Raw genomic sequence first — 72089 nt, forward strand, 5'->3', positions numbered from 1 at the left:
TTGTCCTCATATGGAAACACTGTCCGTACCATCTAGTGGTCACATGACAACATTACACTCCAATTGAACTGAACGCTGCATGGAGGGAATCCCAGTCAAAGGTTTCTACAGCCAGTCCAGACAGAAACATGGGCCAGGTAAAAAATCTCATCCAATTTTATGTTTGAAACTAGTTTATTTACTTACTGTAGAAAGCTAGAATTTTGTTTTTGGACTAATTAGGTCCTTCTGATCCCTAATGGCAAGGATAATTTGTAAATGTTAAAATAAACTACTGTCCCCATATGAGGACATTGTTTTTTTTTTTTTTGTTGCAAAAAAACATTGTAATTAACTTGTAATCATTTACTGTACATATAAGCCTGAGACAGCCGGCTGAGTTTTGCAGCAATATAGAGTGCATTGTTTTTTTTGTGTGTAAATTATTGTATATTTAACTGGCTGAATTACACTAGACACACCTATATTTGATTGTTATATTTAAAAACAGCCTTAACTATTTTAATAGACTTAAATAGAACATTCTGGCAAATTTAAAGTAGACCAAAAGGTATCAAACAACAGCACATAAAATACATTTTGTGATCAAAATACCTTCCGAAAGACATCATGAAGAATCATATTCCAATATACAGTATTAGTCTGCAAACAGTAAAAAACTCATCGGTGAGGCTGTTAGAGACCACCAAACCTCACTGAGGACCATTATGCTCAAATTGAAAAATTGAGAAAATATGGAACAGTGGTGAATCTTCTCAAAATAGACATAGCAAAATACCAAAATACCTCCAAGAGCGCAGCAACAATTCATCCAGCAAGTCACAAAAGAACCGAGATGGACATGTACAGAGGAACTGCAGGCCACACTGGCTTCAGATAAGATCAGCATTCATGATTCCACCCTTAGAAAGAGACTGGCAGCAGAACAGTATCCATGGGTGAGAAAAAACGTGCTAGATTGCCTGTGGATTGATGAGTCAAGAGCGGATCTTTTTGGAGGACGGGCATCCTGTAACATCTGGCGCAAAACTAACAAAGCATTCCACAATCAAACATGATGATCGTAAGAGAATGCTTTGCCGCCTCGAGGCCTGGTTGACTTATAATTGGCATTATAATTGATGGAACTATGCATATTGCTCTTTACCAGAAAATCCTGCAGGTCAATAGCCCACGATTTGAAGCTCAAACACAAGTAGGATATGTAGCATGACAACAGACTAAACCAGAGGAGCAAGTTTAAATTAAAAATCTCAGAAGAAACCAAGCCCAAGTCAAAATCTTGTCTTGAACTCTATTGAGATAGCAGGGCGGCAGGATCCTGCTCTTTGTTTTCATAGCAGTTCGGCCAAGCATCAGTTTTACAAAATGAAGTGAATATTGTCACTGTCCAATGAAAAACACTTATCTCCATTTTTGTTGATTTTTAATTTACTACATAATTTGAAAAGACAACTAAAATGTCTTGATGAACGAACCAATAGAAACTCTTCAAAATGACCTGAAATAAACTTTGTTTACATTGACTTCTATTGAAAGTTTACAAGGTTTTTTCACTCTCCTGTAAAGTTGCTGTTTTGGAGATGATATGCAATAAAATATACAACAATATACAGTAGCTTTTTAAGTATAAGGGATAGTTATTTTTTTATATAAATATATATATAATATATAAAACATAACTATCCCTTATACTTAAAGCTACTGTATATTGTTGTATATTTTATTGCATATCGTCTCCAAAACACATATATATATATATGGTAACACTTTACTTGGATGGTCCATTTTATGGCCTTATTGATGCTCAACTGAAATTCAACTAACACTGAATTGAATGTCCATTAAATTTAAAATAGAACCTAACCCTAACCTAAAATAAATAAAATCTAACTCTACACCTAACCCTTACCCTAACCTTAACCTAAACTTAAACTCTAACCCTAAACCCAATCCTAAAATACTAAGACAAGCATTTGGATTAGAGTTGAATGTAAGGTTATATTCAATAGTGAATAATTTACTTTCATGTATATATATATATATATATATATATATATATATATATATATATATATATATATATATATATATATATATAGTATATGTGTTGACAATTATATTCGAAAAAAATACTGTTGACAACTGGAATATGAAAATGAGCCCCCTAAAAATCCAAGCTAATGTTTTAAATTATGGTCTGAGTGCTTTTGATGAGTGCCTACAAACATTCAGTATTTTAAACAAAATCCAGGCCAATCTCCATCAAATGGAACATTCAACAATATGTTTTTAATATCCTGGGAAGCTTTTAAAATCACAAAAAACAGCAAAAACTGCAAAAAACTGCATGACTTTTGTATTTTCTCCACACTGCGCAGCCATACCCTACAGATATTTAAGCATTCTCTATGGCTGTTCTCACTGAGTAGCTCCTTATAGGTTAATCTCCCATACAGCATGTCAGTGGAAGTTTCACATCCTCGCCGAGTCAGTTCTCAGTGGAAATAAAGCCTACAGAGACACACACCCCCCAGGCCTCCATCCCTCTTCTGGCCCACGCTGAGGGCCGGCTACTGCCTTTGAGGCCTTGCTATTCTCTGATCTGTCTCTCTGAATTCGGCTCCATGACCACAATCTTTTCAAGGGTCCTAAAAAGAGCTGCCCCGTGATTGGGCGAAGCACAATCTGAAGTGAAGTGTGGTGCCCACAAGCATGCCTGACTCCTGGCTGCTGTGCATGTGTGGTGACCCTCCAATGGTGGCCTGAAGCCTGTGAGCCAGACAGGGAGCTTACTGCACTGAGGAAAGTGAGCTTGAACTTCCTGGGATAATAAATAAATTGTTTTGCAGCTTCCTATCCAAGATCGTACAGCTTCTCTCAATGCATGATCCAATTTGAGCAAATGAATCCTTAAATGTCTGGCTGAAATTCAGTCATCTATTAATGAGGATCTAGGCTGTATTCTGAATCCAAAATTGGGGGGAAACTTTTTCCAATGTTCTTTCAGCACAATTGGCAAAACAAACTGATATATGCATTAGCTTTTCTAAGCATCTTTTATTTTAATTAATTCCCTACGACAAAACACTTTTGCAACTGTAAAATGACTTATTATTGGGCTGATTAGTTGAATCAGGCATGTTAGGAGCAGGGAAAACACTAAAGTGTGCAGGGCAGAGTGACACCTACATTGCCACATACATTACCCATAAGCTGTGGGATAACTAACTAAGTTTTGTGAGTTGCTTGTATCTGAAAGCATGAGATTTAACATTTGTATTTTCTGATATATGAAATGCATGTTTTATATTTTGTTTCTCTTACTAATATAATTTAAACAATACGAATTTAATCTAATCAAATCAAATCAAATTTATTTGTATAGCGCTTTTTACAACTGGTGTTGGCACAAAGCAGCTTTACAGAAATTAATGCTCCTTTTATCTTTTGGGTCAGTTTGACTCCATTCAGTGTCTTACGTCTCTAACTTCATGTGACGACTTTCCCAAAGTGAACAAGGACAAGCAAGGTAATATAAAATGAACATGTTAAAATAAAAAATAAATAAATAACATAGCAGATGCAAACATTTTCTGAGATGTCTAATTATTACAATTCATTTGAGGTTTAAATTGCTGGTGTAAATTGCTCATTTTTAATCCTAAATGTAGTAAATCTGAGGATATCAGGAGGGTTAAACATAACAGGTAAACAAATTACATGTTCAAATAATTTGTCTAAGTACATTGTAGATCAATCACTTGTTTTCCATATATGTTGGTTCCTGTATTTACCACCCACTTTCTTTTTTTTTGTTTTGTTTGGTTATTTCCACCCACATATGAGGCACCTTAGCTATTTTTTCTGAAGTATCTGACCCACTAAAGTTATGTCAAAGCTAAGACCTAAACTCTGTTTGCTGCAGAAACCAGTACAAATCAACAACACCCCCAGCCTCACAGAAAAGCTGGGACAGAAATTACCAGCAGCAAAAACCTGTAGGCTACATGTGAGCTAACCTGTTTTTCCAACCTGGATCAGTACAAGCACAGCACCAGCATCACAACCTTTCCTAAAAGTCAATCAGATAACAGCCTGTGGTAGAACTGCAAAAGAGGGAAATGTAAATATTTGAAAAAAAATTATGGTTAATAATTGTAGCTGTGTGTTTTTGCCTGTTTAGCACTAGCTAATGCTACTAGCTAAGGCAATATACTAGATATAATTTTCTGTAGTATTGTTGTGTAGTTGTTGTGAAACATTAACACGATTAGTTTGCTAGTTAAAGCAGCACTAGGTAGGATTTCCTTGATTTTTTATCTTTTTAAAGAAGTAAAATTACAGCTTAAAACTCACTGCAGCGCTGCATTGAGGTGTAATAGGAGGAATAGCGGTGCTCTCGTGTCTGTGCCGGAGCTCCTCTGAGCTCAAACCAGACTCTGTACGTTTTCCGAGGCGGCGAGAACTGCAACCTGCTTTCTGACCTTTAGTTCTAACAGTTCTACAAGGACTACTGGTTCATTCTTTACAAACTAACATACAGACACTCTGACAGAAGCTGGAAAGGGACCGAATATGTCTGTGAAAGCTAGAAAACGAGAAAGAGAAACTAATCCGCCTGAAACATTTATTACTGTACGTTCACACCGAACGCGATAAAATCGCTCTGTGTCGCCTGTGCAACAGGCGATGAGTCGCTTGTGGGCGTGTCTCACTCAGAACGAGCTGTCGCTGGTGGGCGTTTTCCTAATACAGCACGTACAGAAACAAGGGTTCAGCCTATCTACACAATTCCTAAACCATAAACAGTCGTACAGACGTTTCACAAACAATAAATCTTTATATATTTTATAACTATTATTAAGCATAATTATTTAACATAATTATTTTTTATTACAATAAATGGGTTTACTTAAATATAATACATTATTTTCCTTAATGTAGTAAATCATTCTCTTACAATATATTATATAATATAAATATATTTGTCCATAATTTAAAATATTGTTAACTTAATGTAATAAATTATTCCTTGGATGTAATTAATATGTTTACTTAAATATATTAAATAATCCTCTTGATTTAATAAACAGTCTTTCTCTTAATTTAATAAATAATTCCCTCAGTTTTAATAAATCTTTCTGTAAAATGTAATAAATCATTCTCTCAGATTTAACTAAATCGTTCCAAATTCCATACCTCAGTTTGAATAAATCGTTACGTTAAATGTATTAAATACTTTCTTCAGTTGTAATAAATCGTTAAGTTAACTTTAATAAATAATTCCCTTTGTTTCAATAAAAGGTTCTGTTAATTTAAAAAAATATTCTTTAGTTGTCATAAATATGTTAATTTAATAAATAATTTCCTCAGTTTTAATATATAGTTTTCTATTAAAAAAGGTAATTCTGTAAGGATAGTACTATAGTGGGGTAGCTGCTGGTGTAGTGGAGTATTTTACCTCAGATCAGCTCAGTTCAGTTCTGTTCTCTCCGTTTTGCTGGCGGAATAAATCTTCAGTAGGAACCGAAAATCAGAGCAGCGATTTCAGGCCGAACATATGAGAATCTGTTTCTGATTGGTAGTCGCCGCCGCGCGACGCTGCTCATTTGCATAAAGTTAAGTTGTGGTCAACTCTCTCGCGTCGCTCAAACCGCCCGCTTCGCATAGCATCGCGCCGCGTCGCTGCCTGTCGCCCAGTGTCCCTGGCTCTCATTGAAAATGAATGACTTCCGGCTGCTTTGTGGTTCGCGTCGCGTTCGGTGTGGACGCACGGTTACACTCTACAACTGTAGGGGGAGCCCACAAGCACAAAATCTCAATCCTACCTAGTGGAGCTTTAAATGCCCACCTGGGTTTGGTTAGTTTATAGCTGTGATAATAATGGCGCTGGTTCTGAGAGACTTGGAGTTATTAGCATTAGCTTTCTAAGCTAATGTAGAACTGTAGCCTGTTGTGAAGGGGACATCCTTCTCCTCTCTGTTTTCAGAATTGCAGGAGTTTATACCACCAGTTTACTCTCTCATGGGTTTTGCTTCTGTTTGTTTACAGGTTTTGATTTCAGACATCCCTCCCTGCCAAATTCATTTCTGGGAGTTTGTTGATGAGGGTTGCTGGAGAATTTTAATCGGAGCCCCTATTAAAATGCGGGAGACTCCCACACCTTCCAGGATGGGTAGGACACTTGTTATTTTGCTCTGTTTACTTTTCCACTGTTGCCAGTGTTAGCCTAATGCTAATGTAACAAGCAAATCCCTATTACCTGGCTAAGAGAATTTAGAAACAGGGTTAACATATAAAAGACTTATTTTAAAAAAGATTTTCAAGGGTTTTGAAGGATTTCTGGCTGGTTCGTGTTCGTGATTTACTGATTATATTTGGTATTTAAGTAACTTTACTAATAAGATTAAAAAGCTGAACATATTTTTTATTAGCATCCACTTTTAGACAGTGGTGCAGAAAAGCAGTTATTTTCCATACTTTTGACAGTATTAAGTAAATTAGCATCAAAAAGCCGGAGTACATGACTTTATTGATGAATGTAAATAACAGTAATTATCAGACTCGCTCTTGTGATTGGATCAGCTGCAAGGTTCCAAGAGTTTTTACTGAACTGGGAAAATCTGCTTTTAGCTACACTGCACTGGAATTCACTACAGGACACTCTAAAACTCTAAAAGCTCACTGGTGTCACTAAATCATTTTAAACTTTTAATATCTAAGCCCCTTCTGTTTTACTTAATCTTATTTATTTTTAAATGCATTTTATTTTAGTTCTTCTCTTAGTTCTTTGTTTAGTTTTTATTTCTTTCCTTTTTATTTATTATTATTATTTTTAAATTATTTTTTTACTATTGCTTTTTAAATTATTTGGATTTTATTGTATTATTATTATTATTATTGTTTTTATTATTTTAGTTCATTTACACTACTTTATATTTTTTATTGTATTATGTAAAAGTTCGTTTTCACTTCATTTTAACTGTATTTTTGTTGTATTAATCTTATCTTCGTTTGATGTTTATTTCTTATCAATTAAACCAATTTTATTATAATTATAATTATTATTATTATTATTATTTGTATTCTAATTTGTTTTTATTTACTGTTAGTTTAAAATAATTAAATTTAGTTATTATTTTCTTTGTCATGTCAATCCCTGTTTTTGTAAATGCTCAGCAACATTGAAAATGAAGGTTGCCCTCTGAGTCAAAATAAATAAAGGTTGATTGATTGATAAGGGCTTTAAAGACTGCTTTCCTACCAAAAGCTTTAAATAGTCTCTTTACAGTAGTTTTAAGCAAACCAAATTTTTAATTTTCAACTAAGATTGAAAACTGAGATTGAGTCTTTAAGGTGTCCCCCTCCCTGACTTACTATAATAACTAACACATCAGCACATCCTAACCAGAAGTTTAAAACATAACTTCTCTTTCCATCACACATCTAAAAAAAAACATAAGTACAAACTGCCTGAGAAAGAATAAATTTGATTAATATTATTTCTACTATTAAACAAGCGTGACTTTTCCTGTAAACATGTTAGCATTGTATACTGTGAGAACATCCACGTCATCATTGTGTAAAAGAATAAACGTACACTGTGAGGAAATAAACACTTTCACACTTCGTTCTGGACACGAGGATTTTCTCTATTCTTCAGGGTTTCCTTGCGCGGCTTATCAAGAATTTACAGAGCATATCTGGGCAGCGGGCCACCTCCCCCACCCCCTGACTTACACCATATATATTTCCAATATCCTGACCAGAGGGCTTCAGAGGATTACTTTATTCTCCAAAAAAACTTTATATCTTAGATGCAGTTGGTTTAAAGTGCTCTTCCAGTTTCGCTGAACTAAATCTCCAAGTGTCATTTTTTTACATTTCATTAAGTCCTTTAGTCTACAGTTTTTACTTGCTGGCTTTAAATTTTTACACAGGTTTAATTTATCTTGGCAGGGATTTGACTGGGTAAATAATATTTTGATCATAAATATTTTAATCAAGTTTGATCCATTTTCTAGAATGTAGTAGACTTGATAAATAAATACATATTTGTGTATAAAGATTCATTAACATGTTTTTTTAGAGGTCTTCAACACCCTTTTAACATCATCTTTACAAATTGGTTCACACCTTCACTTTTTAATCCTGTTAAAATTTCACCCTCGTTTCATTTGGGCAGGTGTGAACACAGTAATCACACTCAAATGGAGACCAAAACAACTAAACCAGCATCATTGAGAAGAGGCTGTTCAGGTGCAGTTTAACCAAATATTAAATAGAAAATATCATTACTACAGCTATACACTAATGACATCTCTGCTATTGGTCTAAGTTAAATTAGAGTGAAATTAATGCTGTTCGGGTACATTGGACCTTCTTTCTGTATTTACTTTCTTACTTACCCCCTCCTTTTACATGTCTGATTGATAAATAGAGGGAGCAATCAAACTGCATCTCACATTATAATTTCAGTTTATAGTAAAAATGTTCTTTATTCTGTGCCTTTAAAAAACTGAAGCAGCTACAGTAAGGATTTGGTTTACCAAATGTTCATGTTTAGCTATTTATAGTACTATTTTTTAGAATTCCAATACATATACAGCTCTGGAAAAAAATAACAGACCACTTAATGATGATTTTTCCTTAATTTTACCAAATTGAAAATATATTGGAATATAATCAAGAGGAAGATGGATGATCACAGCTGTCAAACCAAGCTGAACTGCTTGAATTTTTGTGCACCAGGAGTGGCATAAAGCTATCAAAAAGAGAACATGCCAAGATGCATGAAAACGGTGATTAAAAACCAGGGTTATTCCACTAAATAATGATTTCTGAACTCTTAAAACTTTATGAATATGAACTTGTTTTCTTTGCATTATTTTTGGTCTGAAAGCACTGCATCTTTTTTGTTATCTCAGCCATTTCTCATTTTCTGCAAATAAATGTTCTAAATGACAATATTTTTATTTGGCGTTTGGGAGAAATGTAGTCTGTAGTTTATAGAATAAAACAAAAATGTTCATTTTACTTAAATATATACCTATAAATAGCAAAATCAGAGAAACTGATTCGGAAACAAACAACTAATCATTTAGGTCATGGTTTAAACAGGATCAGTGGAAACTTCTGGTTGATTTTGTAGACATTCCATCGTTGTGACAATCCTTAAAAAATAAGCAATTGGTGTTTAATTGAGCAAAATGTAAAACATACAGTATACTGTGAGATACTGTGTGGTTGTAATGTTACACAAAAGTCAGATTGGTTTGCACCCATGGTTCGGTATGAGTACCGTACATCAGGGAAAAAAATAAAATAATTAATTAAAATAACTATAAAATAAAATAAAATAAGACTCAGTTTCTTTTTTTCGTTTTTTTTTTTAAATAGTCAGTTGTGCAAGTTAGAGATGTTTATCTGGTGCTATATAGTGCCCCCCCTGAGGCAGCTAATACAGCCTTTAGTGTTAATTAACAGTTAATTACTGTTGTGTATTAGTGTTAATTTACATCAGTAATGAACAGTTGTAAATGTTAACATGTTAAATAAAAGAGATAGATCGATCTTTGAGACATTCAAACAAGCTTACAGCTACTGTAGCAGTATTGTGAAACATCTATAGTCCTCAAATCTAAAACCTTAAAGCTTAAGATGATACACACTGATGTGATACTCTGATACTCTGTGTGACTGCATGCACTAAACTGTGACACCCCCCCACCCCCCCCCCCCCTCCATACTGTGATGGTTCAGTACACCCCTGCTGTGGAATCTGCAAACATTTTAGAGATCTGAGAAAACAGATAAGAGTTATCTATCTAGACAGTTAGTGTTTTATTTGTGCCAAAAACACTAATATAAGACTAAATACAGTAGTGAGCCAGGCCTGAGGAAATGAGAGGAAGTTGGTCATTAAAGGAACATTATTTTAAAGCACAGGAAAGGTCATTTAAAACTGGGGCCAGTGCAGTCGTATAAATGAATACACAGATGCTATTTTTTCCAATAAAAAGGTCAATTCTTTTTTTGAGTGATTGGAGAAAAGAATGCACTGACTATATAATGTTAGATATGATGTTTGGTTCCAGGTATTGCCTAATTTATTGTTTTTTTTATTATTATTCTTTTGTTATAGCAGGTGTTGGCGTAACACACGCTGCAAATACCTCATGCTCTGACAATAAACTCATCTAAATATTTGCCCTGATAACATTCCTCATCCTCACTCATGGGGAATAAGACTCATTTATAACTGCAGCCTCAGTTATTGATTTTTCAGGGGGCAAAGGTTGAGGACACTTTTTCAACCAGCCTCTGACACAATCTGGGCAGTAGAGAGAGTTTCCATCCGAAAGAAGGAGTGACTAGAGCAGAACCTCTGAGAGAGAGAGAGAGAGAGAGCACAGCTATCCAAGCACCATTTCCTTCCACTGAGAGAGCTCCACAGGAAGGGGGAGCACGCTTTTATTAACTTATTCAACAGTGAACCACAGTGAAACAGAGTTTGAGATAACCCGTCTTCATTTTCCAGTGTCTGTCTCAAAGCGGACATCACATACAAGTGTCAAGAAAGGACAGCGAGATGGTGCAATCCTTTCGATCATTATCACTCTACATCAGGTCAATAAGAACTTTGAGTGATTGCCAATCCATAAGCTCTTTTTTTTAGTTTTACTCGGCTAAAGGCAGTGTTTTAACTGTCCTGGTGCTTCTGGAAAGAAGCCTGTACAGAAAACAATAGTGTCAATAATAGTAGATTATTGGAGACATGCTCCAGCGTTCATTGGCACCTTTAGATTGGTGATAATTGGTGGCAGAAAGCTTTTCTTTTTGTCCACAGTGTTCACTTAAACAGTTTTGAACATTATCTGTCTAGCTGAAGAAAGTATATCAAGACAAAAGTTTGGACACACCTTCTTATTCAATGTTTTTCTTTATTTCATTTACTTCATTTCTTTTCTGGTAGATCATAACTAACAAGGAACACATATGGAAATACGTAGTAAATGTAAAAAAAGAAAAAAGAAGTCTTTGTCCTCCACAACCTCCTGACCTAAACCCAACTGAGATGGGTGATTTTAAGGTGGTTTTGGATGAACTGGAGGTTCACAGCGTGAAGGAAAAGCAGCAATTACTGTTCAGCACCTCCAGGAACTCATTTAAAACGCTGAGAAAACTATTCTAGAAGCCCAGGAAGATCTAATAAAGCCCGTGAGAAAATAACAAGAGTGTGCAAATCTGTCCTCAAAGCTAAATTTGGCTGCTTAGAATAATCTAAATATACCTATATATCTTATACTGCTCTGGGAAAAAAAAGAGACCACTTAAAAATGATGAGTTTCTTTAATTTTAACAAATTGAAAACCTCTGAAATATCACAAGACATCACAAGCCTTATGTTAGCCATGTCCAGAAGCTTTGTTGACTTCTGTGGGCTTGGAGGCATCTGGGATGGACCAACACACAGTGAAAATGTGTATTGTGCTCAGACAAGTGTATTGTGGTCAGTTTCTCAGATCTTGTATAAGATCTAGAGAAATGGATGCCATGAACTCCACACCAAAGATGAATGGGACCATGTAGGCTGTTTTGTTTTGCATTAATGCATTAAAGTACAGTTGTGGCCAGTCTGTGCTAGTTGGTGCTAGTTTGTTCTTGTTTGCAGACTCTTGATTTTTATCGCATCTGACTTCAGTTGAAGAAAATCAAACACTTTCTTTTTTTTTGTGATCAATTTTTTATTGTTTTTCATAGTATAAAATTTACAATTTAGCACAAAAAAGAGAAAATACAACATAGGCAGATACAGATATAAAGGATAAAGCATCTCAATCACTATCACACCAAATAAATAGAAGGAAAAATGTAAAAGGTGAGTGTCTAATATTGGCTAGTAAGATAAAAGCAAATCCTTAAGGGTTAATCTAATAGTATCCCACCCCATAAGTGTAGCTGCTTTAAGCTTTATTTATTATTGCAGTACTTTGTTCAAGAGAGACAATGTTGTTATAGAATAACAGACATTGTTTTGAGAGTCTTGTTTTGGGATTAAACCAATTAAATATTATAGTCTTTTTAGCAGCTGTTAAGCCAGCAAAGAGTCTCTTTCGAACTAAAATACGTTCGTTTTTTTGACCGGAATCTGGTAGTGCCATTTTTTAACAGCAACACTATAAATTGTTCTAACCAGAGACATCAAATCATTACTGAAGTACCTGTTTATCTATGACCAAAAACACACAGTGGGTCAAATAAAAAGTAATTACCTTTTTTTTATGTATTCTAATTTTCTGTCCCATCATGTAACGTTAGCACAATTGGTGTGGTGCAACAGCTGCACTATTTGTAGCCACCAAGTATTTTGCTTCCCTTAAGCCCCTTATGTAAAGTGTGGAGACCTTACCAAACACATCTCCCAACCCATGACTTTTTTTCACAAAACCCAACAACGTTTTTCACATATTTTTTCTTTTTTTGCTTCCGCACAAATAGTAGCACAAATAACAACTGCAGCCAGCTCATCCTAGGTACTGTGTCATGTGAGTCATGTGCATGGTGGTGGTGCGTGGTGTCAGGAATCTGGTCATATTATAGTATATCATGCACAGTCATGTCATGTTTGATCTACATTGCTTCAGATTCTACAAAATTTGGCAAAAATGAGTCTGTTTATAATCTGATCCAACTTTAAAGATCCTATAGTGCAGAGGTCGGCGATTAAGTTTGGCCGCGAGCCAGATATTTGGAATGGAGTGTAATGGAATGAAGTGCTACAGAGTAGTAGCTCTCCAGCCCAGAGGGTTGTTAAACCCAATTGCAGAACAGTTGAATTGAAAGCAGGTAAACCCAAGAAGAAAAAAAAAAAAAAATGAACACACCTGTGTCGTCAGGGTTGCGGTCCATGACATTACTGCTGCCCCGGCTAGTGAACTGGGAGGCTGGCAAAAAAACGTCCTTATAAGGCGATAGGGAGCTCAAGAACAGACGGAAACTAAAGTTACGTTGAATAATGTAAACAAAAGCTCACCAGAGAAGCATTTTATTTTTATTTTTTTATTAGTGTTCATTAAAAAGTTCATACATCCTCACAGGCCAGATGTTTTTTTTTGTTTGTTTTTTTACATGAATTTCCATGCATTTGTCATTAAGACAATACACAACCACATGCTGCATACATTACTCTTTTACATTTCTCTGCATTTTCCATACTGTCTCAACCTTTTCTGATTTGAGGTTACAGAACAAAATGAATTTGATGACGAGACAACATTTCAGCAATTGCACTGATTCACCAACTGCCACTTTCAAAATAATGGTAAAAGTTAATGGTCTGAACAGTATTTTACAGTCATAGAGTGTGAGGTCTGATCAGTGTGGCTGATATTAAACCTGATAAAGGCTATTTGGAGTGGGCTGCGGTATGGCAGTAAGACCCCCTGCTGCCTGCTGCTTACAGACTGAAGGCAGGGCCCCCTTGTGTGTGACGGCAGCTGATAGAAGGCGACAGAGAGAAAGCCTGACTCTATTCACATCCAGGGCGGCCATTAGCATATGTCAAACAGCGTGGCCAAACGTCCTGACCACCTGTAGCTGCGCTGAATCTCAATACCCCAAGAAAGCCCTGCTCTCTCCACATGCTTTACTTCCTTCTACTGAGCGCTAACCTGAAAGAAAAGCCAGGGGAAGACAAGTATGTGTGTGAGTGTATCTGAGTGCGAGTAAGTGTGTGCGTGTGTGTCAGTAAGTAAGTCAGAGCACACACACTCACTCACACACACACACACAGTGCTGCAGGCCAGGCCAGGCCGTGTGACTACTGCCTGTAGGAGTGTCCGGGCTGTGGGGGATTGCCAGTGCAGGCCGAAGGGGTGCCGCCCACTGCACAGCAGTTGGCTGTGGTGTGGGTAGGCGGGGCTTAGAGAGGACAGGAGAAGCCTGTGGGAGGTGGAGTGGACTCGCAGCTTTGCTAGGGGGCTGTCTGCTGGTAAGGCCACTGCAATCCACTCCTTCATATACTTTAAGTGCACCTCAGTTAGAGTAGAAAAGAGCACAGCTGTGGGAGCTTCCCTAAAGCCACCTGAAGCACTGCAGGTTAGGAGCATTTCAACTCCTAGAGTGGAAGATTGACTGGGCTGAATATACTGAATCAGGAGGAACGTGGAGACTTTTAGCAGCATTTTGATGCTTTTTAATTAATTTTAATCATCTACAGTTTGAAGAAGAAGAAGAAGGAGAAGAAGAAGAAGAAGAAGAAGAAGAAGAAGAAAAGGATTATTGTTATTTTTAAAATTTTTATTTTTTCATAAACCATCTCATGTCCTTCTTTTATTAATTTACACCAAAAAAACTTCAGCAGCATGGCAGGTCAGAAGAAACAGGTGAGCAAGGCCAGGCTTCTGACCTTTCTGGCACTAGGAATCTTCTTCATCACCTTAGTTGCCTCAGCAGAGGAGTACGACTATTACAGCTGGCAGTCCGACAACTTCCACAACGGCCGCTTCTACGCCAAGCAGCCCCAGTGCGTAGACATCCCAGTGGACCTGCGCCTCTGCTACACTGTGGGCTACAAGAAAATGCGGCTGCCCAACCTGCTGGACCACGAGACCATGCCAGAGGTGCTGCAGCAGGCAGGTAGCTGGGTGCCCCTGCTGGCCAAGCGGTGCCATGCTGACACTCAGGTGTTCCTGTGCTCACTGTTCGCTCCAGTCTGCCTGGACCGGCCCATCTACCCCTGCCGCTCCCTGTGCGAGGCCGTCAGGGATAGCTGCGCCCCCGTCATGGAGACCTACGGCTTTCCCTGGCCTGAGATGCTCCAGTGCGACAAGTTCCCCTACGATAATGACCTGTGCATCACCATGCAGTTCTCTATGAACCACGCCACTCAGACTCCAGGTAGGACCCTCAGTATCATTAACACTTACAGATAGACCTTCTGACCTAGGTAACTTATGTGATGATGATAATAATAATAATAATAATAATAATAATAAGCCAAATTCATTGTTTTCAGTCAGTAATTAATTTAGATTTATGAAGCTTTAGGAAGTAACCATTATGGGTGGGCGATATACAGTAGCCTTAAAATCTAATAATATCTCCATATTTCGGGGTATGTTTTTCAGTATTGTGAACGATATTATAACCTAAAATAACCATATCACCCCCCCCCCCCCCCCCGAATTTGCTGTTTTTAGCTAAAGAAAAAATCACACTGTTCTCATTTTCTATTTTATATCTACTAGAGACTATTTTACTCTAATCCTGGATATATATTTGGAGTGCTTTATTATTAGTATCATGACATTCTGGATCATTGACTTCTGTTATAAATCTATAAATCTATATATATATTAGTTACGGGGTTGCCATATCATATAGTATGCCATAATAATATGTAATGTAATTTTGTTGCAGTAGTGTATTCTTCATTATTTTTTAATATAATGTTTTGTCATATTGCCAAGAGTATAGGTTTTGCAAGAATACCATAAAATATCGTGATATTATTTTAGGGCCATATCGCCCACCCCTAATAGCAATATTCTTGGAGATGAGAAAATCAATGTTATAATAAAATATGCATAAATTTCTATTTTGTAAACGAGAGTCACTTTCTCAGAATAATTATGTAACTAAAATAAAAATGTTGCAAACAATATTCAGTGCATAAATGAAAACGTCCAACATAAACAATTATACAAAAAAAAAACCTTAAAAAGTTCATGCCAAAACACTGCTATTATCACAATACAGATTTGTATAAATCATGATTTTACTGTGTAATTAAATATTATGTACAGTGAGATATGGCAAACATCTAGTAACCATGCAAAAATGCATGATTTCATAAGCAAGAAACATTTATATTAGGAATAAATGACAAGCAGTTTCAATAAGTCTCAACCAATCCATAAGAAACACCTTGTGTAGAGCAAATGTATCTTAAAATATATTAAAATTATAAAAAAAAATATTAAAAACATTTTCATTTTGCAGTTGCCTGCAAAGACACTAGCAAAAAATTTATATACGAAGCAAAAGAAATGGTCGTTGACATGAAAAAGGCAATACAAATTTTATTTTATAAAAGTGATCACCATTATCAATATTGTTCTGAACAATGTAGATGTGGTTATTAAAACACAGGGGAAAAAAGTCCTGTTCATATTTGCCTAAAAAAAAAGGCAAAACACAGCGCACAAATCTTCTCTTCGTTTTTTTTTTCTTTAAATCTTGTCTTTGTGAGCTGTGAGTGTCTTGAGAAAGTGAAGTGAAGGTATTCACTGTACTCCTAAAGACAGTAAGTGCTCAGAGCTTTCACTATCTAAAAGCAAAATCTCATTTGGAATGTGAAGGGGGCAATTCCTGTTGTGTCTGGCCTTTCTCTTCTTTTGTTTAATCTGGCAGTTATGTAGCCAATTAGCCAGGGAGCCAATTACTGCGGATCACTAATTAGTCTGTACATTAGTCAAAGCCATTGAGGACTGAAGAACTGTCTGCGAAAGAATGGCAATGGGAATTGGAGAGAAAGAGGAAAGGAAAGAGTGGGCAGAATTAGAGTGAGAGTACATGGTCATGGGAAGGTTTGAAAAGTGTGTGTGTGTGTGTTCTGCTTGGGTTAATATTTTGATAATATGCTACAATGATAAACACAGAAGATAAAAGACATGTACTCTCACTCAGTGCATTTATTTATTCTTTTATTAAGAGAGAAGTACCCTGAATCAGCATTTTCTAAAAAAGCTTTTTTGCTTTTTTAAGCTGCATTAAGATGAGTATTCAGCACACAAAATACTAAACACATAGACACTCAGAGAAAACAAACTTCTCCTGTTTTGTTTCCACTAAGGAACGATTTAAAGGAATTTAAACTGGAAAATGTCTATTATTATGTCAAACTGAGGAAGGTTTAGTCTATGGTTTATTTTATAACATCTTTGCTCATGTAGTTCCATGGATCTAAGTAATTGTGCATACTGAAATATAATGCTTTCAAAAGTTCACAGAAAAGTTGACTTATCATGCAAATACTTCAATCTTCAAATGTGGAGAAATATCTAAATTTGAACTTTATTTAAGGCAAAAGTTCCATTGGTCTATTTAACAATGCATTTTGACTCAATTTAAAGTAAAAGCCAAATGTGAAAAATTGCAAAAATGGAAAAAGCAAGATTAGTTTTGTGGGACAGTGACAAAATATAACAATATACAGCTCTGGTAAAAAGTAAGAGACCTATTAATAGGTATATGTTTGGGTAAAATGACCAATAATGTTTTATTCTATAAACTAAGGACAACATTTCTCCCAAATTCCAAATAGAAATATTGCCATTTAGAGCACTTATTTGCAAAAAAAAAAAGAAAAGAGAAATGACTGAAAAGACAAAAAATATGCTTTCAGACCTCAAATAATGCAAAAAAATGTTCAGTTTTAAGAGTTCAGAATTCAATATTTGGTAACCCTGAACCAGTTCTAAATCGCAGTTTTCATGCATCTTGGCATGTTCTCCTCCACCAGTCTTACACACTGCTTTTGGATAACTTTATACCACTCCTGGTGCAAAAATTCAAGCGGTTCAGCTTGGTTTGATGGTTGTGATCATCCATCTTTCTCTTGATTATATTCCAGAGGTTTTTAATTTGGCAAAATCAAAGAAACTTTTAAGTGTTCTCTTATTTTTATTTATTTATTTTTCCAGAGCTGTATATTGTCTTTTAAATTTAACTGTCTGGTCTGTCTAAGTGAGTTTAGATTACGTGTGCGGTGTTGAACTAAACAATGTGCAAACTTGATGTGCATTAAAATAGATACAGTGGGAAACATCCAACTTGTAATCCAAGTTTATCCAAAAAGTTTGAATGACTATTTCAATCAAGCTGATTGAGAAAAAAACGTCTTAAGAAAAGTTTCAGCAACAATGGGGCAGTTTCCCAGACAGGGTTTAAGCCTAGTCTTGGACTGAACTGCATTTTGAATGGAGATTTTCCATTGAAAGAAAAGCGTAGTCTAAGACTTGGCCTATAATCCCTGCCTGGGAAACAGATCCGATATGTTTAGAATTGAATTGAAGCAAGAAAACATTTGGGAAAAATTGGTACAAAGTTGTTGTTTTTTGTGCAAGATAAAAAAAAAAAAAAAAACCTTTGTATTATTTGCTTTTCGGGGTATAATGTGTGTGTGAGTGTGTGTGTGTGTGTGTGTGTATACATTGGCTGAGAAAAAGTAAGAGCATGTAAAGAAGGCAAGGCTTTCCCTGAGGGAAATACTAGCCTATATCATTCTCACTGGCTTTACTCTTTAACATAGCGCTGTATCAACATTCTGACGATGTAGAGTGGTTTCTATTTAATTTTTTTTTCAATTCTGATATAAAATCCTCCCTTCTCTAAGTGGCTTTTGTTGTAACAGTAGTCTTACTTTAATGCTGTCCAGAATTCCCCGAGATATCGACCACATAACCATAATTGTGAGTCGTCCAGTGTCAGAAACTCCTAGCGTTTCTAGCTTCTAACTGCTACACACTGAGGCCCAGTTAACACTGTAGCCTTTCTGCAATTACATGATAATGCCCGGTTGGAGTGCTTGTGTGGAAAGTAGCAGAACAGAGTAAAATTCACTTTCCACCTCGCAGCTGGAGAGCAGCCAAAGCCTCGCATCAATGTCTGTTTTGGTAAGGGTGCACGGTGATCTGAAACAGGAGTCCGCAGATAGCATGGCAACACAAACACGCTTGACATGGCCAGGTCTGGACTGTTACCAGCAGGCAGGAGAAGAGCAGGGTTCCAGCGCACACTGGAGGAGCGGCCTGAGGAAAAAGCAGGGTTTTTTATTATTTTTTTTCTTCCTCCTGTGGTCCGAGGTGAAGTCCTGGGAGGCTGGTTAACAGCCAGGATCCATGTTCCTGAGTTGGTATCTAGAGACTGCCAGCGCTAAATGATGGATACATTCTGGTCAGTGGCGTTTCTACAGTGTTCTTCTTTCTTCAGACATTAATTACTCTAACAGAAGAACATTTTTTACATGTGACACACAAGACTTGTCCTCTCTAATCTACAGCCAAACTGACTGAGCAACAGGAGTGACCCACTGTTAGGACACCGAGTCATCAATTTACTGTTGGCCGAATGACTTATTTCTTCAGAAGCAGCAGTAAGGACAAGTGGAAGTGATTGAATACACATCAGCATCTACATTCTCTTAAATATAAAGGGTTTTTTTTGTGGTTACTGGCTTGGCTTCAATGGTGTATCAATGGTTCCTGGTGCTTAAACATCTCAGCATTTACGAAACAGTGCGAACGATCAGCTGAAAAGTTCTGCAAAGGGAACCAAACAAACACATTTTCATTTTTTCAATGGCAGTTTTTTTTTAGCAGAAACAGAAAGAAAGAGTGATTGAGCATACAATACACAAAAAAGTAACATTTACATATTCTCAAATAAATAATAATGTTTTTTAGAGGTTCAGTAGCTTGACTTTAATGGCTCTTCAAAGGTTCTTCATGTCTAAACATCTCACCTTTTAAAAAAATGGTGCAAACTACTAGTTAAAAAGGACAAAATGGACAAACACATTTTGTCCTGGAAATGGTGAGAAATCAATGGTGATCAAATGCACATATAACATATATAGACTCAAATTCTCTCAAGATTCTTTAGTGGTTTAGTCGCTTGGCTTCAGTGGTTTACCAAGGGTTCCTGGTGCTTATACATCTCACCATTTACAAAATAGTTTGAACGATCAGCTGAAAAAAGTTCTGAAAAGGGAAGCAAACACATTTTTAATGGCAGTTTTTTGCAGTAACAGAAAGAAAGAGTGATTGAATATACAATACACAAAAAAGTAACATTTACGTCCTATCAAATAAATAATAATGTTTTTTTAGAGGTTCAGTAGCTTGACTTCAATGGCTCTTCAAATGTTCACCAAAAAATGGTGCAAACTACCAGTTGAAAAGTTCTTTATGGAATCAGACAAACACATTTTGTACTGGAAATGGTGAGAAACAATGATCACATGCACATATAACATATATATTGACTCAAATTCTCTCAAGATTCTTTAGTGGTTTAGTCACTTGGCTTCAGTGGTTCTTCAAAGTTTTTTTTGCTTAATCATTTCACCACTTACAGAATAGTGTGAACGATCAGCTGAAAAGTTCTGAAAAGGGAACCCAACAAGCACAGTTTTTCAATGGAAGTTTTTCAGCAGTAACAAAAAAAGAGTGTTTGAATAGACAATACACAAAGAGTGATTAAATAAGCAAACATAACATTTACATACTCTTAAATTAATAATAAAGGTTATTTAGAGGTTCAGTAGCTTGGCTTTAATGGTTCTTTAAAGGTTCTTCAAAGGTTCTGCATGTCTAAACATGTAACCATTTACAAATTGGTCCAAACTAGTAATCCAATACACACATAGCATCTATATTGTCTCAAATACAAATGTTCTTCAGTGGTTTAGTGGCTTGGCTTCAGGGGTTCTTCAATTGTTTTTTTTTTATTAATCATTTCATCATTTACAAAATAGTGTGAACCATCATTTGAATAGTTAATTAAGAAATCAAACAAACACATTTGTAGTTCATAAAAGCAATTTTTTAGCACTAATAGTAAAAATGAGTGATCAAACATACAAATACTCCTAAGTATAATGGTGTATCAGTTATTATTATTTTGCCTTTAATAGTACCTTATTTAAATTTAAAGCGGCTGTCTTTAAGATTTTTTTCTTTCATATTGAAAGCAGTAGCAATCCTGAGAGGGGAAGGGGCAAAATAAGACATTACTATAAATGGCATTAATGTGCTTATTGTACCATTCTTGCAAAAAAAATAGATCTGGTTGGTTTTCTCAAGGGTTTATCAGGCCATAACAGCTTTTGCTTGCTACCTGAAGAACTATGGCTCTCCTATTGATGCTTAAACAAGAGCTACAGCAGACATGGATATATAAACTCTCAAGTCTTTGCTTGCTTACAAATCGTTTAACCAAAGAAGCGCAGAATTAGAACTAAAATCACTCTGAAAGAAGACCTCACCACAATGCATGTGTTAAAAGTACTCTTTTGCCCGCTCTCTGTTCAATTACACAACTGTGATTTCTCAACATTGAGATTTCTAAATCTCCAAACTTTAACAGTTTTAGTATCTTTAGGGTTAAACTGGGAGAATGATCAAACTCCAAAAAAAGTCCAAACAACACTAAATGACATGTATTCAAAGGAAATGAATACATACAGTACATGGTGGCTGAGCCTGGTATTACTTTCAGTAGCTGTCTTGTGTTGTAGTGCACTCAGCTAATTCTTTTGGTTGATGGAAGCCACATGCTCTCTGGGACGACTTCAGAACGGACCACGGAGAGCACTTTCTCTATTCTCTATCTGTTTTAGAGAATGTATTTTCAATTATTTACAGGATCCCGGTGAATGCAGAAGCGCTGTGTTTTTAGGAGCCCTCAGGGGTCGCTCAAGGGGAGATATTTAAACCAGCCTCTGTCTGTGCGCCGTGCGCATTTAAACAGATGTGTTGGGATTTGTGACATAAATTACACGCCATATTTCATCTTCTGCGTAGTAGTAATGTTTTATGTCATATGTGTTACTGCTCGTAACTTCGCGGGTCCAAATGAGCCATAAAATTATGACCTCGGAGAACTCTAAATGGAACGCTTTCCTCTTTCTTATAAGGAAACAGCCCCTGAAAAAAAAAAGAAAAAAAAAAAAACAAAAACTAAAAGGCCTAAAAAGTGAAGACCTTTGGCTCGAGTCTCACAGTGTCTCGCAAGCCAACAAACCACATTCCGCCCCAACGACACACTCAGTGACAGTCCTAAAATTAGAGCCCATTTCTTAAATCCCTCCAAAACATCCTTAAGGCTCACTCCTCGCTGCACAGAGGCCAGCAGGAAATGTCCCAGTAAACTGCGGGTTGGCTAACGTCTCGAGCCGAGGCTTCTCAGCCTGTGACGAGCTCGTTTTTAATCAGGTCTCATATTTCAGCATAAATCTGTTCTAAACAAACACAGAGGCAGCAGTGCTGTCTAAGCAGTTGATCGTTCTGATCAAAGCTTATTTTAAAGGAGGTTTTCAGCAATCAAGCAAGAGGTTTTTTCACTGTATAAAGTATATGTAACAATATATTCTGAAGTGTGTAAATTTGGCGTTTTGTAAAAAAAAAAAAAAAAAAAACACTATCGCAGCTGTTATTGCAGGCTTAACCCCTATTAACCCCTTAAACACTAAGTAACCATTAAAAGGGCTGAGGGCGGATAGAGACCTCAGTCTCGTTTACAACAGACTTCACAGTAATAATGATAGATAATAGCTGGTGTATAAAAAGCCCTGAGATGAATAACTCAAGGCGTGTGGGGTAATGATTTAAGGGGTTAAAACTATTAGCTCGACTTGGGCGCCTTGTGAGTTACATATTACTGAAAGGCAGCATTCATTGACTACATTTGACTGTATAACCCATAACATAAACATTTATACCAGTTTATTCCATTTGTACCATTTGTCATTGACCTTGTTATAACTTCTGAGGTAATTTTACCTCAAAATGAGCAAGTGTTATAAAAAACGCATTTTAAAATAAGGGTTTAGGTTCATATCTGCGTATCTGTGGTCATGAAAGGCGTATGTATATGTACATGTCTTATGTAGTCTTATGAACTCCAAACTTCAGTAAAGTGTTTCCAGTAATGTCTTACGTGTGAAAAATGAATAAATGACAAGCGAAAACACAGAGAAATACAGTCAGGAAAAGCTTTGACTAAATCAGTCGTAAATAACTCGCGTCAGTCCGCTAATGTGAGTCAATCAGTAAATCCGCAGCATACACAGAAACTCAGTTTGCAGAATTCCCAGTGCTTGCTCTTCAGACACATGCCTTGGCTCGGCTTCAAGAAGGCAGCCTGCCAATAAACCACCCTGCAAAAGTGAATAAATTACTCCGCAGTTCAAATAAGACGTTACAGCTTCAAGTATGTGGCTCTCGGGCCCAGAGTTCTCGCCCTTCAGAAAGAGCGTGATTGGCAGACAATCGCATCTCTGACCCACAGGCTAGCAGCACTTTCAGAAAGGGGGAATTCATGAGAATTTGTGCTGAGGCTCCAAAGGCTGGTTAATGCACACAGAGGGGGTTCAATTCCCCACCACCTCCAGCACTGAAGCCTGCTGAACCTTGACCCTCCTTATTATCTTCCACCGTGGTGGCTCTTGTGACTGGGGCGATAAACCCTGACCCTCGCTTTTTAACCTGGAAGGGGGACCCGGGCAGGGATCCGTGTAACTGCTCGCCACCAGCCGTTTCTGTTGTCTTAGCTGGAGCGAAAGGTTACAGACGTTGCGGTGAGCGAATGACAAAATCGTTCACAAGCTTTCATTCACAGGCAGTGCAGTGTGAAACAAGACATTACACTGCTCAGCACTTTCAGGAGAACCCTTGTACCTCCTGCTATCCAAACCGTTACAACATACTGTGGTTTGTTCAGTCTGGACAGAGTGTGAAGGGCAGGGGGTTCTGAGATTTTAGCTGTGCAGATTCTTACAGGCCACATCCGGCAAAGCTCCAAACTTCTCTGTTTAGTAGATTAATGTGGTGATAGGACACCTACAGGTCTATGAACCAACCTTGCAACACTCTGCAATACTGCTGATGTTAGCAATAAAGAGAGCAGCAGCAAGAGGAAACAGCAAAGAGCCAATAAATGGATTATTCTAAAAAGTTGAAGTGTTAAAGGACTCCTAAAACTATATAAAAAGCCCCAAAAAATAAATAATTAAAAATATATATTATTGCTAGCTTATTATTGATTATACCACATTTATTTCCGACTAGTTCTGTAATGTGATTAGCTGAGAGGTGTTTTATGAGTGACATTATCAGCCAGTAATGCACTGTAACCGAACAAGCCAAACAGTTTAGCTACAAACAGAGCAGCAATGGAATTATTTTAATCGGCAGAGTGTTTATAACCAAACAGATCGCATTTTATCATCCTCTTTAACTCCAAATCTTTCAATAAACAGCGATAATGGATCTGTGGTAAAATCGCAATAATACACTCAAGGTTCGTGCCTATGACCGCAGCACAGCAGTGCCAATATTAAACGTTATAGTACTCCCTCTCATGTATCATTGCTTAACTGTCTTCCATAAGCTTCTGAAATGTATTTATTTGGAGTGATATTTTACAAGAAGCATTGTAAGATTTTAAAAGAACCTTTCAACGAGATAAAATCTTGTTGTGCCAAAAAACGGATATGAATATGGTGTAAGCCAGGGGTCACACATGGGCCCGCAAGCATGAAACATCTGGCCTGTGTGGTTGTTTGAACTATATAATAAACGATAATGAAACAAATAAAAAATAAAATGCATCTCTGGTGAGCTTTTGTTTACAATCCTCCCCTGTCTCTCTCTCACGCTTGGCGTGACTTTAGTTTCCGCCGGTTCTAGTTTTTCCACACGTTCTTGGGCTCTCTATCTCCTTATAAGGGCGTTTTTTCCCGTCAGTTTCCTAATTCACTAGCCGGGTCAGCGGTAGTGTATTGGACTGCGACCTTGACGACACGGGTTCGATCCTGCATGAGGAGTGGTGTGTTTATTTATTTCTTTTTTCCTTTTGTCTTGGGTTTAGCTGCTTTTAAACCAACTGTTCTGCAATTGGGTTCAACAACCCTCTGGGCTGGAGAGCTACTAGTCTGTAGCAGTCCATCCCATTACACTTCATTTTCCAAATCAGAATTTTTTTTGTGGCCCGCCAAGTAATGGCTTGGAAAATAAACCAAAACTAATTGCCGACCCCTGTTATATGGGGTTGTAATTTGTATTCACTGCAGTGGTGAAAAAGTAGATAACACTTCACAACTGTAGGCGGCGCCCAGTAGCAAAAATACCAACTCTCCATTAAAGCTGCTTTAAGCTATAATAATTGTTTTCTTTATAGTTTATCTATACTTATAGATTTATACTAAATACTTAACACTACCCAACGTTACCGTTTGAACTTTCAAGACGCATGTTTCGCATTAACACATTACCATTGAAATCTTTTCCCATGCCTACCAGAAAAAACTAATCCTGTTTTTCCAGCATGTCGTGAGACTTTATGAGGCCAAACGTATTTTGGTCAATCTTTGTTAAAGTCTATTAAAGCTCAGGACTGTGCTGACAATCTCTGGCTACTACACTAGCTACATAAGTAGGCCAGTGCCTCTTTGCATTAGCTCAACTTGAGCTGTTAGCTGCTGGCAGGCCTGTTCGGTACAACGTTATGGATTTGGCAGAACACCACTTTCACACCAATGGCCTGGAACAACACGCGTTTTTGTAGAAAGCCATCATCAAAGTGTTTAGAGGTGCATTTGCTTGTCAGGATCTGCTTGTCTTGTGGGGAATAAGCGGAAGTTCTTGACTTTTCCTTCACACTAAAGAAATCAAAGAACCAATTGCCAGAAGTGGTTGCGCTCATTACTCTGAAAGCTATGGATTAAGCTCCATTAGCACTGGCCTTTAGCCTCAGTGTGAGAGCTGTGGAGCTGGGGTGCCCTGCATGCCGTCCCTGTGCTCTCTGCACACATTAGAGCCTCCATTAGAATGCATACACACACACACACACAAAGAGAACTGTGAAAGCACAACAGGCGAGGAGTCACAGTCACCTGCACGGGTTGCATTTTACATTTCCACTGGGGCTGTCAATTGCAAAAAAAAAAAAAAATTAACAATTTATTCACACAATTAGCTATAATTAATTATTATTAAAATATTTTTTCCTTCTTAATACAGAAAAAAAACCTTTTATTATAGAGGTTAACAATAGGATATTATGGTGTTTGATGTGTTTGTTTAATTTTACCTGTGAAACGTTAAGTATAGATTGTCCTTTGTGAACCTTATGCTCATTGCCAACATATTTATGGTAAAAAAAATACTATATAAATAAATGTTAATAGAAATGAATGTTCAGTAACTTAAATGACTGAGAAAGATGTGGTAGAACGTCTAATAGAGGAAATTAAAGCTACCTGATCTGTTCTCAGCTTAAACTGTAAAACTTCTATTGTTAAACCCGACTTTAACAGATACATTAGAGTGGATTAGGCAGGTAGGAGAGAGACAGAGAGAAAGAGAGAGAGAGAGAGAGAGAGAAAGTGTGAGAGAAAGAGAAGGAGAGGAAGGAACTTGGTGAGGAGGGAGACATAAAACAGTGAGAGTTAGTTATGAGATTTATTTCGTATTTTAACATAAATAAAAACTAATCTACCTTCTGAACTTCTGAGAGAATACTCTATTAATCAGGTTAATTGCATGTGTTAATGTATTATCGTTATCATCACTAATTTACACATTATAAGCCAAATCTGTGATCTAAGACTTCTAAAGATTTTCTAAAGAAGATGATTGGTTTATTTCTCAGTTTGTGTTTTTTTTTGTTGTTGTTGTTTATGGACGATGACCCTGGAAAGCATTAGAACTTCAATGGTCACCATCCAGTTCGAATTCAGAAAAGGGGGCCACCCCCCCCCCAACAAGACCTTAGCCATGCCTGTTCACTAAAAATATACAGATATCTACATTCAAACATTTTCATCGCCTTAATTGCAACGCAAACATTGCAGCGGAGTCCTGCTCCACATATCCTCCCTGCAGAAAATAGCATGTGACAAGATGGAATTCACAAAGTGCTTACAAAGTGCTTAGTGCTTCAGTGTGCATTACTGTAGGCTTGTATCTCTCTCCAGCTGTGTCACACAAGACCTAGCATTGTGTCAGTCCTGCGTGAAGCCGAAGAGAATAAAAAAAAGACAATGGATTACTGAAATGTTAAAATGCTAAACTAATGAGGGCTATCAAAGACGGCTTTGTGGAATAACCTGTTGTTTTTCTGTTGGTTTGTTCTTTTTCCTGGCAGTTTCCAAAGCATGTCCACCGTGTGACAATGAACTGAAGTCTGAGACAGTAATGGAACACTTCTGTGCCAGTGACTTCGGTAAGTAAGAACACACACACACACATATATACACACACATATACACACACACACTGTGTGAGACAAATATGTGGAGAAATCGAGCAAAACCAGAGGTTGTACAGAGATTAGATACTAAGGGGAAAGACACTGAGCAGTGGAATGCTATGTTGATAGCAAGACCAAGCAAAAAAAAAAAAAAATGACAACACTTGCTTGACTGCACGTCCAATGACTCCAATATGATGACATAAGTCTTGTAATTTGGCTGCATTCAAGTGTTCTGTGGGAAAGCATCCACTGTTAAGCTGTCATATTTAAAAATATCATAATATCATAATGTCATAGTAAAAATCTGTTATCAGATACAATGCTAGCAGATGTTTTCTGCACCTATTTAAGCAAATAAACAACTATTTTATGAATTTTCCATTGAAATGTCCAGTTCAGTCCAGTCATTTTTGGAATGTAGGTTGGGAATGTCTGCAATAATTTACACAGTGTGTGATCTGTAAGCAAAAGGGCAATCAATCAATCAACCAACCAACCGACCGACCGACCGACCAATCAATCAACTGATCAATCAGTCAAAATCCAGCTATTTGAGATCTGAGTATCCTCAAACTCATTGAGGACAATGCAGTTCTCTTAGCCCATATTTATTCTCAGTCGCATAATGATCAGAATTATATGTATTTGGATATGGCTAAACCAAATGAGTGTATTTTTAAACTAACATCTTTATTTGATTTTCAAAATAATAAAAGATTAAGAGCAATGGTTATCAAGAAACGCTACGACTTAACAAAAAATATAACAAAATCAGCAACAAAAACAGAAACCCAAAGTGTGTGAAATGGTAATATTTTATCTTGTGGATCTTTAACAATGCAGTCATTTCTAGTTCTTCGTACATTTCCTCTTTAGTCTTCTTAACATAACAGACACGCTATATTTACAAAGTTCAAAACATTCAGAGCATTTTTTTATGAAAAACAGAATATTTAGAGCATATTTATTAAATACAGAACATTCAATGATTACTTAATAAAGTTAAGTGCAGCTGCCTCTTTTTAAGAAAAAGAAAAACCGCCATACATCTCTGAATTCTTTCATTTTACATGTATTTCTTTTTTCTAATGCAAGTCTTAAAGTCATTCCTCTTGATGACCATGAGGGAAGAGAGGCTTCTTCCTTTTTTAAGAGTTAATCTGATAATTTATGAATTACGCACATTTCATTAATCACAATATTAAAAAACATGATACACTATATTTATCTCGATACACACAGTCTTCAATAAGATATAGGTTAAGCAAAAATTACACTTTATATTGACTTTGAATTCATCTGGTAATTTATGCTTTATTTACAATTAATGACTAAGAGAAAGGCCTTGGAAATATGGTAAAAATATTTTAGCACAATATTGAAAAAAAAAAGAAACACTGTATATGTGCAATCAAAATGCATCAATGGAAACCCTTCAAAACTAAAACTCAATCATGGTCCCATAATAAGTACAGTTATTTTATTCAAATTGCCTGGTATTTCATTCAATTAAACTGGACTATTAACATTTATTTAATGAAATTTGCAGTTGGGTGCAGTAAGCACAGATAATATCCCTGATATGCTTTAAAAAAAGTATATTGTTGATATGAGAAGAAAATCTTACAATCCGATAAAATAACATCTCATATTGCCATATCATATTGCCAATCTTTACTAAGAGGTACATCCTTGGTGATAATCAGTGCCTAAAAATGCAAGTGTAAACACACTCAAAACGTATACAAAACAAATTTAAATCCAGTCACTATAAAAACACATTCAACAACCAAAAAACCCTCCCAGTGCAACTGAAAGACCAGTAAAAATTGCTGATCTCCATGTGAATTTGCATATTCCATCTGACAAAGTAATCAGATTTCAGTCAGACGAACCGGAGACGCGTTTGCATGTGTCTAAAATCTTATCAGGACGTGATCCAGATACGAGTCATGTGAACCGAACAAGTGTAAACAGGGTCTTAAACTCACCTATCAGAGGTGGATCTTTTAGAGCTTCCCAACCAAATGTCTAACATCTACAAACCTGAAGGCCGCTATTGCAGTGACCTACCTTAAAGAGTCTAATTTCAAAATAAAGCCGCTTCGTTCATTTTTCAGTTGTGTTTGGCTGTGAAGTGTGTTTCACTTGGATCCAGACTTCCCTTTTGTATGTATCCACTTTAAGTATGACAAATGACCCTCGCCAGCATGTTGAGTGGGAGGATTGACTGGTCTTGTAGAAATTAGGAGGGAAAGCAGCAGTCTTAGTTAACCCTTTCAGGTCTTCACCACTTTGTTTTCAACAGTTTTCAAAAAAATACACATCTAAGAAAAGCATTTGAGATGACACTTTGTTGTTAAATAAAAAAACAATACAAAATGTCTTTTGTACATATTTAGGTAATTTTATGCAAAAAAATCCTTATAATATTTTGAAAATTAAATAATTTACCTTTAAAAGGTTTGCCAAAAACAATCCACAATAACCTATAGTGGATTTCATTAGTGTAATATAAACTATATTGCCAAAATATAGTATACTATTTGCTAACCCATCCAAATCATTAAACATTAAAGTTCCAATCACGTCTATAGCCACAAATAAAACCAAGCACTTATGTAAATATGTAGACTGCTTCTACTAACATTAGTGAAAGAATCAGTAGCTCAGTGAACACCAGCATGGTACTGTTATAGGATGCAGAACCTGTGAAACTAGTCCAGTCATGAAATTTCCTTACTACTAAACATTCCACAGCCAACTGTCAGTGATATTATAACACAGTGGAATTGTGAGAATGTGCGTTCTATTCATTATATTGGGTTTTATCCAATCCAAGTGACTTACAAGGGTATTTCTTTTTACAGAGGAGGACTGATGTAGTGTTATGAGTCTTGTTTGAGGACTCTTATTGGTGTAGCGCAGTGGTCTCAAACTCATCTTATCTGTGGGCCGCTGGAGGTAGAGTCTGGGTGAGGCTGGGCTGCAACAGGACAAAGACTCGTGTTTCCTTCAACGCATTTTGCCATGCTGGTGTTCTGTTGAGTTATGCTACCCATCCATACGTGCTTCCTAAAGACACTGCACATGCGCTAACCTAAATTTTTTTATTATTATTTTTCATGTGTTTTATAATAATTCAGTTTTTTTTTTGTATTTTTTGTGCATTTAACAACCTGTCAACGTGTAAAGGCAATTAATACTACTACTACTACTACTACTACTACTACTACTACTACTAATAATAATAATAATAATAATAATAATAATAATATTAAAACAAAAATATTGTTTTAAAAAAATCCAAAAACAGAGTATAATAAACTCTTACTACCATAACTCTACCCTTATACGGTGATTTTGGCTATCCAAAAATAGTACATGAACTTCTACTGGAAACATGCTCTAATACTGTGCTTCTTTCGTATATTTACCTTTAAATAAACACAAAAGGGAAGCGCGGTTTGACAGGGTAGCACAACTCGTCAGAACATCAGATATCCGTGATGGTTTTGAATTCAATGAAGCAACAGATGTAGCCAATCATAAGTTTAAGGTTTTTTTTATTTTTAATAAATCTCACTGTAATTTATAATTATATAAATCCATATTAGTCATTTTCAGATTCTCTTTTCCGTGGTTGAAAGGTGCTGTTCTGTGTGTGTGTGTGTGTGAGGCTCGAATGTGTGTGAAGTCGCAGCTGCTGTTCCTTGATTGGCTGGATGCAGCGCATCGGTCAGATTCATTAAAAACAAAAGTTGAGTTCTGCTAAACTTTTTGGCCGAAAGGCGGAGCTGCGTTCAACGCAACCCAGCATGCACCGCACAAGGCCGCAAATCTGAAACCCCTGGTGTAGTGTAGCGTTGTCGTCCAAACTGGAAATTGAACCCCAGTCTTCCACATGATGGGGTAGCTTACAAGCATGTTTTGTAAGCTTTGTCCATTAAAATCAGAATCAGTGTAAAAGGGTTTTTCTCCTAACTACTGTGTTTACGTATGTGATAGAGTAAACCACTACTGACCTCCAGACTAGCTTAAGAACAGAGAAGCATGAAGAACTTCATTGAGCGAATATATTGGCAATATAGTTCACCTCTATGATTGGTAGAAATATTTTGCACCCTTAAGCTATTCTGTGTATTTTGTACACTTTGCTAACTATTATTTTTTGGTGGCATATTTTTTTTCACTTGCCTCTAGTGCAATTCCGATACATTAAATCTTTATGAAAATGAAAAAAAAATATGTTATCAATTTTGTTTATTATTATTATTATTATTATTATTATTATTATTATTATTATTATTATTATTATTATTAATGCAGCATTGCTTCCAACTTCCTCAGGGCAGTAAAGTTCAGTGCTTCTGTGGATGCTAGTCAGCCAGGACACTTATCACTTGATTTAAGGTCTATATTTAAGTGCTGGAAAGGCAGAAGAGTGAAACAGAGCTTCTTGTCTGTGTGTATTTATTGGCCCCTGAACAACATCAATATTATTATGTTTTATTTTGCTTATTTTGTGCGATTAATTAAGTGACTAATGCGTGACATTAGTTTTCTTCGTACTTCATCATTCTTTGCTCGTTATGAGCGCGAGCAGCTGTCTCTAATGAGTCTGAACATCTAGACTGCTACTAAAGCAGACGACTGTTACTGTACTGTATACCTTACACAGATAGTTACTTAAAGCCTAAACCCCTCATTTTGTATTATTAACCCTAATTGGAAAAAAAAAATAATTTTAACCCCTTATAAAATGTTATTAAATACAAAACAATATAACAGAATCCCTTTTTTTTTTTTAAATATGAGGTTCTCTGTATTTACAGTAATGTTAGACGCTATGTGTGACTGGACTCTAAATGTCACTGAATGCAGGTCAAAAACACCCTTGCTGCCAATTATTGCCAACAGGATAATTTGCACAGTAATTAACTTTATGGTTGAGTAAGCTGTTACAGATTTACAGTGTTGTCTGTGTTAACATAGGAAAGGTCATTGATGGAACTATGTATGAAAAAGTCTAACTAATGAACTAAATTGGATAAAACAATGATTTATTAATTGACTGATTGATTTATTAATTAACTACTTTCCTTATTCTTCTACCAAATCATATTTAACCTATTTTTCATACATATTTGGGAATGAACTGACCTGGCATTAGATTTTAGTTAGCAGTTTTAACAGGGTGAAAAGTATAAATATATACAAATATACTCTAACATCCAAAAAAATATAGTTGCACCCATACAAAAGTGTTAGACTGAAATGGTAAGAAAGCAGTAGTATGCAGATGAACATTGTCCTGCTGGAATTATAGACATGCGACGCTTGACAACAAACCCCTTGTCTTGGTGCTGACCACATTGCCTCCATACCTGTCTGCGCAAAACCAGCAAGTTGATTGGCTATTTCTCCTGAAAGGCGGGACTTTCTCCTTCAACTGGCACCATGATTGGTGTTAAGAGATTTAATAATCTCTCATTTATAATACGGGAAATTTACGGGAAAATACTAATACGGGAGGACGGCAGGAAAGAGGGGTAAAATACGATAGTTTCCACGGCCAAAACGGGAGACTTGACAGGTATGGTTGTCTCTACCAATACAAAAGCAGAATAGCAGCAGGTCATCTTCAGTGATGAGTAAAGTGTATATATAAAAAGTAAAATTTTACATTCAGACTTAGAAAATAATAAATAATAAAAAATATTTCTGCCTCTTCTACAGTTTAAATGTGTAAGGAAATGAAATTATGAGTTGTAATTATTTCACAACAAGCAATTAAAATAATAATATACTAATATACTAAAGGACATGTGACTGAAGAAGACAAATGTTATTTTCATTAAAACTCTCATCTGCGGTTCGCTGCAGACAGGCTTTGGAGCTGAACAGAATCCAGAGATGATCACAGCAGAATGTTCTGTACAGAGGTATAGCTGTCAGATTGCCAGGAATGACTTCAGTATAAATATACACAGGTTCATGTACTGCATTAGTCATTTGCTCACTCTCGCCGGTCACTCATTTGTTTTCTATGTGCTTTAATGTTCTCTCCAAAACGAATTTCTTTTTAATAGTTTTGTTGGCTGAGGACCACAAGAAAAATGGGAGCGCTGTCAAGATTGGGGTTCTTGATGTTCCTTCTATCTTCATTTGTTTTTGAAAGTTTAAAACAAGTCCAAAGTTATGTCTTGAAGAAAGCACATCAACCACCAAATGTTAACTGATGCGTAGAGATTTACTGAGATAGCCCCGCTGGCAAAAATCATCTGGACACGACTCGGCTTTAGGAATTCTAAGGACAGAATGTTATTCATAAACGGCAAAATCTCAGCATCGGCCAAAGTGCAGCACTTTTTGATAAAAGCTCACCGAGCTCCTGGGTGTTAGCACAGGTTCTATATTTCCTCAAAGCCTCTTAAAGAGCAGGATCTGGTTTGGATCAAGGTGAAAAGCTCTCCATACCTGCGTTCAGCCACCCGTCAGACCTACTGCCTGCAATTTACACCAGGTCTTGTTTATAAAGTGGGTTCGGCTTGTCACCACGATGTTGCGCAGGCAAGCTAACCCTCACCAGAACTGTGGCCCATGGGCAAGAACCAAAATCAGTCACAAATTTATGCATGGGGTTAGTTAGCTTATTCACAATGCAATATGTGTACTCTGTACCCTATTTTTTTTACTACGGTTAAAAGTATATTAGTTCCTAAAACTTTTATGGTATTTTTTTTATCTTAAACTCTGGAGAAGGGGCTTTGAGGAATCATTAAGAAAAAGGTTTTAAGAAGAAAAATGTTTATTAAATGTTTCTTTTTTAAGCATTTAAAAAAAAAGTTAAAAGTATATGTTTCATAAGATTTTTTTTATTTTATTGAAACTGTGGAGGAACCCCTGCTTTCCCTGATGGACGTTTCAGAGCCCAGATTTACTCTTTCTAATGTAATATAGAATCTTTATTTCTCTATATAAGTGAGTGTACAGTGTAACTGCAGAAATCCTAGCTTGGTCAGAGTTTAGTATTAACTATTATTGGTAATTATTATGGCACCCAGATGGTCGTGCTCTGTTCTCTCCGGTGCTTGAGAACTTCTCAGACCGCCTGCTGTCTGTGTGGGAGCTTCAGCATGTGCTCTTTATAATTGGCTTTTATTTATTTTTTGGTTAATCATGCTATTTTCTTTTCTTTTCATTACTGCATTCTCTCAGTCTGATGATTCAGGAAAAAAACGTTGCTGCTAAAATAATATTTATGCCGTTGCCAAAGCTCTCAGAGAGCAAAGCTGGAAATGCATCACTGTCTAAGTGAAGCCACTTAAACTTGCACTGACAGCAAGCAGACAGAGATAATGTATGCGCATGTGTCTGAGCCATATTAACCAGTGCTTACTTTTAACCCTTTCAGGAACACACAGAGAATTTCTTTCAAAATAGCAGATATACTTATAATAAAAAAAATAATAATAATACAAAACAATTAACTAAAGCACACTGAAGAAAAAATGTGGAGTAGAATTTACTTTCAAAAACGTAGGAAAGTTTTTCCATGTAAAAACAGTAAACAAATGAATTGAAGAGAGCATATATTTAAGTAATATTTACTCAGAATTCTCAGTGTATTTAACAATTTTTTGTTCAGTAAATGTTACTTTGCAACACGTTTACTCAATTAGATTTTACTAAGTGTAGCTTAGGAGATTGTACTACAACTTACTTGCTGCACCAAAAAAAAAACAGGCTTGTTGCTTTCATAGGTCCTTGGCGAACTGGTAAACGATGCAACTTCCTGTCTTTAAATTGGTGTCAACATAAAAGTCCCAAAGTAGTAGTTTCTTGATGGTCGCACCACATGATATTCTATAAAATGGAGATGGTCGGACAAAGTTTGTTAGTATATTATGCTGGAAATAAAATTACAAATGCTTTGCAATTTTGTACATGACTAAAAAACACTGAAAATTATTCCAAATTGGACAAAATATTGGACAAATACAGATTTAGAGTTAATTTCAATGGCTAATTAATCAGTATACAAATAGATCTGCAGTTTTTACCATTTTGCTAATTATGGATAGCAAGTTTAGTCTCAGATTAAATTATTGCTGGTAAACAATCCATCTTAACGATGTTATGATGAAACAGGCTCTCATCAGGACCACCACACAAGAGTTACCTCTGTTGCATAGGATGGGTTAATCAGAGTTACCAGACTCAGAAACTGCAAGCTAACAGCACCTCAGTATTTCGTTTTGTCCTTATGTGTTCCTTCATAGTCTGAATGACTTCAGTATTCATTTAAAATGTAGAAAAAAAATAATAAAAAATAATAACCATTGAATGAGAAGGTGTGTCCAACTTTTGAGTGGTACTGAACATATTCGGATATTCATTAATGTAGGTATTCGTATATTTGTATATCGTCGCTGTCCAAGGAAAAACACTTATCTCCATTTTTGACGATTTTTAGTTTACTACATAATTTGAACAGACAAACTGTTCCTTACACTGTGCCAAAATGCCTTGATGAACGGACCAATACAGACTCTTCAAAATGACCTGACGTAACCTCTTTTTACATTGACTTCCATTGAAAGTTAATAAGTTTTTTTCTCTCTCCTGAAAAGTTGCTGTTTTGGAGATAAGTGTTTTTCATTGGACAGCGACGATATGTATTTGGATCAGTAAAGCTTGGAAAAGCTTGTACCTAAAATATGCCAGAAACAGAGCATTTAATTGCATGATTGCATGTCTAAGTGAACATTTATAATAACCTTGATTATACATTTTGCAATACCGCTTTTTTTTTATATGATTTTCTTTGGCGAGGGTCTTTCTCTGCTACCAGTGGTGCTGGAGAGTCTATGGCTCTCTGTAACTGAAGCGGTGAATGAGGTGGGGATGTGCATGGGCCACTGAGGGGGTGTTTCACATCTGTCTTTGAAACTTTCCATTCGCCTCTCCGTCCTCTCCCGGGTGACTGCAATTAGTGCCGTCCACGGTTAAATGATGCTCCTCTTGGGAGGTGTAAAGCATTCCGCTGAATGGGATAGCCCAGGCTCTTCCTGTGCGCTTGTTGTGAAATGTCTTGCTGCTTGAGCTAGTACAAATGAATGGAAGAACCAGTATGTCACTGGGAGCCCCTGAAGGGGCAAGGAGCATTTTGCGATTTTTTTTCCAGTGTGTAAAGATGAGTGACAGTGCGTGTACACACAAACAAGACCTTTTTCCATTGATTTGAGGTGGTCCTCATAGCTTATAGCTTATGACTGGCCCACACTATGGGATAATCTGGCTTGTGATTATAAGGCTGATTTGCTCTTCCTGACAATCACAGAAAGACTCTCCCATTCAGAGTGATTGTAAATGATGATCATCCAATCCAGATTATCCAATCTTTAGTCCTCTGATCTTCTCGCTGATTGTGAATCGTGAATGTGAAACACATTTCATATTTACGACTTAGTATCCTGTAGTGTGGAGTGCATAATGGATAATATGAGAGCCTCATGTTGAGAAAAAAATAAGAGACCACTTAAAAATGATGAGTTTCTTTCAATTTTACCAAATTGAAAACCTCTGGAATATAATCAAGAGGAAGATGGATGATCACAAGCCTTTAAACCAAGCTGAACTTTTTGAATTTTTGCACCAGGAGTGGCATAAAGTTATCCAAAAGCAGTGTGTAAGACTGGTGGAGGAGAAGATGCCAAGATGCATGAAAACTGTGTTTAAAACCCAAGGCTATTCCACCAAATATTGATTTCTAAACTCCTAAAACTTTATGAATATGAACTTGTTGCTCTACATCTTTTTTGTTATTTCAGCCATTTCTCATTTCCTGTAAACAAATGCTCTAAATGACAATATTTTAATTTGGAATTTGAGAGAAATGTTGTCTGTAGTTTATAGAATAAAACAACGATGTTTATTTTAGCTACGTAGACGTATCTGATAGAGTGAACAGTGAGTAAACACAATGTTTAAAAACTCCAGCAGCACTGCTGTGTCTGATCCACTCGTACCAACACAACACCACCATAATCGGGCCATTCAATTTTGAAATATCCTTAAGTACAGTCGCAAAAACCATCTTGTCACCGTTATGATGAAACTGGCTCTCATCAGGACCTCACCAGAAAATGAAAAGCAAGAGTTACCTCTGTAAGTTACCAGCCTCAGAAACCGTAAGTTAATTAAGTCCTGTTGACTCCTTCTTGGCTTTTTCTGAGCAGAAAGCACTCACAACTAGCAACTAGCTTAGCAATGGTGTCGCCATGTTTGTTTGTATCTAGTTCTTCAGAGACTCGTGCAAGGTTTTGAGCTTTTAAGGATGGGGGCTTTGTCTCTTGGCAGATGGTGTGAGGAAGTGTGAGGAGTTTGATGACTAGCAACGATTCATGTGTGTGGCTTCAACATCAGATTAGAATTATTAGAAAAATGCTGTTGTGTGAGACTAAGTAAAAAAAGTCATTTATTTGTAAAATATCTAATTCTTTCATCTTTTCTTCCAGTGCTGAAGATGAAAATCAAAGAAGTCAAAAAGGAGAAAGGTGACCGCAAGCTCATCGCAGCACAGAAGAAGAAGAAGGTTCTGAAGATGGGCATCCTGCGCAAAAAAGACCTGAAGAAGCTCACATTGTATCTTAAGAATGGAGCAAACTGCCCTTGTTCACAACTGGACAACCTCGGGAGCAACTTCCTCATCATGGGACGCAAAGTGGACCAGCAGCTGCTGCTCATGTCTATCCACAAGTGGGACAAGAAGAGCAAAGAACTTAAGTATGCCATCAAATACATGAAGTCCCATCAGTGCCCAACTTACCACACCGTCTTCCAGTGAACAGCGGCCACATAACTCAAGATTTCTCCATCCAACCTTCTCCTTCCAGCAGACCCTTTCTACAGTTAGCACATACTATTATTATTCAAAAGCTGCCTTCGGGAATGATTCATTTGCTAATGGTCGGATACTTCAAATATTTCAGATATTTCAGCAATGTTTATACTTCTTTTTTTTATATTGTTCACTGTATATATAGACGTTGATGCATCTTTTGAAACAATCAGTACATTCATACATAAATATGTTTTTCAGAAACCCTCAGATACTCATTGTTCTCTGTTAGAGCAAAAACATAGAGCAATTCATTCCCAAAGAAACTGTTCTAGATGCAAAGCCAACTTAAACAGTTTGTAAATACGTTCCACAAACAGTGGCACAGAATTATGATAAGAGAGTGATAAGAAAAGTGGCCATGTTGAGACGTTGAAATGTGAGAGTAAGGGAAAACAATCAGTCACTTTTTTTGAAGGGTACCTACATAGGGGCTTTGTAACACATTAATTCAGAGCATTAAATAATGTATTTATAAAGCAGCATTAAAACATGTATAAATGATTTACCCCAGTACTGCCAACATAAGGTTTTATGTTTTAGGAAATTAAGCAGTGTTGATGTTGTGTATTGATATAACATACTGTAAATGGATTTCAATTTCGCTGCTGAACAGGTAATCATTGAGCTTCAGTAAGGTTGCTAACCTCGCTCGGTAATGACCGCCACCACGAACAGCGTAGGAGTGAAAGGCCATCAGTTTCTCTGATTTTGCTGTTTATAGGTATATATTTGAGTAAAATATAATTTGTTTTTTTATTCTATAAACTACGGACAACATTTATCCCAAATTCCAAAAAAAATATTGTCATTTAGAGCATTTATTTGCAGAAAATAAGAAATGGCTGAAATAACAAAAACGATGCAGAGCTTTCAGACCTTAAATAATGCAAAGAAAACAAGTTCATATTCATAAAGTTTAAGAGTCAGAAATCAATATTTGGTGGAATAACCCTGGTTTTTAATCACAGTTTTTATGGATCTTGACATGTTTTCCTCCACCAGTCTTACACACTGCTTTTGGATATCTTTATGCCACTCCTGGTGCAAAAATTCAAGCTTGGTTTGATGATCATCATTATGATCATCATTTCTAAGTGGTCTCTTATTTTATTCCAGAGCTGTATATATATTTAAAAAAAACAACTTATTTTGTATGTAATTGCGTACGCAATTCATAAATCTTAAAATGATGCTTTATAAAAACATTATTTAATTTTTTGAGTGTGTTATAAAGCCTCTATATAGATAGTCTTCAAATATTGTAAGTGTTACCACAATCAGTAAGCAAATATTTGATCAAAAAAAGATGAGTGCTTTGAAAACATGCAGCCAGTTAAGGTTTCTTGTTGTGTTTTATCTTGTAGATATGGAGAATAAATGGTATACCGTGCATTATGTAGATAAGATTATGGTTATGGTTATGGAAAAACCTTCCAGAATGCAGAGCCACCTGAGATGTGGTTCACGTCGAGGAGAAATGAGGAGAACTGATTGCAGTTCTCCTGATTGTTGATCATATGGACGATGAGCAGCACCTGGAACGCTTCCCTGTCCTGAGCGAGAGTCTCGCACCAGCTGGCCGGACGCTGGACGGACTCTGGACGGACTCTGGACTGACCGAACAGTTTGGCCGGTGAGATCACTGGCATCCTTCACTATTTTTTTCATATATCGAATGTTCTTTTTTTTACTGAAATTATTATCAACTGCTTCAAATATACTTCTATGGTATGAAAACAAATGAAAACATCTGGCAGACATAGCATCTGGATTCACTGTTTATAAATAAATGATAAAATCTCTTTTGCTAGAATTGTCATTCATTAATACTAAAAAAGATTTCTCAGTTTCTCTCCTTCTTCTCTTCTTTCCTGCTTTCATTACTTGCTCAAATATTCCAGGTCCTATATTTTTCTTATGATGTCTGAGTTTTTATTTCTTGTACGAAGGAAGTCATTTATAGAGTTTTTGAGGCTGATATATGTGCAGGAAATCTTCTGCTTGGATTTTCTAAATCATTCTGAAATATAACTTTCAGTCTGCTCACAAGAGGAATCCATAAAGATGCAACTGAATGACAATTTAAAGATTCACACAGTGTGTACTAAATATGGATCAACCCCTGTAGAAATGATAATGACACTACCTAGACAAGCAAAATTATATCGATTTGAACAGAGAATGTTAAAAAAAGTTATTTCTGTATTTTTTTATTTACCTGATCCTTCACCCAAGTCTAAACAAAGACACCTTAACAAACACTTAAACTTAACAAACACTTTAATCTAAACCTAAACTTAACAAACACCTCAACCCAAACCTAAACTTAACCAACACCTAAGCCTAAACTTAACCTACACTTAATCTAAACTTAACATTAATTCAACCTAAAGCTAAACGTAACCTACAGCTTAATCTACACCCAAACTTAACCAACACCTTAATCTACACCCTAACCTAAACCTAATCTTAACCTACACCTAAACCTAAATATAACCTACACCTCAACCTAAACCTAAACTTAACCTACACCTCAACCTAAACCTAAACTTAACCTACACCTCAACCTAAACCTAAACTTAACCAACACCTTAATCTAAAGCTAAAGTTAACAAACACCTCAACCTAAACCTAAACTTAACCAACACCTAAACCTAAACTTAACCTACACCTTAATCTAAACCTAAACATAACCTACACCTTAATCTGCACCTAAACTTAACCTACACCTTAATCTAAACCTAAACTTAACCTACACCTCAACCTAAACTTAACCTACACCTCAACCTAAACCTAAACTTAACCAACACTTAACCTACACCTCAACCTAAACCTAAACTTAACCTTCACATCAACCTAAACTTAACCAACACATGAACCTAAACTTAACCTTAACTCAACCTAAATTTAAACTTAACCTACACCTCAACCTAAACCTAAACTTAACCTACACCTCAACCTAAACTTAACCTACACCTTAATCTGCACCTAAACTTAACCTACACCTTAATCTGCACCTAAACTTAACCTACACCTTAATCTGCACCTAAACTTAACCTACACCGCAACCTAAACCTAAACTTAACCTACACCTCAACCTAAACCTAAACATAACCTACACCTTAATCTGCACCTAAACTTAACCTACACCTTAATCTAAACCTAAACTTAACCTACACCTCAACCTAAACCTAAACTTAACCTACACCTCAACCTAAACCTAAACTTAACCAACACCTAAATCTAAACCCAAACTTAATGAACACCTTAATCTAAACCTAAACTTAACCTACACTTAACCTACACCTCAACCTAAACCTAAACTTAACCTACACATAAACCTAAACTTAACCTAAACATAACCTACACCTTAACCTAAACTTAACCAACACATCAACCTAAACTTAACCTTAACTCAACCTAAATTTAAACTTAATCTACACCTTAACCCAAAACTAAACTTAACCAGCACCTCAACCCAAATCTAAACTTAAATAAAAGAAATGCTAAGATTTTTTTTGAAAATGCTCTACTCCTATATGCAAAAAAACAATATTTTGTAGTTTCCAGAAATCAACAGGTCTTCTCGGAAGGCCTAAAAGGCCTAAAGGGTTTAGCACTGATGTAATTCAATAAAAAATGAACCTCAATTAATTTCCTTAATTAAAAGGTCTGTGTTTGAAGTTCAGTTTCATTTTAATCACTGGGGAAGCTTTGTCATGTTATCAAAGTTTACATTCTGCAGTACATCAGCCTCGTTTACTCAAAGACAAAAAATAAGAAAAATGTGTTTGACCTGTGAAGGGTTCTTTCAATTTTTCAAGCGAAACTTGCCCAGTTTGACCTTCCACCGGGGAGCGTTGCCAACGATATAATTGCATTAACCAATCATCAGATGAAAGGTGGTAATAAAACAAAGACTAGCCAGATAAAATGACTCAAACGAACCGTAGACTAGTTTGAAACGGGCAATTAGATTTAGGAGCTGAATCGGCACAATTAGAGAAACTGGACTCTCCATCTGTTTGCTCTCAGCACTAGTCTCAGACGTGTAGGGATGAGGGAAAGCTGCAGTCTCAGGGTTAAACGCTGCTGTTGTCCTGCAGGCTGCAGTTGTAGAGAGCTGATCTGTGAGGAAGAGTTACGGCTCTGTCTGTGTCTGTGTCTGGAGCGGGGGGTACTGTGGGGAGTGTGAGGATCGGACACCGGCGGCCTGAAGCCTGCGGGAGGTCTGTCCGGGGCACAGCAGGACCCTGCGCCTCTCATTAGCCCACTGACCTGACTGACTCACTCTCACACACTCCCACGCTCATGTTCAAACAGCCGGCCAATCGGCACACACACTCACATTCCCACACAGCTTACATCACACCTCACATTCAGTGCCTACTGCTGCACCCAGCACTAGACTTGATGTGTCAGCCATTCAAAACAATGAAAAATAAGAAAACGTACAACTGCCTGTACTTCACCTGTATGGTCTGAAATTTTCCTTATTGGTTCTTTGCTAGAACTCAAAAATGAAACTTAAAAATAGGAGAAATCTATCTAGAATTTGAAACCAATGTGTTTGGAAGCAGCAGCAAGATCTCAAAGAGTTGTATTAATGTCTGTCTTCTCTACAGTCACTTTCAACGCCCATCATTATGTTCGCAAGGTTTTTCAACCAGTGGCCCTACATTTTTTTTAAAAAACGCAGACCGTGGTTCGCTGTTCCAACAGCACAATGCTTGTCCACGTACTCCAGGTTTCTCAAGAATTTGCCTCGAAGACACAGATGCAATGCCATGGCCAGTCTCATCACCAGAAGGGTCCCTTAACTGAAACTGAGTGGAAAATTTTACTCTAAGTGTGGGACATGCAAAATCTGCAGGAACTGCTTGAATATTCAAGCTGCACTAAATGGATTATCACTGTTAGGAACAACTCTACAACTAGTGTCACTGGTGTTACACACTACTTCTGTATGTGTTGCTAATTAAATACGACCAACAGTTGCTCATATCAACGTCTAAACGTTTGATCATTTCTTGTGGCAACATCCATTTTTCCTTACAAATAACTTTACAATTCGACACTTTCTTCTGGGTACAACTAATTTTGCAACGTAGTATTCAAAGAGGAGTGTATCTCACTCAAAAAAGAACTTCTGTGCTGGATCAGACTGTTTTTATAGTCCTTTTTTTTACCACAACATCTCTAAAAACGCCAACACAGCCTTTAGTTTCATTCATATGCAGTGGATTATCTGTGACACACAAGCATGGTGTTTAAAGAAAAACTGCAATCTTTTCGTTCAGGCTTTTTTTTTCACGTAAATCTGCTGAGAAGCTGCATGTGGTTCTTGGCAATACCAGTAAAAGGTGGCTTATGTTCCAAAGGAAATGTCAATTATCTTTAAAGATGAGGGAAGGAGTAACAGCGAGGACAGAATCAGGACGCGGAAATTGTCCTTTAAAATGGTGAACGAACATTATGGAGTCATTAGTTGCTCGTGGCACTATGATCTCGCTGGCTTTGACACTTGCAATGAATGTCAGTGCAGCCAGCACTCATGAACAACAGGAACAGTGTAGCTCGCAGAAGAAAAAAAAAAGAAGGAAAAAAAAACATTTACAAGAAAAAACATCATGTACAGAACGCTCTGAAGATGAGAGGCTAATAATGTAAACCAATGATGAGACAAGAGAGACAGGGAGGGGAGAGACAGGGGACAGGGCAAGCAGGGGATAGCCGGGGGGGCGTGAGAGCCAAACACAGAGAAAGACAGACAGAGAGACAGAGAGAGAGAGAAAGAGAGAGAGAGGGAGCGTCCGGAGAAAAAGAGCCTAGTCATAGAAGCTCATCAAACAGGCCGTCTGTCTGTGGGGCTGGCCCCCCGACCCTCGTGCCTCTGTCATCACCTCCTCAAAGGTCGCTTACCATAATTAATAAGAGCCTGACGACTGCAGAAGGGCCGAACAGGGCCCCGCATTGTGCCAGATGACCGATAATATAAACAGGCCGTCACACCGGCAATCAAAAGGTAATTTAGATCCTCCGTCAGCTTCTGTGTCAGACTGATTTCCCTGGAAGGTTAATATCACTGGGAATGCAGGGCCTCGCCAAGAACTCTCCTTGCCTTTCGTTCTCTCTCCCTCTCTCTCTTTTGCTTTTTTCTCTCCTTCTCTCTTCCTAATAATCACTCCAGCCTATTGGCTAGAATGGAGAATAGGGTCTTTGTATGCTTCTGTTGCTGCTGCAGGAACAGCAGGCACCTTTTCACAGGTTTGCTATATTACACTCATCGCAAAAAAAAAATGGCTGCAGGAGGAGTTGCACCCAGAAGGAAGTGTCGGATTGCAGTGCTATTCGGAAGAAGAAGATGATAAAAAGTTACCAGGAACAGTAGATAATTATAAATTTAGACTGATATAGGCAACTTTTGGTCATATTTATTGAGCAGTAGTACATACAGAAGTAGAGTGGAGTTCCTAGTAGAGGTTCCTAATGATGTCCTGAACATTTGTGAATATTCCCATTAAGTTACTGCAGATTCTGAGGTATCGGTGGAGTGTTTAATTCTTGTCCAATAGCATTCCACACCTTTCTTAATCTTTCATAATGCAGCTAGCAAGGGCATAGTATTGGTGTCTTCAAGGTAAGATGTGTTCTTGAGACAGCAGCAGTTTGTGGATGAGCATTGTCCTGAAATGTTGGAATAGTGCACCAGACAGTGAATTTGGAAAATGTAGGGCCACTACTTGCAGGACCTCGTTAACGTAACATTGGGCTGTCTCTCTTCCTAATAATCACTCCAGCCTATTGGCTAGGATGGAGAATAGGGTCTTTGTATGCTTCTGTTGCTGCTGCAGGAACAGCAGGCACCTTTTCACAGGTTTGCTTTATTACAATCATCGCCAAAAATGGTTGCAGAAGTAGTTGCACCCAGAAGGAAGTGTCGGATTGCAGTGCTATTCGGAAGAAGAAGATGATAAAAAGTTACCAGGAACAGTAGATAATTATAAATTTAGACAGATATAAGCAACTTTTGGTCTTAATTATTGAACTGTAGTACATACAGAAGTAGAGTGGAGTTCCTAGTAGAGGTTCCTAATGATGTCACATAGAGAATATGTGAGAATACCAGTGGAGTGTTTAAATCTCATCCAATAGCATCCCACACCTTTCTGAATCTGGTAATGCAGTTGGCAAGGGCAGAGTATTGGTGTCTTCAAGGCAAAGTGTCTTCTTGAGACAGCAGCAGTATGTGGATAAGCATTGTCCTGTCCTGTTTGAATAGCGAAAGATAGTGAATTCAGAAAATGTAGGGCCACTAGTTGCAGGACTTAATTAATGTAACTTTGGGCTGTAGAAGAGCCTCTAAAGAAGACTAAAGGTGATCCAGCGTTGTATGAAACTGTACCCAAGCCTTCTGGATGCATGACAACAAACTGCTGATCTTGGTATGGACAACGGTGCCTCCACACACAGATTCATTGATCATCTCCACCAAGACGAAAGTGGACTTAATACTGAAGATGGCCCACTGTCATGACAGTCTGCCTCGACTACCGTGGGTGGCACGGTGGCTTAGTGGTTAACATGTTTGCCTCCCAGCACTGGGGTCTTGGTTTCAAGTCTGTATCTGGGTGAAGTTTCCATGTTCTACCAGTGTCTGCATGGGTTTCCTCTGGGGACTTCGTTTTCCTCCCACAGATCAGGTAAATTGGATCATTTAATTGCCCAGAAAAATGGAATATTATAAATTGATCTGCTGTAAAGTGTGTGGCATGTATGTAAGTTTGTGTGTGTGTAAATATATGCATGACTGTGACCAGGTATCAATTGGCACTTTGTCCTCAAGTCAAGATGCAGTCCTCAAGGTGGACGGTCGTTTCCGGTTGAGAGTACGCTGTGTGCTATTGGCTGTTGCTTCTCACCGGCGTGTGGTTGAGTGCTGAGTATGAATGGCTGTGTGTAAAACATGTAAATTGTAAAGTGTCTTTGGGTTTCTAGAAACCTCATCCTTCAAGGTTAATTTTTCCAGTTGATTTTTTCCTTCTGGGTGTTTGTATGGGTGGCTTTGGTCTATTAAGATTAAATTCTATAATCATAGGCATCTATGTTGTTTTATATTGTTTCATTTTTCACAAATGTTCTTCTCTGTTTCACTTGAACTCAAGCTAGATCTTCTTTCTCTAAGATGCAGGTCATTCTACCAACACTGAAACATCACAGCCAACCACATGCCTCCCTAGCACAAGCCCCATATTATTAACCTTCTACTGCTGTCTAACAGCTCTTTCCATTATGTCTATTCAGCACAATTGCTTATCACGGGTGTCGATCACCTGTCAGAAGGAGTGTTCGCCTACTGACGCATTTCAGCAGTTTGTAATTGCCATGGGCCAGGCTGACCTGAGAACGGCACAATGGGATATGTTACACTGACCAAACATCTGTAGCTCTGGCTGCAAGCAGACTTGCTGATGACAGCGCAGTACGCTGCAAGATTCTGTGGTTAAAAAGGAAGCTCTTCTCCAACCAATGGGAAGGTGAGAGTGTTTCCAGATGGCAGGGTGGTTGAGTTGCCAGTGGGTCAGCTGAGAGACTTAGGGCTGAATTATACTTCTGCAAACAGCCAATAAAGTGTCTATGGTGTAGCCTGTGCAAGTGTCCTACACTGTTGTGAGCATTTATACTTGTGCGTCACTATGCAGTTTAATTGCAAAGGCATGAATATGTAGCCTGAAGTTGTGATGCGATGCGTACAGTAGTTACATTTCTAAGGAGGTGAGCATTGTTGTAGGGTATGTGTAGATTATGGCATAGATTCAACATAATGGAATCGAAATTTGAAAAGAAACACAAATATCAACCTAAAATTTCTTCTGTTTACTTAATATTTTTTAAGGTAAATCCCAGTTTTGAGATTTTTTTGAGACCCATCACTGCCTGTCTGCCTGCCAATGGATCTAGTCCTCCGGCGAAAGACTGCATTTCCCAGAATTCACCTGTGCTCAGTCCTCCGGACCTGCCGGATCATGTGACACTTTGGCGTTCCGCTTCACCTTACTTCTAGATTGCTCACACCTGGACTCTTTAGTATAAATAGCCCCGTATTGAATCTATCTAGTGTAGCTCTTCTACCTCGCGTTTTCTTTGTACTTTAATCTTCTCATTGCCAGCCCTTTTGACCACTCTTTTGCCTACCCCTTTGTTTATTGATTGTTCTCTCTAGTTATCAATTTTTTTTTGTTAACCAACCATCCCTTTGCCTAGCCCTTTTATTCTTGTCTTTTTTGGACTGCCCCTGTCTGCCCCTGACTATCCATATCTGCTTAATCCTGTAGTTAATAAACTATCTGTTTTGTATATGTGCTTGTCTGTCTCATGTTTTGCTCCCGTGACAGAGATATTGACACACATTCAATTCAAGGTTATTAAAAGTCTGATTGTATAATGTGGGCTTGTACACAACATTTTGATTGGACACAATTTTCATAAAAACAATTCAGAATTACTATTTCAGGGAAAGTGCCTGAAAACAAGTTCAATATCGTTTTGACTTGCATTTGTTTATTTGTTTTATTTTCATCCATCATTATTCTTATATTCTCCTATTCATTTTCATTCACGCCCAAGACCTAGAGTTTCATTTGCCTGACAGCCACCAAACTACCTGATGTACTTCTTTTAGGGCAGGTCCCCAAGTTCTAATACTGACCCACATGTCTCTTTCTGCCTTTTCTATACCTTGGTCAACCCATTCACTTGTGCAACCTTTGTGCGATTCCTTAGGAAATGCACTTTTATGGTTCTAATTAGTTTGTTATGTGCCATACTCTACATACGTATATGTTCATTTCATCTCAGTGAATACTGCGAGGCGCACAGAGCAGTCACGTTGAGGTAGCGTCTGAGCAGCACACATGCGGTAGTCCTGCACAGCCTCTCCCTGCACTCAGCAGTTACCTGGAAAATTCCTGGGGCGACTGCACTGATTTATACCAGACATTGGGGCAGAACACACACATAGATGTCCAACCACACGTACAGTGCATATGTGCAGACTGTGGCATTCCAATGGATACCAATCAATCAATTTCAAAGAACGTCGGTCCCAGCAGTTTTTTAACCCGATTGTTGGCAAAGAGAACTGTCCGTCCTCAGTGTGTCAGTATGGGACTCCTGACGCTATGAACCTAGACTTTGCTTTTGAGAACAGATCATTATTTATGCCCAACTTATTACCAGCCTGGTCAGTCATTACTCAGCGTACGCATGTTTAATATCTGGTAAATGCCACACAGGGTGTCCACAGGGACAGGCTCTGGTTTCATCCAGATCTCTACAGATTGGACAGCCTAATAATTACTATTGCTCAGACTGACGTGTGACACTCTTCCATTAGCTCATAACTGATTTAGTTATGAGCTAACACTCTGATAATGTTGAATATTGATGGATGATGAATAATGTTCGGCCAGACTGATGGAAGTCTCTGGAAATCAGGTTTCCTCGTCATCCAATCCCAGGTTTATACCACCTGCTTTGGACTATTTGCTCAGTCTCTAATAACTATATTAAAGTTTACATGAAATCTAACTAGCAATTTTATAATTCCTAACACCTGAATATATTTCACCTATATGGAAGTATAATGACTTTATCATTCATTTATAAGTAGTCTGACCAGAGGAGGATTGGTCCCACCTTACATATGAGCCTTGGTTCCTCTGAGGGAGTTTTTCCTGGCCAATGTTATTATCTCTGGGGTTCTATGTTTTTTTGTTTTGTCTGATTCTCTGTCCTCCTACCAGATTTCTAGACTTCAGTTTCTAAATCAATTTCTCTGATTTTTCTCTTAATAGGTATATGTTTGGAATATGTTTAAAATGAACATTGTTGTTTTATTCTATAAACTACAGACAACATTTCTCCCAAATTTCAAAAACATATATTGTCATTTAAAGAATTTATTTGCAGAAAATGAGAAATAGATGAAATAACAAAAAAGATGCAGAGCTTTCAGACCTCAAATAATGCAAAGAATACAAGTTAAAAAATTAAAAATAAAAAAACTAAGAGAGCACAGTTTCTGAATCAGTTTCTCTGATTTTGCTATTTATAGGTAGATGTTTGAGCAAAATGAACATTGTTGTTTTATTCTATAAACTACGGACAAGATTTCTCCCAAATTCCAAAATATTGTCATTTAGAGCATTTATTTGCAAAAAATGAGAAATGGCTGAAATAACAAAAAAGATGCAATGCTTTCAGATCTCAAATAATGCAAAGAAAACAAGTTCATGTTCATAAAGTTTTAAGAGTTCAGAAATCTTTATTTGGTGGAATAACCCTGGTTTTTAATCACAGTTTTCATGCATCTTGGCATGTTCTCCTCCACCAGTCTTACACACTGCTTTTGGATAACTTTACGCCACTCCTGGTGCAAAAATTCAAGCAGTTCAGTTTGGTTTGATGGCTTCTGATCATCCATCTTCCTCGTAATTATATTCCAGAGGTTTTCAATTTGGTAAAATAAAATAAAAACTCATAATTTTTTATCTGATTTTATTTTTTATTTGACAATTTATCATATTTATTAGTATCCAGATCATACAGAAATCATATTTTCCCAGGATAGCATGGATATCACAGTGTCTCTCAAACATATCAGCATGGATGAAGACTAAACATTTTGCAGTACCAGCAAAACTATCCATTCAACACAACTTCACCATAACCATCAACTCATTTTCAATCTCCCTGACACAGGATGCTAGGAACCTGGGTGTTATGGTTGATGACTAATTATCCTTTAAACATCATGTTGCCTCAGTTGCTCGATCCTGCCACTTTGTGCTTCACAACATCAGACAAATACGACCATTTCTAATGCAACAGGACACCCAGCTATTGGTATAAGCAGTGGTCATCTTGCACCTCGATTACTGCTCAACAGCATGAACAATTTAATCATTAATGAAATCGTGTTGCAAATTGTTAATTGAACCTTCTGTTCTGTTTCAAAAATTCCTTTTGATTATGTTTCTATGAAATCTTACCACAACAGGGTGGACAGCTTAAGTTTACCTTAGATCAGAATGGAGACAACATGAGGAATATTAGATGAAATTAATATAATTCATTTTTGAATATGCAATAAGTGAAACAGTGTGAAGGTTGTGTTGCTGCTTATGTTAGTTAGAGTAGAAAATTCCTGAGTACGTTTAAATATTTTTATTATTATTTTTATTATTTATATTTATAATTTTACAAGGCCAATTACCCAGCCCACTCATTAGAACTCCCCCTATTACTAGTGACACCCCAACACCAGGAGGGTGAAGACCAGCACATGTCTCCTCCGATACATGTAAAGTCAGCCACCGCTTCTTTTTAAGCTGCTGCTGATGCAGAATTGCCGAGTAGCATCACACCGTGCTCGGAGGAAAGCACAGCGAGTTGGTTCTGATACATCAGCTCACAGATGCCTCGTGCTGATCGACATCACCCTTTGCAGTGATGTGGGGGGAATGAAGGTGCCAATTGTGCTCTCTCAGGGCTCCGGCAGCCGATGGCAAGCTACATGAACAGGATTTAAACCGGATATTTTTATGAAAATAGCTCTATGAATCATTAAATAATTATGTTTTAACCTACATTGTTATTTAACGAAAGTTAAGAGAAAAATGCTTCTGTGTTTTGGCCAACACTGGCATTATTACAATGATGTTTTAAATACTCAATCTATGACACAGGTGCACTAAATCAACCACTTCACAGTCAGATCCATAGATTTCATAGTAAAAAAAAAACTTAAACATTAAACTACTTGCCAATTTCCTCACTGAGTACATTTATCTGTACATGCACTCTGCCAGCATGCAATTAGAACTGTGTATAAACTTGCTTTTTTTAGCAGCTCATGAAGAACATTATGTTATGGCTCATTAGTTTCTGCAGAAGGGGAAATGCCAAATGCTCAGGCAGTTTCAAACCCACACTCAGATGAGTAAGACCTTCACCAAAGCCAGTGCACCATGTCATATGCACTAGGCAGTGTGTAGGCCTGTTATGATAATTATGTTTTTGAATTATCGTGCCGTATATTTGCAGAATTTGATATCTTACATTGTGTTTTCTTGTGTACCATATTATTCACACTATAAGGCACACTTAAAATCCTTTCATTTTTCCAAAAATTGTCAGTGCGCCTTTTAAACCGGTGTCTTATTTATGAATTTTACCAGTCACGTTGTAAGTAGCAGTAAAGCCACTCTGCTAAAGCACAGCGTTTTACAGAAGTTTAAGTTTAGTTTTACAGCAGTATTAGCATTAGCCACTAACTGCGCTACGCGCTAGCTCTATCGCCATTCAGAAGCAAGTATATCAACCTGTAGCCTGCTGCTTAGCCTGGCTGCCACTGCTGAAGCAGCATAAGCATTAGCTGCTAACCATGCTAAGCTCTAGCTCTTTCATCATTCAGAGGTATTATCAGATTGTAGCCTGCTGATAATCCTGTCTATAACTGCTGGAGCAGCATTAGCATTAGCTGCTAACCACGCTAAGCACTAGCCCTTTCGCCATTCAGAGGTCAGTATATCAGACTGAAGCCTGATATAAAAGTTTAAAACAAGCTTCATGAGACGAACCGCTAGCTAATATTACCCTGTCTTAACGGAACACTCAGGATTCCTCAGTTAGGTGGCACTGTCAGGTGGCATTAGCTGCTAACTGCGGCTAGCACTAGCGGTTAGCCACTAATGCTGCTACACCTAGCCTTAGTGGAAACCTAAGCTTACTGTAAGTAAACAGAAGAAGATTTCCTAACCCAAATCAACAGTTTTCAGTAGAAAAGTGCTCATTTCACTTTTAAAAAACGTTTTTTTTTTTTTTTAAGAATTTTTGTTTACGTAGCTTAGCTTTACTTAACTTAGTTAGCTATGCACACCCCCCGCCCCACCACCACCCAGCAGCGAGACCTGCTGAATTAGAAGGAAAACATGGTGAAACCCCTGTTCCTTACTAGTGCATTGCATAATGTGCCTTATAATTTGGTGCACTTTATGTATGAAAAATAAATTATTTTAGCCATTTGTGCAATGATCAATGCATCAATATTAACTCTTCCGTACACACAGACTAAACTGCAGTAGGTGAAAGAAAAACATATACAAATATATGTATCTCTGACACTTAAAATAGTCATTTAAGATTTCATTGTCCTCATTAAAAAAAAGAGTGTAATTACATTATTATGCTTTTATATTGTCATTATGTCAATTGCATTAAAAGGTTTTACAGTGGCAGTAAAACCAATTATCGCAATGATTTCTGTGTCACAATATATCGTCCAGTATAAAACATCATGACAGGTCTAGCACTGTGTATACAGTTTAGCACCAGCACTCTAATCTAAATGGAAACTTCTCTCTGGCAGCGGCGGCGTGTTTTAAACCAGCTCTTGTGACGCTGCAGTCCGGCAGCTTTCCCGTGTAAAGGGGAACTAATTGTGTGCTGTGTTTGTGTGAGCGGTCTACGGGATGTTTCTCATCTCCCACTGCTGACAGCACAAAAGCAGCTCCGTTGTATACAGCGGTGCGGGGATGGTCTCAGGCTGTGGAGCTGATGGGTATGTTGTTTAACATAGCCTGTCAAATCTGAGGCCCAAGTGCACATCACCTAAACGAAGCCTTCTGTGAACAAAAATTAACACCATGTACAGAAATAAATAGATAAAATATTTAGCTGAGGATATGGAAAGAGTGGGCGCTTGTGCTCTGGCCAAGCATTAACCCTTTAGTGCACTACATATAAACCTCCCTGCTCTACAGAACACGGCTAAAAGTTACTGATTGAGGAAAACACCCTGGTAAGCCCAATGATCATGTAAGAGCATTAATATGTTTTCGGAAAGAGACACTTTATAATAAATAAACTTTATAACAAAAGACGAATAACATTTTGGAGCTGTCTGATTTTGCTATTCATAGGTATATGTTTGAGTAAAATCAACAAACTACAGACAACATTTCTTCCTAATAAAAATATTGTCATGTAGAGCATTTATTGGCAAAAATGACTAAATTATTGGCAGAAATGGCTAAAATAACAAAAAAGAGCTTTAGCACATGTTCATAGGTCAAGTTTTAAGAGTTCAGAAATCAATATTTGGTGGAATAGCCCTGTTTTTTAATGACCGTTTCATGCATCTTGGCATGTTCCCCTCCACCAATCTTACACACTGCTTTTGGATAATTTTATGCCACTCTTGGTGCAAGCAGTTCAATTCAAGCAGTTCAGCTTGGTTTGATGGCTTGTCATCATCCATCTTCCTCTTGATTATACTCCAGATGTTTTTTTAATTTGGGAAAAATCTAAGAAACTCATCATTTTTAAGTGGTCTCATATTTTTTTTCAGAGCTGTAGAGCGGGTTTGACAGAAGTGACAATGAGCCTTTCAATAACATTACGTTTAGTAAGACTGACAGCTTAAATTTTGAGTAGATTTTTGGCATGTATAGATTGTGTTAAGATTGATTTTTGATGGTTAAAACAACCAGAAACAACTTTAAACAAATCTGGGGTTTTTTTTTTGAGTGACAGTGAGCACCTCACTAAATGAATCAGTACCAGTTGACAGGCTGTAGCAACAGTCTGGCTTACAAATGAGTCATTAAGGGCAGTAAAGGCATTGCTTGACTCATCATCTATGGTTAAAAATACAGTAATGGCATCGGTCTTGCAGGAGCGTAGAAAGAAGCTCATGCGTTGAAAACAGAGCATCTGTGAAGCCCATCACAGCATCCCAGCCTGCCCTGCTGTGTGCGTCAAAAAAACAAACATGTCCGGCGGGAAGATTTACACCAGTGCGGGAAAAAAAAAAACACTAACTAAAAACGAATAAGTAAATCCATATCCCAAACGGCTTTATGACAATGCTGCTCTTCTGTCACCTCTTTGTGCGTCTCATCAACGCAGGGCCTCTGGGGGGTCAAGGTTGTCAGAAAGGCCACAGGGAGCGACGGTGCTGGTTAAGCCGATGTGTTTTGGCAGCAGGATTGCGACCTTTGGCCTCTGGGTTCTGAGTCCAGGCCTGGGAAGAGTGGACAGCCAGGAGTTAACACACAAAACCTTGCAGCTGTCCTGTGTTCCCACTCTATATGACTGCTAATTGACATAAACTTTAGACTTTGTCTTGTTAGCCTCTTTTCAGACGCAGAACCAGGTTAATCAATGGGCTTCGCAAGCTGGGTGGGGGAAAGCGCTGGTGGCGATGACGGGGGAGGTGGACGGGGTGGAGGGTAGTGGGGCAACAGTCTGAGCCCATTCAAGCCCTCCAAAGCTTTTCTATGTACTGCCTGAGGAAGCCTTGACAAATAAAGCTATTCTGTGGCATTGTTCATTAGCAATGGCCGACTGCCATAGCTGCTCTTGCAGCCCACCTCCAAAACACAGTTCCCATGTGAGAAGGGGGGCGAGCACAATGGCACAATGCCTCTTTTGGGGGAGAAATACAGCTTTCTATGAGAGCGGAAGAATTGGGGTCATTAAGGTTGTGCCACCCCCCTTCTAACCCTTACCTCCCTGACTGCCCTCGCCGCACACCCACGCCCCCCCACCCCTCTTTCTCATTGATATGAAGTTGGTTCCTGTGAAAAGGTGCTGGACTGACAGGGGCTCAGCCACCGATAGTCTGCCAATCAACATGTCACTCAGACCTGCCTCAGCAATCAAGCAGGTATACGACGGACCCTCTCTCTCCATCTATCTCTCAATCGTGTGGCACAATAATCAGTGCCCACTGTCTGAGGACTCAATGCAGCATCTGAGGCGATCACAAAGACCTCCAGCAAGCCGGGGCCGGAGAGAGAGTGGCAGGGATTCAAACAGACGGCCCGTTCTGCGCTAGGTCTCGGCTAGCGAGCTGCCAAACACAATGCTACATTGTTGTGAGTGATCTGTGGGAATTGGCCTGATAATGCTGATTGGCTGTCAACTGTCGAACTGTAGAATTTATATCAGATGAGAATTTTTGTTGGAACCTAACGGAGGGAAAATAGAAGAAAAAGATGGGAAATGCATGTGGTCATGACTCAGCATCAGGAGTGCTGGGTCCCAGGTTCTAATTCACCCACTTTTATGCAATATTCATGTTAATATAAATATGAATTATTTTACTTTTATTTTGATGTGGCTACTATACTAATGTTTGGAATGTACATGTTTTAAATTTACATTTTTAAAGCATTAAAGCACCAAAAAGAAGGAATTTTTGAAGAAAAGCTGCAAAATAACCACTGCATAATTGGACTGCTCATCAACACTCTTTATGAATTTCTTTTAAGTTTTAAAATACAGAAAAATATTTATTCTCTATTTATTATTTTTGAAACCTAAACCTTAAAATGAGCTAGTGAGCTAGGCTTAATTAGTATAGTGAACATGTAGAAGGAACATTATTAATTTAATATGTTTACCAATGTTTTTAATTCATGCATACTGTTCCAGTCAGTTTGACACAGTCGTGATAAAAAAAGGATTTAAAGGGGGAAAAGTTTAAATGTTTGTGTGTGTGTGTGTGTTTGTGTGTGTGTGTGTGTGTGTGTGTGTGTGTGTGTGTGTGTGTGTGTGTGTGTTAATTATTGTTAATTGTCATGGATTAATCATGATGTTTAAATTATTATGTAAAATATTATTCATATTATGTTATATAAATTGAGATAAAGATAATTGTTATGACCAAAAAAGAACATGGTTAAACATGGTTAAAAAGGGGAACATACATTAAAACTGGGAACATTATTGCTGTTATAAATTTACTATTTTTGTAACTATGTTGTACACAGTAAGTACAGTATTTTCTTTTTTTTTAAATAATTTAATGTTTCAACACCAAAAAAAAAAAAGAAAATCCTTTCAAACTCTGCCACCGCACTATGTATGTTTTATTCAAGAGGGTCAAAAAAAGAAATATGGAAATTGTACAGATGCATTACAGTTGTCTTTTTAACAGTGAGGGTGAGCAGCTTGGCCAAAATGATCCTCCATTCATAATCAGACTTATGTTTTGAATTTATGTGTTTCCTCAATGATTAGCTACAAAAACCCTGCAATATAAAACACAAAGAATATGTAACTTGTACATCTTCCCAGATTCAGATGGCAGTGGTTTGGTCAGATCTGCCACCTCTATTAAACCAAGCTGTGTTTCAATTGGCTCCATTCTCTCAGTAGTGTATTAACATTGTGTAAGTTGTGACATTTCGGCTTTTACTGCTCTATATGCTCATCAAGGAATTGTGAACACATGGCTAAATCTCATATTACTTATTGGACGTATCATGCATTAGTCATGAGCAGGTGATTATTATTAAATGACAATAAATATGGAAGGACTAATCTATGCAATGTTCAATAATCTGTGACTCATGGTTGCTTGACCTGTTCTTTAAAGATGACATATAGGCCTAATTCAATCGATCCTTATCTTATGTATACATTTATAAACAGCGAATATTTGCACAGATGCTATTTTACAATCTTTATAACAACCATTTTTTAGCTTGATAATGAAACGTTTTAATTTTAAGATGGACATTTAAGAAAAATATATGCTCTGTTCTAAATGGCTGATTTATATCATCACAACAGCTTCAGAAGCCACATAGAATAGTATAGCGTAGCGTAGCATATTATAGCATAGCATAATATAACACAGCTTCTTTTGTTTCAAACACAAGTTATTCCAGAGTCTTACCAGATAGTGTTTTGCCTTCTTTGTGTCTTCAAAAAACTAGCTAAAAAGGCTAGGCTAAAATTAGCTTTTAGCTTTTACTCATTCACTTTTGCAGCCTTTTCAGACTGTCTCTTCAATAAATAGACAGCAGGGTTTGAGGTTTACAATATGTCACTTCCATGTACCAAGTTTTCATTATTCAACTAGACCAAGGTAAGTACAGTTTTCCATGCTAATTGCTAAGCCCGTCACAATAATATATATTTGGATGATATATTTTCCCAGAAATAATTATGATAACCATTATTATTATAATGGTTATATATATAATAATCCAAGCTTATTGTAAATAAACGGAAGCACTTTACTCACCAAAATAAATGTTTTTCTGAAGAGAAATCTTTGTAGATTAACATCCAGAGCTTGTTTGACTTTAAAAGAAAATGTTTTTTTTTGTTTTTTTGTTTTTAGAATAACAGTTTTGTTTACTTAGCTTATCTTTACTTAACTTAAGTCACCCCCCACCACCACCCAGCGGCAAGACCTGCTGAATTAGTTGGAAAACATGGTGACACCCCTGTCCCTTACTAGTGTTGGATAATTTGTTGCACCTTATGTATGACCCTAAATGGATGTTCATTGATAGTTTGCCTTATAATCTGGTGTGCCTGAATCTACTACTTCTATCTACTAATATAAAAAAATGTTTAAACACAAAACATTTAACTGAGGAATGATTTTATAAAAACGTGTGAAATGTCTGATGAGGTTTAGTTGTTTTATTTACTTTCATAACATTATGTTACATAAAAATCTATATTAGTTATGTAAATAGAGCCAAGCTAAATAAGCTAAAGCTTCTGCCTATACCTGATTCGTATGTATTGATTTGTTTAAATGCAAAACTTTTGCATGTTTAGTTTTTTAATTATAATTTTTTACTGGAACTGGATTTGTAATTGGAATTCACAAATGTGTAAGTTTTCTAAACAAATCAATCATAAATTAACAAAAAAATACTGTATTTATCAAAAGTTGACAAATTGTTGAGGTAGGTTTATCAGACAAACCAAGTCTCCCTGAAGCTGCGTGAGTCTCCCGCATTTCGGTAGAGTCACATATAATCTCCCGGAATTCAGAACGAGTGCCCCAAGAGTGCACTGCACACAAACGCGCACACAGGCGACAGACTTTTTTTCTCTAATCGCGTGTGGGGAAGGAGAGAGAGAAAACAGAGAGGGTTCTGATTGGCCTGTTCTCTGCAAAGAGTCTGTGAGACAGCCAATCAGCTTTTAGTATGGGCGGGCAGTGTTTTTCCCCTCTCCCGGACAGGATTTGTTCAGTGAGTGAGAGAAAGCAGATCATGGCGGAGGTAGGGAAAGCAGAGGCAGGGCCTTCCAAAAATAAACAATATAAAACTCATTTCACCTCTGAATACTCTAAATTTAATTTAAAAAAGTAAAATTAATTAAAATAAAAGTTAAGTTTCATTATCCTTTGATCTGTGTGCAAGTTTTTTTTGTTCATTTTTTTTGGGGGGCGGGAGATGGGGGGTAACCTCCCTGAAATCCCTGGTTTGTGGGCTCCTTTTGCTAAATAAATACAATGGGCAATATTAGGGTCAGCTAAATTTAGTAAGGTTATGTCTAAATATTACACAATATGTTAATAACATAATTATGGTGACATGCTTTTTATAAAGAGGTTCCTGTTTAGAAATTAATGTTGACTTCAGTTTTGGGCATTTCATTGTTGTTTAAAGCTATGGCTGTGACTTCTTCCAATTTCCTACAATTCACTCATGTTCTCTTATCTACAGATACACACAAAGTCACACAATAATAACAGCAAAGCCTTTTACTTTCTGATCCCACAGTGAATTCTTAAATAAACTGAACCATATGATTGGATTCAAGCAGAGTGATTCAATCCCACATGTCACTTTTCAGAATGAGAAAATATGCCAGACACTACGTTTGCGATTCCCGCAGACTGAAGCCTGGGCAGTGATTTTTTATTGTTCCATAAAAGGAGACGTTTTGTGTTGGGAACACCGCTGCATTACACAGACATTTAAGCGATCTGATTTGACTTTTCCCAATTCTGCCTCCTTAATCCACACATCTGGAAAAATGCCAAATGTAGGAGGTCCTCGTCCACACGTGTGGCCTTGCACAAAAGCACTTATCACAGGTGTATCTCTCCTGCAGAACAATTCTCAGTGAGCAGGAAATGAAAGCCGAGCTCCCATGCTAGTCACACGTTACACTGATCTGAAATGATATGCACTTCCTCCTGCTTGGCGTAACGCGCTGGATCCATGAAAAGTAGCACAGGAGGTCTACATTCGTTTCCACAATGTCTTCCTGGCTTTAGACAGTTCTTGTGGATCTTCATGAGATATTGTGTTAATGGGAATGGAAAATAAGCCTTACCTCATTTTTCTCTCTGGCCATAATGTCAATACTATGAAGTAATGTGAATTTCCATGCTACCTATGTGCCAGTATTTTATATTGTGGTTTAGTCTATTTTGGGTGATTTTTCTTGGAGTAGTCTGTCTTTTTGCTTTGCTTTTTCTTTGCTTTTGATATGATCAGTCTTTAGTGCTGGATAGGCACTAAAGTTTCAGATTACCAGATTCACTGCCTTTGTTCTGAAGCCCAAGACATTACCAGGAGACTTTTATTAAAGTTCAGTCTTTGCATCAGGCTTTTCATACCTGACATGAACTTCCTGGGAAACAAGACATAATATTTTCTGCCTTGTTGGCCATGCTGTGTCGGTCACAAGCAAAAAAGGTCATAGAGTTTTTTTTATTCACAAAACTAAGCTACGAACAGATAAAGCACAAACTTTTAAAGTATTACTAGATCATCTTGATGCCACTTTATTTCCAGCAATGTATTGGCTTCTGTACACACAAGCCCTCCTGGTGTTTTCATGCCCATAAAATGCAGCATCCACTTTATTTACTGTATGTTCACATCATTATACTCCCAGTTCAACGTGCATATCTGACAGGAGCTACAAAGTGAGATTCAACTTTCCTAATTCATTCTTAGAACCCAGATTTCATTCAAAGTGTACCATATGACTCCAGTCCACTTAAAATTAAGATTTTATCTACAGCCCTGTAGATTCAACCCTGCTGAATAATCCAGCTGAAAACCAAATTAGGCCAGTAATTGGTTTCAAATGCTCTAAAATGGTAATTGATGGATTGGGTGGATTAAAAAAGCTGGTCAACCAAGTAAAAACATAAACACAACTTTGCTGGTAAGCTAGCTGGTTAACCAGCTCCTTATCAGTATAGTGTATATTGCATTAGATTTGGTCATGTTTGCAAGACCATGCTGGTTGACCAAATTGGTGATGTGATGCTAGTCATACTGGTCAAATATCTTGGTCAGGTTGGTAATGCTTGGAGACCAGCTTAAGCATTTTAGCAAGAAATATTATTGACTATTTCCTGATTCTGAATGCACTGTATAACCACACAGTATAAACCAAAGAAAATACGATATTGTAACACGTTCATGTAATGCTTGTAACATTTGTTCATATTGGTGACTGTGACAGCTGGGGTGGTCCTATATATATATATATATATAGGGGTTGGACAATGAAACTGAAACACCTGGTTTTAGACCACAATAATTTATTGTCACGACGGACAGGAGAAAACAGAAGAGTTGAGGTGCACATTGAATTCTGCCGTGATTTGGGCAGCCATGGTTTTATGTTTTTGGATACAATCTGGGTTAGCACCCGAACATCCCTTTCAGACAGCTTCCTCTTGCGTCCACAGTTAATCCTGTTGTATGTGCTTGGTCATTTTTGGTGGTATGCTGACATTACCCTGGATACCGTGGCTCTTGATACATCACAAAGACTTGCTGTCTTGGTCACAGATGCGCCAGCAAGACGTGCACCAACAATTTGTCCTCTTTTGAACTCTGGTATGTCACCCATACTGTTGTGTGCATTGCAATATTTTGAGCAAAACTGTGCTCTTACCCTAATTGAATCTTCACACTCTGCTCTTATTGGTGCAATGTGCAATTAATGAAGATTGGCCACCAGGCTGCTCCAATTTATCCATTAAACCTCCCACACTAAAATGACAGGTGTTTTAGTGTCATTGTCCAACCCCTGTATATATATACCACTTAAAAAGGATAAGTTTCTTTGATTTTAGCAAATTGAAAACCTCTGGAACATAATCAAGAGGAAAATAGATGATCACGAGCCATCACTACAAGCTGAACTGCTTAATTTTTGCCCCAGAAGTGCCATAAAGTTACCAAGATTCATATAAACTGTGATTAAAAATGAGTTTTTTTTTCACAAAACAATAATTTCTGAGCTCCTAAAACTTTATGAATATGAATTGTTTTCTTTGCTTTATTTAAGGTCTGAAAGCTCTGCATCTTTTTTGTTATTTCAGCCATTTCTTATTTTCTGCAATGCTCTAAATAGCAATATTTTTATTTGGAATTTGGGAGAAATGTTGTCCGTAGTTTATAGAATAAAACAACAATGTTCATTTTACTCAAGAATATAACTATAAATAGCAAAATCAGAGAAACTGATTCAGAAACTGAAGTGGTCTCATATTTTTTCAGAGCTATATATATGTGTGTGTGTGTATATATAACTACTTATTAGTTATTTAATATTAATCTATTAATTATTTGCTTTAAAATGGTTAATATAGTCCTTCATCAGACAGCATGCTGTTGATGGGCTATTGTCAGACTAGCAGGGACACTGACTGAGGTGTTTAAAAACTTCAGCAGCAATGCTGTGTCCGATTTACTCAAAGCAGTTCAACACACTCTAACACCTCATACACCACCACCATATGTCTGTATCACTGCAGTGCTGTTAATAATGACCCATTACCCCAATAATAATAGCTGCTCTGTGGTGGTCTCTCCTGTGGGTCCTGACCATTGAATAACAGAGAGTGAAAGGAGGTAAAAATGCATGCAGAAATGTCTACAGTCTGTTGTTATAAAACTCCAAAGTGACTAAAACAATTGATTATATATAATTGTGGTAATCCGCCAAATAAAATATACAATACAAACTATGCAATACATTTTTTTTATTTATACACATATAAGTAGCAATAACAGCAAAACATTATTTAATTTTTTGTGTGGGGAGAAATACAAAACATGATGAAATAACATAAAATAATTATATAAATATCTATTTTTTGCCGTTGTATACACACGGCTGAGGGCAAAGACTTGTCATTCCTTGCTTCCTTCCCTCTGCCTGTGTGAATACTAGAACTGTCATCTGTCATCAGTAGATGGCAGAACAGCTGATGTGTCGTCTTCTTTATAAGTTTTAGTCCAAAGTTTTGCTACAGCTACCTTAACATGTCATATCCATCATTCCAGAGTTACTCAGCTGGGAGGTCATGAGCCGGTCACAAAGTGATTCTAGGATAAGAGGGTCAACAGGATAAAACTGGTACAACAGTCATTGTTAGGAACCTCCAAGAAGATGCCTCCAGGAGTATTTTATATGCCTACACTGTCTAAAATGATTATTTAACAAAATTAATAATTATCAATTAATTATGTACATAATGAACTGATAATAATAAATCTGAATTTACATTCTGTGCTGACAAGTTACAGTTTGCAACATCAAAAAGAGCATAACATAGCAAAAATGTCAATTTATGATTGGTGTTCGGAGGTCAAAGATTCTGGTCAAACTGATAGTTTTTATTATTAGCTGGAGACAATATTCTTCAACATCAGCTCTCATTATTTTAATAAAGAGATGATTTGCTGTGCTGTAGGCTACTCATCCAATATGGCGCTCTCGCAACATCCAATGTGTATAGGTCTGCTTCATCTTCTTTCTACTTCTTCTTATTGGCAGAAGTACATAAATTTTACCTGGATACAGCGATGCTTTTTTTTAATTGGCTGTTGGGTAGCTACATTTCTTAATTTATTGACTGGTGTCTCTGAAATTTTTTCGTAACTTTGCAGGAAACTGCTTGATGCCTCCTGCTCAGTTCACAATTCAAAAATAGTGGTGCACTCTGGTCCTGCTTTGAAATATCTGATTTCATTTACTGACACTAACTGAGTGATAGTGAGGTCAGGATGTTGAAGGAGCGCTACTCCTTCACCTCATCCCCTCAACTCCCAAATCATAGGTACTGGATTGAGCAGCACTACTGCTCCACAGCTCAATGCTGGAGGTCTTTAAACCCCTTTAGTATTTATGCTTATCTGCTCCAGGGTGTCCTATTCCATAGACAATGCTTCACAATAGAAAGCAAAATAATCCAAAATAATCACTCACCAGACCAAATGATGGATTTTACTGCAGATAAAATCCATCATTTCTTTAATAGTAATTTAATTTATAAACATGTACAAACAAAATAAACAACAATGTTACACTCAGATCAGGTAATGGGATGCAAATGCAAAATCACAAGGCAAAATGAAAGTCGAAAAAACAGGCAAAGAGTCTGAAATCCTGAAAAATAAAACACAGGGTAAACAACACTCAGTAATGACACAAGTAGTGGCAATATCTCACAGGGAAGCAGAGCTAGAGTCCCAGTATATATCTACACACAACCATAATTAGCAGATTAGCACCAAGTCAGTGAGGGCGGAGTCTCGGTAATCAGGAGAGGCTGATTTCAGGACAGTGAAACAGCGGCTAGATGTAACAAACAAGAACAAATCCGCCCAAAATGCACTGGAATGTTAGCAGGGCATTGGCAATTGCTTTCACATTCATATATAAAATGTTTCAGGCTTTAAAAATTGTATTTAATCAAATTAGCTTTCTTTTAAAAACACAAATTGAATCAAACTCAATAGAATCCATACCCTACTTTCTCTGCTTAGCAAAGACTACTGTAACATTGTGATACTTCTTAAATCAGTGGTGAGTGCTGAAGTATATATGTAATTGTGACAGAGTTTTAGTGTAACTTTGTTAGAGCAGCATGTATCACACCACAGTCTGTACCTGGTTGTAGGACTGCAGGGCTGCTGCTAGGCTTTACCAGCAGCAGGAACACGTCCACCTGGCACCTCCCGCTGAAACACTCCTCAATGCTCGCATTCAGAAGACGTGTGCCAGCAGGGGAGAGCCCAACAAGACTAATAGACCTGCCATAATGCTATCATCCAACACCTCCTATACTGTAAATGTTCCGGGTCTTTCCTGGACTCTGTCTGCAGCACAGTACACAATCTTCAGCTAAACACTAGCAGGGTTTTGAGGAAGGAGGCCTGCTGTGGAGAAAAAGGATGAATAAATCAAATGCATATTGCACAAATCAAATGCTTGTCTATACAATGTAAATGACAACAGTACAGATTACGACAATGTTGGAAGCAAGTTTGATTAGTTTGCAACAGCATTTGCAGGCATTCATTTTAATTCTTAAGTTGTTAAAGCAGCCATCCCTAAGATTTCTTTCTTTTTAAATTGAAAGCAATAGTATTCCTGAGCTGGGAGGGGACAAAATATTCTAATTATTGATATCAGTGTTCTTGCATGACCATACCTGCAATGTGTAATATGTTAAATTTTAAAACAAAGTAGTCTGGTGGTTGTGTTGGATGTAGTAATTGCTCTGTACATTTTGACAATACTACAAACAAAACAATATTCTCATGAACACTAAATTTTACACAACGATTTATTTACATGAACCTTCATTAAAAGTACTCCTTCACATTATCTGTGCAATTACTCATTCTCACCAGAGAGGTCTCTTAATCCCCAAATCCCAAAATCTAAAGACTGACGCTTTAAAGTGTGAATTAACTACCTAAATATTTAACTTTTTTTTTTACACTTATATAGTACTTCTTGTACATGACATTTCTGCTATTCCAAACATGGTCTCTGCTCCCCCAAATGGTTGAAAAATGAAGTCTCTTTCATCTGTAACTACACCTCTGTTGTTAAAAGTAGGGGTGGGAGGATCAATTACAAATATCGATAGTATCGTTACTAATGTTGGTCTTGGGTATTTATCGATACTTGTGTGATGAGATCGATTCTTAAGTATTAGTTTACCTTTGGTAGAACTCCTGTCATTTACAGAGTGCCTCAGTTCACTTATGCTCAGTTCACCTCTCCCCTTTTCTTCACACCTAAAACTTTTCTAAAACTAAATGGATTATTTTACTGGTACTGAAAAATACATATGCTACCAACAAAAATATATAGTTATGCCTCAAACCTGAAATATGAATATGGCTGAATAAATATTGTATGTAATCTTGAAATGCAGATTACCATCACAAAAGGGAAAATTAAGTTTCACGTTTTCTATAAACATTTCCTTACTTAATAAAAGTACTTTTATTTGCCTGAAAACTTTGTCCTGTGTTTTATTATCCTCAAAAATTATCATAAAAAGTCAAGTTTTTATTCCAATTTGCATATTGAAGATGCATTCGCTTAATAAATTATGATATATCTCTTTCCCCTACACAAAAGTAGATGGCAGTCGTAAAAAAAAAATATCAGTATATCAGTATCGGCAATACTGGCCCTGTATTTACTTGGTATTGGATCGATACCAAATTTTGCAGCATCTCACCAGTATGTTACCTTTTGTTACCCTCTGTTACGTAGCATTACATTACATTACATTACATTTGGCAGACGCTTTTGTCCAAAGCGACTTACAATAGTCAAGTATAAAAGTAATAGAAGTTAAAGGTAAAACATTTTTAGATAGGGCGTAAAGGAGGTCGAAGGGGAATAATAGGATAGAGGAGTGAAGGAGGGGAAGAAGGAAATGAGGTTAAAAGTAGTTTGTTTGTTAGAGGTGTTAGGAGAGTAAGTGCTCTTTGAAGAGCTCTGTCTTCAGGAGTTTATTAAAGATAGCGAGAGATTCTCCTGATCTGGTAGTGGAAGGTAGTTTGTTCCACCATTGGGGAACTCTGTATGAGAACAGTCTGGATTGCTTTGTGTGAGTGTTTGGTAAAGCTGGTCATCAACCCTCTAATTTTAAAAGAGTGAGAGGACACCTGCTGATATTTACACACAATAATAATTATAGCATATTACAGTCTGTGACTTTGTTAATTATACCATGATGTCACTTTAAACAGGACTATTATTACTGAGGGGCTTCAGTTTGAAATAGAAGGTACAGAGGATACACTTTATGTACAAAAGTATGGGGACACCTGCTGGTACATAATTTATTCCCAAATAAAACCTATATATCTTGAGCATTTCTGTGAGGCTCCTGTTTTAATAAGATCAGAATGTTGGATGATCACCACCCTGCTTCATATCCAGCCACCCAGCTCATCCCAAACATATTTGATAGAACACTATCATTGCTATTCTACTACTCTACAGCTCTTCTTCCAATAATACTTGGAGGAATTATATCCCTCTACACTGGGTGCACAATTATTAGGCAAGTGAGTGTTTTGACTATATTATCATACTTAGGCATATTTCTTAACTCCTAGCTGGATAAGCATGAATGTTTAATTCATTTAAGCAGAGCAGGTGATGTGTGTCTGTGTAATGAGGGAGTGTGTGGCCTTAGGAGGTCAACACTCTATATCAAGGTGTACACAATTATTAGGCAGATTAGGCAAAATAAGCCAAAAAAGAGGTTTAACTGACTCTGAAAAGTCCAAAATTACCAAAAGTCTTACAATAAAATACAACACAATAATCATTTTATAGAGTGAGCAAGAGAGAGGGTGGTGTGTGTGGATTCGCACATCTGTATCTAAATTAATTCATTAGAAGTTCACAAATGTGGATCTATTGTATAGTGTTCATCACTCCAAAATAATTATTTGCCATTCCACTGTGTATATCATTGCAAATTTATACATGATAAACCAGTTAAAATAGAGCTATTAAAGAGGTTACAGGTAGTGTGATCTAAGGTAAAGGTGTGTGAGTTTGTGGGGGGTGTTGAGAGCTGAACCTGGGGCTCCACCTGCAGGAAGTGCTGCCCCACACCGTGTCACCACTGCCAAACAAGCCCAGGACATGGGAAGTGTAGACTTGCGTGATTCACGGCTTTTCATTAAACCCTCAGTCACTGCCATAATATCTCCCTCTCACTTTTTAATTTACATCAAGACTCCACCCAAACACATCCATCTATTCAGGAGTGTCACTTGAAGGTTATCACCTGCCAAGTCATGCTGTGGAATGATTAGCATGGTTCTCCAGATCCTCAATGGCAGAGCAGACACAGAGGAAGGTGAAGCTCAAAAAATGTCACAGGGTTCAAGCCATGAGCCATTTTACTTGCCACAGCTTTTATTACATGTACACTATACAGCCCAGTATATGTTCACACCTTACCACCAGTCACTTCTACAGTATATGGGCTTGTCTGAGCTTCCCATTGCAAAACCATGGACATTGATATTGAGAGCATTTTCTTTGTGTCTGTTACAGCCTTCAGTTGTCTGTGACTTTCCAAAGGATTTCGTAGTTCCCATTAATTCACAGTATCTATACATGTAAATCTAAAGTTTACACAAAGACATTGCACATATACAGCTCTGGGGAAAAAGTATGATTTAACATAATTGAAAACCTTATATAATCAAGAGGAAGATGGATAATTACAAGCAATCAAACCAAGCTGAACTGCTTGATTTTTTTGCACCATGAGTGGCATAAAGTTATCCAAAAGCAGTAAGACTGGTGGAGGAGAACATGCCAAGATGCATGAAAACTGTGATTGAAAACCAGGGTTGTTCCACCAAATACTGATTTCTAAACTCTTAAAGCTTTATGAATATGTACTTATTTTCTTTGCATTATTTAAGGTTTGAAAGCTCTGAAACTTAAGTGTGTGTTTTTTTTTTTTCATTTTGTCCCATCCTTTGGTGGTTCCATTTTGGCAAATAACCTACCATTTCATGTACTTGAAAAAGAATTGAGAAAACAGTTTTAGCACAGCATACTGCTTTTCATCACAACGTAGCCTCTAAAAAGGAATTGATGCATGGAAACTCCAGAATTATCCATCAAACCGCCAGATGCAGCATGATTCATCACTCATGTTTCCGCTGTTCCAAAGACTAGTGATGGAATGCTTTACACTAGTTCAGCTAATGCTCTGCATTGTGCATGGTGGCCATAAGCTTGTATGCAGCTGCCCAGCCATGGAAAAAACTTTTTATACATTTTCTTTTGGTGATTTTGCTAAAAAAATGTTTGTCTATGACTGTGTGCTTGATTTAATACAAATGTGAGCAATGAGTGTGGCTTAAATACCTAAACTAAGCTGAAGTAATTATGTGTGCAACTTAATCATAGCCTGGTTCATCTGCAGTGTGAAATCACTTTTTTGGCGATTCGGACACTGAGGGAGGCTATTTCACCTGTTAAACAATAGAAGAAGAAAAAGAACCAGTGTTCTAAAATCAGACTCCCTTGTGTGTGTATGCATTTCACACAAGAGATTATGCTTGTGATTATATCTACTGTAACTGTAGATGAACCCTAATTTATAAACAGAAATAAAAGTTAGCTAAGAGACTAATCAGTTACACTCATTTTGCTGCCTGCTGTATATAAGCTTGCAGGGAGTCGGATTCTGGCAGATACGCAGAATTTGGCACAACACCTGGAAAGGCAAGTATAGATACAGACATCATAGATGATGACAAGGTGAGGACTGTTCTTTAGACTGCTCCCTAAACAGCAGTGTCAAACCAAATATACAGTACACCACATAAGCACACAAATCTTGTTTTAGACTTTAGTCTGGACTTTCAAATGTAAAAAAAAAACACCCTAAGAGGAATGCACCCTTTCTTTTTGTTGTATATTGTATATTACATTAACTATATATAACTTAAAAGACCATTAAAGATTATATTTTTTGTAGTAACCCATAACATGATTATGCTGTATCATCAGATATTAAGAAAGCATGCTGATTTAAAGCACCAACAGCACTTGTGAGCAGAGCTTCAGCCAGTATTTTCTTATTTGAACTATGTGGTATGTTACAATAATCTAAGTGGGTTTTAACCTCCAAATCTTCCCACTGCTATTAACCTAGTCCGATTTCCTCATCCGGGGTTGCCAGGTAGAGATAACAGCACGTGAACAGTGTGCTGCAGCCATGCAAATGGGCAGGCTGGCTATTTTTAATCGCTGAGCTTCAGTAAGCCTAACCATACTAACCATAGCTTGATAGTTTACCACCATCACTAGCGTAGTGTCAATCCAGCATGAGATTTGCATCTGGGTAGAAGATTGTTGGGCAGAAAACTCTATACAGTGTTTGTAAATCTCCTGTAGCCCTTTTCACACATGCTTGAATTTCTTGCTGATTGTTCCTTTAGAACAGTGTAGACAAGATCTACTCAGTTGACTTGACTGGCGCACCACGCAGAACTGGAAAGGGAATGTTGAACCCAAAGAACAAGAACTATTCAATAAACAGTTCTTTAAATGACCTTTTTTGTGTAATATACAGTAGGTGTACAAGTTTGAAGACCTTTTTTTTTTAAGTACCTCCTCAAAAATCCTAAGCAAGCATTTGTCTCAGAAGCAGGCTTGCAATCCAAGAACCGATTAGGAACCCCTTTCTTTTTTTTTTTTAAGAGCGAACTGGAACAGAGATGAAAAAAGAAATATTCAACTCTTGTGGTAATGTTTTAGGAGCTAGTTGGTTTCAAACACAGGCTGAAATGATTTATGATCAACTGCACTGCTCTTTTTCAACTTTTTTTTTTCTTCTAAACTAGCTTACTGGAGTTTGGAAAGTCTCTCTCCTCCCATTTCCCTCTGTCTCACACTCTTTGTTTCTCTCTATATATGTTCATATGGGGCACGAATTTGAGAACTCTATTTATGTGTGCCATGATCTCTCTCCAAGGCGAGCGATCGAGCACTTCAAAGCGGTCGACAGGGTTTAAGCCCTTATCACAGATTCCAAGGCCGGAGTGCCTTTCTGTTTATGCCGTATGCTATAAATCATGTGACACAGTTTAAGTGCCACGGGAACTGTTGAGGGCACTGCTAGGAGCCAGGGCTTGAAGATCAAGCTGAAATCGTGCCGCTCTCAACAGCAGTACTGAACGCACACACACACAACCGCACATATACAACCGCACATACACACATACTCCCCTCCTGTGCTGAGTCAAACCTCCCTCCTGCCTCATAGTGCAAATAGAGCCAAGCTGTTCAGAATACTCAGTGTGGATGGTGGAGAAATAAGTGTGTGTATATGAGTGTGTGTGTGATTTTGCGAGATGCTTGAGGGTTTGGGGGTGTCAGTCACGTGCAGCCACAAGGACAGGGAAGGCTGCCTTCATTTCTTCCTTCTGATCTGACGGCTAATATTCCCCGGCAACATGGCAAAAGAGAGAACACACAGGAAACCAACTCCAGCCTCTTCTCTTCACCACACTGTCATGATCTACCACACTAAAAAATGTATGTCAAGGGTAACGCTTTCTTATCCAAGAGCTGATCAACAGCCCTACACTAAAAACACAAATCTTCAGATACAGCGACCTGAAGGATTAATATGTCAAAGAAAAAAAATCAGCAACCTGTAGAAACTGTCAGGTCGTGGGAGGTCAGGTACAGGTGTAATTGTGGAGAACATACTGCCACACTTACCGGCTGCCAAACTCCTGCCCTTGTGCACTATTGGCTGCCGCTCAAACTCAAATGGCCTCTTAAGTCAGCATCTCACACCAGCCAAACTGATAAGATCTCGCCATAGCTCAGAGCACACACATACACACATGGCCAGGTTAGGACTTCTCTTTGCTCTCTGCTGCCCCCTCTATACTTGTGGCCACACAATGAACTACATGCGAAATCAACTAGGGGTCAAACAGCACAGAGTGCTATTCAAATAATCTAAAATGAAGTGTTCTAAATGGTCTCTAAGGGGAAAATATGCAAATGGTCTTAATAATGTTGATGAAGATTTGCGTCATCATGGGGAGGTTAACTAAGGGGTATTTGTACTTTGGCCTTACACATATATTCCAAACACACATTTAAAATAGATGAATTCCATGTTTATGATACACAGGACATCTTTTCAGACTGCAGAGATCCCCATGATTCTCACACCTATTGATAGTGTCTTCCTACTGCTGCAAATCATGTACAGTATCCTCAAAATCTCTTCTTAAGCTTAGTAGACCTATCACTGTTTTCTGTGGGTGTGATTTACAACCTGATTGGTCTCTTCTTTGCTCAGTAGACCTATCACTCTGCTCTGTGGGTGGGGTTTACATCCTGATTGGTCTATTATTGTGCTCAGTAAACCTATTACTGTGCTCTGTGAGTGAGATTTACATCCTGATTGGTCTCTTATTGAACTCAGTAGACCTATCACTGTGCTCTGTGGGTTAGCTTTACACCCTGATTGGTCTCTTTTTTGCTCAGTAGACTTATAACTGTATTCTGTGGGTGGGATTTGCATTCTGATTGGCCTCTTATTGTGCTCAGTAGACCTATCATTTTGTTGGGGGTTTGACAGTGTTTAGTTGCTACCCATGCCTGTAGTGCCCTGTGTTTGCCTCTATTACCCCACTGCTGACCAATGGGAGGCCTTGCTGGAGTATTGAGGGAGGGGCCAACCATTTAAAGGCTGGATCCAAGCTGGCTGCCAGAGAAACGACTCATGTTTTTCCATGTGCTGTGGTTTCAGTTGTTTGGTTTTACATTTGTTTAGAATGCTTGAACTACTTACTTTTGAATGTCCTACCTGTATGTTCACAAGGTTTGTATTAATAGACTTATATTAATAGCTACTCTTTATTTTAGGTAGTTTACCTCATGTTTGTAACTTTATTTTATAAGAAGTTTTTTTATTATTATTGGTGGCACCAGGGGTCCACCTGTACATTCCAAACCACATATAGCTCTACAGTGTTTAGTTTTGCTAACCTAGAGGTAGAAGTTTATGGTTTAGCTGGTCTATACAATAATAATAATGTGACCCAAACTGGTTAATCTCCATGACCAGCAAAACCACACTGTTTGTCAATCTGTTTAAAAATTGCATGCAACATATATTTTGGCTGGTTAACTGGCTTGCTTTTCAGTATGTGATGTTTTTTTTACATGGATAACCAGCCTTTTGATCATGTTGACCATTTGAAGACCAGCTGAAACTGCCTAGAACAGAGATGCTAACTGCTGTTATACTAATAAGCTAAGCTATGGCTAGCCTGGCTGGCACTGTGTTGATTGCCATTATTACACTGCAATAATTGACTTAGTTCTGTAGCAAATTAGCCACTCATTAAAGGATTTATCATGGGTAATACAATGCTAGAGCTGGAATAACTGAATTTAAAACTTTAGATTTTTTTTAGACATTTTAGAGCTGCAACAAACACAACCCCCC

The 72089-nt window shown here is 37.4% G+C and overlaps 1 protein-coding gene across 1 annotated transcript; it reads left to right on the forward strand.

The window, feature by feature from the left end:
* Positions 1 to 13938: 13938 nt before the first annotated feature.
* sfrp5 (secreted frizzled-related protein 5) lies at positions 13939 to 39756 on the forward strand. The gene is made up of 3 exons (XM_022684803.2): positions 13939 to 14904; positions 26938 to 27015; positions 37569 to 39756. The coding sequence occupies exons 1-3, from the start codon at positions 14370 to 14372 to the stop codon at positions 37895 to 37897; spliced, it is 942 nt and encodes a 313-aa protein (XP_022540524.2). The 5' UTR covers positions 13939 to 14369; the 3' UTR covers positions 37898 to 39756.
* Positions 39757 to 72089: the final 32333 nt, after the last annotated feature.

This window comes from Astyanax mexicanus, chromosome 7 (assembly GCF_023375975.1).
Source record: "Astyanax mexicanus isolate ESR-SI-001 chromosome 7, AstMex3_surface, whole genome shotgun sequence".
Classification (NCBI taxonomy): Eukaryota; Metazoa; Chordata; class Actinopteri; order Characiformes; family Acestrorhamphidae; genus Astyanax; species Astyanax mexicanus.

What these genes read in the sequence shown, in the direction of transcription:
- sfrp5 (XM_022684803.2), top strand. Translation starts at nt 14,370, where the DNA reads ATGGCAGGTCAGAAGAAACAGGTGAGCAAGGCCAGGCTTCTGACCTTT. An exon ending in CCACGCCACTCAGACTCCAG is followed by an intron (nt 14,905 to 26,937) that starts GTAGGACCCTCA and finishes TTTTCCTGGCAG; the next exon opens with TTTCCAAAGCATGTCCACCG. An exon ending in CTTCTGTGCCAGTGACTTCG is followed by an intron (nt 27,016 to 37,568) that starts GTAAGTAAGAAC and finishes CTTTTCTTCCAG; the next exon opens with TGCTGAAGATGAAAATCAAA.